At 45.0% G+C, this 71153-nt stretch overlaps 2 protein-coding genes and 1 pseudogene across 3 annotated transcripts; 2 read left to right on the top strand and 1 right to left on the bottom strand.

The window, feature by feature from the left end:
* The first annotated feature begins 4241 nt into the window (after positions 1–4241).
* Positions 4242–14877, top strand: Cdca7 (cell division cycle associated 7). 2 transcript variants are annotated; one of them, NM_001025693.1, is made up of 9 exons: positions 4242–4347; positions 6997–7119; positions 9950–10195; positions 10713–10796; positions 11598–11801; positions 12137–12274; positions 12821–12970; positions 13301–13437; positions 13734–14877. In NM_001025693.1, the coding sequence occupies exons 1-9, from the start codon at positions 4327–4329 to the stop codon at positions 13762–13764; spliced, it is 1134 nt and encodes a 377-aa protein (NP_001020864.1). In that variant the 5' UTR covers positions 4242–4326; the 3' UTR covers positions 13765–14877. The 2 variants fall into 2 exon arrangements, with proteins under 2 accessions (NP_001020864.1, XP_063139982.1); XM_063283912.1 differs by lacking the exon at positions 4242–4347 and adding an exon at positions 4445–4716.
* A 1363-nt stretch (positions 14878–16240) lies between these two features.
* On the bottom strand, positions 16241–17130 carry LOC134486107 (large ribosomal subunit protein eL8-like). The gene has a single exon (XM_063284879.1). The coding sequence runs from the start codon at positions 17112–17114 to the stop codon at positions 16314–16316; it is 801 nt and encodes a 266-aa protein (XP_063140949.1). The 5' UTR covers positions 17115–17130; the 3' UTR covers positions 16241–16313.
* Positions 17131–64901: 47771 nt separating this feature from the next.
* Positions 64902–71153, top strand: part of Rps13-ps7 (ribosomal protein S13, pseudogene 7) — a 19132-nt pseudogene continuing 12880 nt past the window's right edge.

Genomic DNA, 71153 nt, shown 5'->3' on the forward strand with positions numbered 1-71153 from the left:
GCCTGTTCCTAGAGCTGGTGTCTTATGACTTAGTTTCTGAGACTAGGTCTAGTCCTGAAACTGGTGTCTTTCAGCCTTTTTTGAAATCAGGCCTGGTCCTTAAATGGAGACAAATAAGGTTTATGTTGTCCTTTCAATAGGCACAGAAACTAAGCATAGAAAGCTACTCAAATGCCTTTACACTTTATGGACTAATCTGCCATATTTGGTTCACTTCCCTTACAGTCAAGAACTCGGCTCACCTTGAACTGTGGATCCTCTGGCCTCTCCTTCCCAACTGCTGGGATAGCAAGCAAGTGCTACCTACCCTGCCTGATAACATGCCTCCTCCCCCTCTCCCTCTCCCTCCCCCTCCCCCTTCTCCAACTCCTCCTCCTTCCCCTTCTTCATAGAAAGCACTGGTGACCCCAAAGTCCCAGTCTTTCCCGCCTCCTCCACTCCTTCCTCCCTTTCTCTCTTTAGGGTTGACATCTCTCTTATTCCACTCGTTCCCATTTTTGTTCTTTCACAGTTCTGCTCTGTGCTTTTCAATTTTGTTAAGGGTTAGCCCGCTCAGAAGCGTTTGCAGTTTGCTTTTTCACTCAACCTTGTGTGAGTAGCCAGCTACATTGATGCAAGAGAGCCGCTCTGAACAGTTGTTTAAATCCTCTTACATGCCTGTACCAGTCACATCCGGTTTTTTGGAGGGCGTGGTGATGGCTAATCTTGTCGACTTGGTGACACTGAGAACAGAACCTGGGGGATTACTGCAGTGTGCCTCTGAGTGAGGGCTTCAGGGTGTTTCCAGAGAGGATTAACAGGGGGGAGGGGGGACTGGGAGGAGGCGAGACCAGTGTCTGTAAAGTGAATAAATAAATTAATTAATTAAGGGGGGGACGAATTCATTCCAAGCGTGGAGAGCATCACTCCACATGCTAGGGGCTTTAACAGAAGGAAGAGGAGGGCACAGTAGCACAGGCACACTGCTTTCTGTCTGGCCTTCCCTACGCCTTCTTGTCATGACAGACTAGACTGTCTGAAATCCTCAACCAAATAAATCTCCCTTTCCTTTCCCTTACCTCGATGTTTGTGTCAGACTTTTGTGCCAGTGATGGAGCAGAAGCACAAGTGTCACTTCGATGGTTTGCAAGACTTTGCCCTGATAGGCTATACTAATAGGAACGAGCCAACCACTCCTCTAGCCCAGTTGGCTCCAACTTCAAAATAAAGTCTCACATCTGAGCATTTCTCCATGCTCTGCAATGACTATCAGTATCGTAAGCATCCCCAGTTTCCACCCTCTCCTGGCTGCTCTCCCCATGGGAACAGAGTGGGGCACTGCAGCCTGTTAATAGCACCCTCCCGTGTCATTCTGATATGCCTGGAATAATCACAGAGATTTCTCATAGCTAGGAAGCTCTGAATGTCTACTTTCTCTTCCTCTTTGGTGACTTTCAGTAGTAGAGATGGGGACTCTTGGCTGGGTACTGTTCTGGAAGCAGATGCCAGTCTGCCTGAAACCAGTACTTTCTGTAGCTTCCTCCCTGACCACTCAGATTCCTGGCTATATATCACCTGCTTGTATAACTTTCATAGAAGTGTGCACCCTTCCCCCCACCCCCAGCCTTCAGCTTTTCACTGCACATTTTTTCTTCTTACAAAGATATCGTACCTGAAATTCTCTTTTGTATTTCTGTTCCTCCATCAGAATGTAAACTCTCTGGACCTTATCTCCTCAGTACTCAGACTAGCACCTGCTTACAGCCCTTGCACACAATTAGGGGCAGGACCTTGAAACCCCCTGATGGTGAAGCCCAGAGGGATATACATTGTCTACAGCACACACAGAAGCACAGATGTGAAAACTTTAAGGAAACAACACACACACTTCCTGGCCTCACATTGGATTTCATTGAAAAAGAAATGCAGGGACACAGAGAGACAAGCATGGCACGATTCCACCTATGAGGCAGTTGCTGGAGTTGGTGGGGAGTGGGGGTTGAGGGGAGGAGTAAATGAAGACTCACTAATCCCCGTGAACATCCAGGAAAACAAGTTGAAGAGACTCTAAGAGATTGTGGTTCAACACCTTACCTTAGTTAACAGTATACTTTCAAAATTCTTAGTAGGGCCTTCTATTAGTCTTTCCAATCGTAGTCTGACTACTGAGTTAATGGACCCACTAGCTCGTGCACACACTGAGACAGAAGGAAGGTGGCACTTGGTGGTCAGTTGCCACCAAGTTTCTGTAAATCTTCTGTGTGCTAAGAAACTAAGAAGATCCTCAATGGTTTTGGATTTGTTTACTCTATGGCTCCTGTGTGGTATTAAAAATGTGCCGTTCGTTCAATAACTGTAAGGAGGAATTAGTGTGTGCTGCCAGGATTTGGCTTTAGCTTTGACTCAAGTTCTTTGCTTTCATGCTAAGATACTCAACTATATGTTGGGAAAGTAACAGAGAGGTGGGGGGGGAAGGGGGAGGGGAGAGGAGCGGGAGGGAGAGGGAGGCAAAAAAACCAAAACAAACAACAACAACAACAACAACAAAAACCAGAAGGAAACATGTTAGTCGAAGCCCAGTGAATTGATTTCATAATCTAGCTACAGGCTTGAACCTGCTGTAGAAACTCCTGCCTTAGTGCATCTGTCCTGAAGTAGTTCTGTTCTTGAGTTGCTCTCTAACACACATCTCTACACTGCTACGTTTTATAGGAACTGGTCCTATTCTTATCACCTAGTACTCATTCTCTGCAGACTTGGCAAGTTTTTGCCTCTTGTAGCAAAATCCGATTATGTCTGTGTCTAATGTGTATTTTCCTGATCACTAAAAAGATTAGCAGTCTTAGAAACAAAAAAGGCCAGAGATCTTATCCTTGAAAAAGAAAACCATGCAAACCAAATTATTTTCTCATGTTCCAAGACTAAAAATGCTCAACGTAGAACTTTACAGGACCAAAGTGGCCCGGATGTCCCCTTTGTTCTGTGACCTCACATGTTCAGTTTTACTTGCACAAAACACAAAAACATTGTGCCAAGGACAATTTTAGGTCGCCACCTGCTTATTTATTCACTCATCAAGTGCTGATTGAACTCCTGGCTGCTACCAGGAACTTTGTCAAACAAATCGATAGCTGCTCCTCTTGATGCCTACTTTGGGGACTGGAGTTTTTGGTCTCTGGCACAGAGGGAGGGTGACCCCTGAGCAGCTCCTTCCATAAATCCATTGTCTTTGTGGGTTATTTATGTCTTTATGGTCAATATCCAGAGAGGGGTGTGTGTGTGTGTGTGTGTGTGTGTGTGTGTGTGTGTGTTGTGTATGCTCTCCTAACAGACAAGGACTGTGGCAACGTTAATACCAAGAGAAAAGTTTGGAAACGAGAGGGAACGCTTGCACTTCAAAAAAATTTTTTTTAAATCTATGATTATAATTAAAGTTTTTTTTTTTAAAGTATCCCAGGTTTTGCGGTTGTTGTTGTTTTTCTTCTGTGTTTTTACTCTTTAAAAACGGGGGGAGCCTTGTTTCATCCCTGTGGTGATCTTGATGAGAAGGGATACAGAAAACCAGGTCTGCTAACTAATTCTGGTAGATCCCAATTTTGCCTGCAGAAAATGGAAAATCCACAGTGTAATCGTCTGCAGATTTTTATCTCCGAAAGATAAATCTCTAAAGACTTTTACCCTTCAGGTAAATTTTACTCATCTGAAGGGCTATTTTAAAACCCAAGACACTTCCCAGTCTTTCAGGAAGCATCAGGACTTAACTGGTTTAATGATTTCAGATAGGTAGTGGTATGGTTGTCAGATAAGAGGTGCTAGCTCTCAGCTATTTGTGGGTGGTATCGCTGCTGTGTTCTTTAACTTTTATCCATTTTTAAGAGATTAAATCAGTGAAAGTGAGAACGCAGGGGGAGGCTCTGCAAGTAGTCTCTACCAGCCCCACTAGCCCTCGTTTTGTATGCAAATCAGACGGCCAGTCCCCGGACCAAGGCAGCTACTTTCGCGCCACTTTCCAGGACCGCGCAGCTTCATAAAAAGCCAGTGGCACCAAGCTCCCACAGAGCCACTGTATCATAGAAAATTCATCAGTTTCCGAGGACATTCAAATTTACTATAACCATGAGATCCGATTCTATTTTTTTCCAGAGCTGGGACTTTTCAGGTACTGCTAGAGAGGTTTTCTTAGCTGGCAGGACCTGCGTCCCGGCGCGGGAAAGCCGGTGGCCCCGCCCCTCCGACGGCGGAGTGTGCGCCCCGCCTCTGTCCCGGAGCTCCGGTTGCTCCGGCTGTGAGTGCTGGTGTACTCCGACGAGCTGTCCGGTTCCGAGTGCCTGGGTACCCGCCGCCAGCATGGAGGCTCGCCGCGCGCGGGTGAGGCCCGGCCGGGTGCACCGGGGCGGGGTTGGTGGGTGCTAGACGGGGCGGGTCGGAGCCACTTCCCTCCGACTCCGCGGGTTAGCTCCGCTCACTTGTCCCACGCGCTCCAGATCATCGCCAGGTTGCAGGGAATCACAGATAGATTTTCTTATAATCTCTGCACCCAGGATAACTCAGGGCCAAGGTGATGCGCCTGCCGGTGCACACGGAGTTGCCAGCGCTCCGGAAATCTGCGGTACGGGCGCTCGTGCTCCACGTGCGCGCCGGAGGCCTGGGACTGGCCGCTGGCCATGGTGTCCGGCGGTCGTGTCCCAGCCTTTTCCACCTCCTGGGACCTCGCCCATTACGACTCGCTTGCGGCGGGTGCGTCGTCACCTACGCGTGCACTTGGGGTCCCTGGGGTCCTCTTTTGATCTGCGACCCCTTCTAACCACTCTGGATATGCGGGTTTAGCTTAGAAGGCCTTGTGAGCATTTCTTGAGAACTTGGGTTGTGCACGTGGGGGGAGGTATTGTTTTAGTCCCAGGCTGTGGTCAGGCGCAATTTAGGGGTACAGCGATGCAAGCCATGTGCCACGGCCGTTTAGTGAGCTTCCCTGAGTCCCCCCCGACTCCCCGCCTCACCCACCCTTTCTCTACCCGACTTGCAGCTGCGAGCTGGAACGTTACTCTTTGCTCCAACGGAAGCCAGAACTTGTGTCCTGACTTGGAGAGGGTTGAAGAATGGGGGGATGGGCGGAAAGGAAAACAGTGACGTGCTTCAAATAAATGTCGGGTTCGGGGCCCTTGTGGCGAGGTCTGGGTGGATAGGCGGGGTCGTGGTTTCGTAGCCGATCTTCGCGCGTGGGGATTTGGAGTTTGACTTGCCTTAGTGCAAACTTGGGCACCTGACTGGAGGAAATCAACTTCACCTCTCCGAGCTTCGGTTTTCTTATTTAAGTGATAGTAATGTGCTGCAGAGAATTAAGCAGACATCACTAACAAATCTGCCGCCTAGAAATACTCGCCATAAGTGGAATTAAGAGTTCGGGCTGCCAAGAAAGTTCGCCCTAGGCATGACCTTTTGCTCTCCTTTTTTTGTGTCTTTCCCATCGAAGATATATTTGCTTGGTGAATGACTGTTGGCCTGTCCTTGTTAAAGATTAGTCTCTTTTCCTGATGGCTTTCGATAGAATGCCTCCCTTGAGGCTGATGTGGAATTAAATTGATTAGCAAAGTGTAGAGAATTCAAGTCATTTAAGGAGCTGTGTGCTGTTTTCGGGAATCTCTTAGGTCTTTGCATTGTGTTGCACCTTGATATCTTGGATTTCCCCAACTAGAAACCTGGGCAAACTTTTGAGATTCCTTTTAACTCCTAACAACATTCTCCACCCACTGGCTTGAACATTTATTGTAAATGCAGCCTTCATATTACCACACATTGCTACCTTTAGGATATCAGAAACATCCCAAGATACTTGGTTGGTGTCTACTTAGGAACACGATGGAGAGTCTGGGCCACCATCATCTTGAAAATAATTTTATCATATCTGAGAGACTGAAATGTAAAGTGTTAGGTTCTGAAGGAAGTCTTTCCCTGCATCTAGGCATCCTCTTGTCCCCTAACACCTCTGAGCACTCTGGTGGGGCAGGCACAACTTGCCCTTTTAGGTTTTCAGTGCTCTGCTTTGGAGTTCCTTGACTCCATTTAAGAACATAAGAACCGATACAATCCTTCAGAAATCCCATTATGTCCTAAGAAATGGCAAAACAGGCTGTTCGGTTACATTGTCTAGTGGACGGTACAGGGCTATAAGTGAAAACGAATGGAGCTTTCTCATATCTCCAAGAAACTTGACCTTTATTTGCTAGAAATGCTTACTGCTGACTTCTACCCCCAGTCTTAAAATTCTCAAGTCTTCAGGGGTCATGAGAGAGCTGTATGGAGACCAAGGCTAGAGAGTTCCTATGGAATCCGCTATTCAGCCTGGACTAGGAATGTTAGTTGACCTCTGACTTGGCTTCTTGTACTATGTATTTTCCGGGCTGATAACACTCGATTTGTAAAGACTGTGCAAAACCTCTGTACCCCTCTCCTTGGAGCGGTGCCTGTTTGGATGACTGCCATCTTAAAACACAGGACCTGCCCAATTTTTGTAGTTTGGGAAATTAGCATCACAGTGCAGAGCCCAAGGCTTACATAAAAAGACCTCATTAGCTTGATTTTTGGCTGAGGGAGAAAAATTGCTCTGCCATTTTGTACTTTTGAAATCTCCTTTTAGAAATACAGTTCAATGAGAAAAAATGAGGTTGGATTTTCGGAGCTGGCATTCAGTTCTGTGGAGAACTATAATGCTAAATGCTTAGGACTTTAAGGTGGGAAGAGAAGTAACTGCAGATGTTTGGAAAAATTGATAAGTACCATTGAAATATTCTCTAAAAGCGATCCCTTCTTAGAATTTGACCTGAGTTTTTTTTTTTTTTTAATTTTTGATATTTTTTTGGTGGCAATTGCCAATCATTTTTCTCCGTAAGGTCTGAAAAAGAATGTGTCAGTCTATCCACTCTGCTCTTTAAACCTACCAAACTGAGGAGCTGATGTCTTCAGTAGTCCTGTACGGCAGGAAGCACCCTACTTAACAGTTGTTGCCATTTCTCTTCGCAGCAAAAGGCTCTCAAAGTAAAGAACTTAAAGAATGTCAGATATATGAAGTTGATTTCCGTGGAAACATCGTCATCCTCCGATGACAGTTGTGACAGCTTTGCTTCTGATAATTTTGCAAACACAGTAAGTGCTGCCTGAGAATAAACAGGATTGCGTCTGCAGTGCTCCAAGGGCCCCAAAACGCTTTGTGCGGGATTAACACCGCTCGCCTTTTGCCTGCATTTCTGTATAGCCGTCAGGGAAAGGCGGCGTGCTCTGTCCTCTCTGCTCCTTTGCTCTCTGTCCTTTGCTCTCTGCTGTGGTTCTAGGTAGTCCTTGTTGGAGGCAGATTAGCTGTTTGTTGTATCCTTTCAAAATGTTGCCTAACCTAAGGGGACTGATGACTTGCTAGAGCAACTCGGAAATCATTTGTAAACCTCTGAACCATTTTTCTTTGTAACAAAAGCCATTCTCTTGTAGTGAGTGCACTTGTCAATGTGACTTGCTCTCTGCACAGTTTATGGAAAATTGGTTCTTGAAAAAGAGAAAAAAATCCGCACGCACATTTATTATTTATTTATTTTTATTTATTTATTTTACAGAAGCCTAAGTTCAGGTCAGATGTCAGTGAAGACCCGGCTAATGTTTTTTTATGAGGACTCTGATAATGAATCTCCCCGCAGCCTTTCAGAGGCTGAGGTGCACGATGTATTAAGCCATTGTGGGTTTTTACAGAAACCAAGGCCAGATGCCACTAACGAATCGGCCAGCATTTTTTCATGCCAACTCTGATGATGAATCATTTTGCGGTTTTTCAAAGAGTGAGATACAAGATGGGATGGTGGGTGTGTGTGTGTGTGTGTGTGTGTGTGTGTGTGTGTGTGTGTGTGAGAGAGAGAGAGAGAATTTTATCAGCCATCAAGCAGGGAGGTACGCTGAGAGGCAGGAGACACTGGCTTTTTGAACCTTCTCCTCTCGTAATGATAACTCTCCATCCATCTAGAAGATTTTGTTGACCTGATTAAAAATATTTTCTTCATGTCTCAAAGCCATTTTTACTAATGTCCTACTTATAGCTCTTGCACTTTTTTTTAGGTTTTGGAAAGTTGTTAAGTAAAGTTGGCTAGCCTCCAGATTGCCATTAGCTACAGAGCCGGCCTGATCCCAGGAAGCCCATGTCCTAAAGATTAGCTACCTTGGCATTTACACGTGCAGGTGCCCAGCCCAGTGCTAGAGTGGAGCTGACGAAGCCGAAGCTGGGTTCCGTGGTTCTGGTTGTACCTGCATCTTAAGAACCTCTTAGGACGTAGATCAGAACTGGCAGGGCCCTTCACGTCCTGTGTCTGCTTCCTCTCTGGTCTGCTTTTCCTGTGTCTGCTTCCCTCCCCTCAGCTCTGTTTCCTGCTGCGCCTGTGCCCTACCTCCTGAGCATAGCAGGCTTAGACTCTCTCCTAGAGAAGTGGTGCACTCGTCACAAACCACCCACGTGTTTTTTACGTTGTCGTGCCTGACGACATTCCCTACAGGCCACCGCTCAAATGACACTACTGTGACAGTACTTGGCTCTAGAACTATGTTTCACCATCTACACCTATGCACTTCTCCCTAATAAAAGACTTTGGTTTAAATCGGTGTTGATTGGCATTCGTTAGCTGGGGCCAGTCTGCAGGTCTGGGTGTGACCCATTGTTTGTGGCTTGACCATTCAAGGCGGTCTCTTAGTTCTTTAGGTATTACTTGTGCTGAATAAAATGCCATTTGATTAAAAGAGCTAGGAATCTGTATAAGTTTTGACTTAGATCTCCACCTATGAAATACCAAAAGCTATCCATAAGATCCTTACTTGTTGGCGCTGGGGATCAAACCCAGGGTCTTAGATGGGCTAAACATAGACTCTTCTACTGAACCAAGTCTTCAGCCCATTCAGTTTTTTGGAGGTGCCAGGGAGGTGCTCAGCTTGCCCTGTAAGTACAAGGACTCCAGTTAGGTCTCCAGAAACCTACATAAATGCCTAGTGGGAGTGGTCATCTGTAATTCCAGCTTCTCAGAAGGCAGAGCTAGGGTCCCTAGAGCAGGCTGGCTAGCAAGATTAGATACATCAGTGAGCTCTGGGTTTGATTGAGAGACCTTATCTCAATTAATGTTAAGGATGATTCCTGATCTTAAACTCATGCCTCCATGTGCACACTCACACATGTGCATATGTCCTGAGCATACATGTCCAAAGCTTTTATGTGGACATAGATTCTTGGGTCTATACCTAAGAGCAGGTGTCTGGGGTACATAGAGACTGTTCAGCTTTTGAACAAGCTTACAGGTTTAGCTGTACTAGTTGATATAAAGTGATTTTTCACTAGGTCTTGGCTTCCAAAACATCCATATGAGTGGTACCTACACTAGTGAGCTTCAAAACAGGAAGAGGGTGTTTGCCAGGGACTGGGGCGGGGGACATTGGCGATTTTATGTGTATTTTTAATCACAGTTAAAACTGAATGGAAGTTGATAAATTAGGTTATTATTTAATGCCATCGTGGGCATTGAAACCACGCTTACAGGCAGACTTAGTTATTCCTAGAGAATTTTCTGAAAATAAGAATTATCTTTAAGGCAATGAGAAGGGGGCAGGAGTTTATGTTTTAAAAATTACTTAGCAGGGGGCTGGGGATTTAGCTCAGTGGTAGAGCGCTTACCTAGGAAGCGCAAGGCCCTGGGTTCGGTCCCCAGCTCCGAAAAAAAGAACCAAAAAAAAAAAAAAATTACTTAGCAGCACCGGTGAGGGTGACCCAGACATTGTCTTACTCCAATTAGCAAAGTAGTCATTTGCAAGATTTGCTTTTGTTACCCATGATCCTGGCTGACTAGTGGAGGCTGATTTTGCTCGAGTCCTTTATCCCAAAAGGATTTTGAGGTAGGCCCTGGTGCCGCCCGTCTGCCACTGAGCAAGTTTTAATAACTCCCTTTCTCTGGTTAACTAGAGACTGCAGTTCAACAGGGAAGGCTGCAGGACCCGAAGTCAGTGCCGTCCCTCCGGGCCTCTCAGGGTAGCAATGAAGTTCCCAGCACGAAATACCCGGAGGGCAGCCAACACAAAAGCAGCGCCCCCAAAGCCCTCTGAGAGCTCTGCAAACGACTCCCATTCTGAGTCTGATTCTGAGGAAGAAGAAGATGGCATGAACTTCCTGGAGAAGAGGGCCTTGAATATAAAGCAGAACAAGGCAATGGTGGGTGTCTGAATGTTTCCAGAGCCTTCCCCACTTTTCTCTAAGCAACTCCTTTCTTCTCTCTCTCTCTCTCTCTCTCTCTCTCTCTCTCTCTCTCCTAAGAACTGTTTATAAGTTGTGAGATTTGATGATGTGTTTGTTTCAAAGCTTTACATTTACTTATGTGGGGAAGAGAGATAGAGTGTGTGCAGTTGCTCTTGGAGGCCATTAGAGGCCATTTTATATCCCCTGGAACTGGAGTTGGAGTTCGGGATGGTTGTGAGATCCCTTGTTGATGCTGGGAACTGAACCCGGGTCCTCTGCGAGGGCAACAAGTGCCTTTTAACTGCTGAGCCAGCTCTCCAGCCCCTCCAGATAGTTTCTAAATTCTGTTAGGAGTTAGAATAAGCATAGCAGGGAAGGAGAGACTGGACTCTGTCAACCTAATGAACAGAAAGTTGGGGGATAGGCTAGTGTCGTTTCTACAAATTGCCCGTTGTCACCAGTTCTAATTTCTGTTTACTCTCTTCCCTCTTAGCTTGCAAAACTCATGTCAGAACTGGAGAGCTTCCCCGGCATATTCTCTGGAAGACATTCCCTCCCAGGCCACAGAACCAAAGATGTAAGTACTTCATCCTGTACTGCTGTGGACAAGGCCAGGGCCGAGCTGGGAGTTTAGATGCTGGAGGATAGAAATGGGTCCTTGAAGCTCTTGATGCTCTTTGCGTCTTGGACACTTTGGCACTGCTCTCCTACGACCATGCTCCTTCTGATCATCTCTCTCCTTCCCATTAGCAGCAGACAAGATAGATGACTTATTTCTGTCCCCACAAGTGACACATCCCTCCCCCACACCCACCCCTGCATGCTAGATACAAAGTGGATATTTTTAAGAACGGATTGAGGGAAAAGAAGGCACACACACTTTTTGTCAAGCCATATCTTAATGATACCTGGTTGTATCCCAAGGGACTAAGGTGGTGTGTGACTGAGGATGGGTTATTTGTTGTGTTGGCTATGGCAGAAAAGAAAAGCCTGCGTTTCCCTACTTCCCCCTAGGGAGGCAGGCTAGAAGCCAGCAAGGGATAGGGAGGAGAAACCAGGCAGTCTTTGCTTATATGAAGACATCATATGTGTTCCAGGAGTGTAGAAATGTTACAGGAAAGTTTTGGGCTAGGAGCATGGGTGTTACACATTCAATAGCGAGTAGAAGAGTAAATGGGAGAAGAATTAAATAGAAGAATTAGTTGCAGTGGGGATATGATGGTGTTGGAATTTGTTTTCCATGCATAATGAAAAGGGCAAAGAAAACACAAAAACAGGCCTCTTGTACTAAAACTACTAGGGGAAGTTGCAGGTTCCTCAGAGTGCTGGTTCTCTCTGTTACGGAGTTCTGATCTATCTTGTGTGTTTCATCCGCCAGTCAAAGTCCCCTAGAAGACGCACGTTCCCAGGTGTGGCTTCCAGAAGGAACCCAGAACGGAGAGCTCGACCTCTTACCAGGTCAAGGTCCCGGATCCTGGGATCCTTAGGTGCCCTGCCCACAGAGGAGGAGGAGGACGAAGAAGAAGAGGAGGATAAGTACATGCTAGTGAGAAGGAGGAAGTCTGTGGACGGCTATATGAATGTGAGTCCTCACTGATAGGTCTTCTTGTGTTGTCCATCCCTAGGAAGCTTGGCATCATGAATACAGTCTCAGACCAGTCCAAGTCACTAATGCTAGACAATCGTACTTAGTTTTGTTAGCAGACGAGATTCAGATTTTTCAGCTTCTCAATATTGTAGGAATTATTTTTATACTTTTGGCTAGTTATTCTTATAGTAAACTTAGGGCCTGCCCCCTTTCTCCATACGCAACAAAGATTTCCCAGATTGAATGTTCTGTGAAACGTTTCAAACGAAGCATCTTGAGATTTAGGGATGAAGAGCGGGAAAGGAACTCAGTTCATGATTCTTATTCAGGATGACGATGTGTCCAGAAGTCGGCGCCCTGGATCCATGACCCTTCCACATATAATTCGACCAGTAGAAGACGTAACAGAGGAAGAGATTAGGAACATCTGCAGCAACTCTCGAGAGAAGATTTACAACAGATCCCTGGTGAGTGCCTGGGTGACATCTCGGAGCAGAAACGCCCTGCGGAGGACAGACAGCATCTGCCCTGAGGGTGCCGTGTGGAGTTATTGTGGGACTCTTAACTGCACATTTTCTTTTCATGCAAGAGAAAGAGTTTTACAGAATGTGTGGGATTGAATTAAATGTATAGGTCTACAATAGGGCTATATACATTTTTTTTTAATTTGGAAGTTGATTCATTCAACTGGGATTTACTGGGTAATGTTAGAGTGAACGCATTGATAGCTCCTGAGAATGCAGCAGAGAGCCAAAGATGAAAATAGATTTGGAAGAGGGGGAAACGGTGAGTTTGGGGGGAGATCAAACTCAGGGTCTCATATGGGTTGAGCACGTACTCTGGCACTGAGCACTGAGTTCTTCTGACCCCCAAATAGTTTTGTTGATACTGTTGCACCACCAATGGGATGGGAAGCCTTGCTTGAGATACTTTTCCTAGTAGGTGTCAAATGACCTTCAAAGGCGACACCAGTGTGGCTGTTCTCTGTTTTTCTCATCTGGTCCTCCTTTTAGGGCTCTACCTGTCATCAGTGTCGCCAGAAAACCACTGACACCAAAACCAACTGCCGAAACCCAGACTGCTGGGGCATCCGGGGCCAGTTCTGTGGTCCCTGCCTTCGAAACCGTTATGGGGAAGAGGTCAAGGATGCTCTGCTGGATCCGGTAGGTGCCTGGGATATTTGGGGAGGGAGGGGCTTGAGCTCTTGATGTCGTGAATATAACTGTCCAGAGAGCTTGGGGCTGCTGCCTACACAAGTTGATTCCTTCTTCCTTGGTGATGGTTGTATAACCTTCTTGAACCACACTTTATGGGGCTAGGCAAATGCTCTCTCGCTAGACCAAAAGCTCCTATTTTATGATTTAGTTAGTTTTTAGAAAGGTCATGGGTTAAATGGATTGATATTAAGTTCTTTAAAGACTAAAAAAAATCTAAACAAATGGGTGGCGGGAGAATGAGGCCTAGCCTCAGGATGCTTTCCCACAATTCTCCAGAACTGGCACTGCCCACCTTGTCGAGGAATTTGCAACTGCAGCTTCTGCCGCCAGCGAGATGGACGGTGCGCCACTGGAGTCCTTGTGTATTTAGCAAAGTATCATGGCTTCGGGAACGTTCATGCTTACTTGAAAAGGTAAGGGCCATTTTTCTTTCTCTGTCACATCTGAGTCTTCCATTCATTTATGTGCCTCGGTAAAAGATAACAGAAGTGTGAGTGGCTGGCCTGGGGCAGGGAAATGTCAGTGGAAATGCATCTTTATCGGGGTGGGGAATATATTTAAAATTCAGTGTGTATGTCTAAGATGTGCATTGACAATATGTGTTAGGGCTCCATAGAGACATTTAAAAAAAAAAAAAAAAGAATTTGACTTTCCAAAGAGAATTGATGGCGGAAAACCATCTCACTGTCTTCCCCTTTGTCTTTCACAGTCTGAAGCAGGAATTCGAAATGCAAGCCTAGAGCCTGAAGACTCTCTCGGCCTCTGGAGGTTCTCCTGTTGTCGACATTGTCGTTGATGGAAGCCTGAGTAAGAATCTTGGCTGTCAGTCTTTCTTAGAACTCAGTTGGGTTGACCTTGTAGCTCACACTTGTTTCTGAAGCATCAGGGAGGGCACACTGCTCATTGCATTTCTTCCATGTGTAGTGTCTCAGAGCTTGCCCTGGCCCCGCCTTGTAGCCCCCCTGGTCTTTGGCCACCGCTTAGATTCTGAGCTATCTTTAAGAGGCAGTTTGAGAATTTGTTTGATCAGGACATACCCAAGCACTTTGGGGTACAGTAGTATTGTGACGCAACGGTTGTGATGACTTGCCGAGAGCAGCCCTTTAACTTGCTTACCCAGAATCGATGCACATGGTTTAGTGCCTGATGTTTTAAAAGGAAAGGCCAAGGCACAATGGTCTGGAAACCATGTGGAAAAATCAGGTAGTTGTAAAGTGGACTGTGGCCACGCTGAACAGCTTTCCGGAGAAATACAGTTCCTGGGTGCTGTGCTCAGTGTACACTTTGTCACGGTTGACACAGTTGCTGGTGCCATCTGGCTTACACAGTCACCCAAAGGTTTGTGGTAACGTGGTATAATAATTACTTAAATTGCTGTAGAAAAGGCATTCTGGGAAATTAAGATGATGGCTCTGCAAGGGCTGATGTGAAATCTTGGTGTTCCGCTTCAGAAACCTAACTTTAGTCACTTTAGTTCCTGGCAGTTTCCTGAAGAGGTAACCCTGGGGGTTGTGTCCAGTGTTTCTGTTTAGGTTTTAAATACTTTTGGAACGGTAACAAGTGACCTTTTAGAGATGGGTAGCTTTGAACTTTGTTAACGAGTTACCTCTGCCAGTCTAGTTTATGGGCAGGTGCCTTGAGTCATCCTCCCTCCTCTGCCTGTAGTGCGGTCATTCCGGACTGGTGACTAAGTGGCTGATTCCCTCACCTGTGTAGCCTGTTGCTGTGCCCTCTCTGAATTCTGTCTGTGATGCTCAATTGTATCTTGAATCCTTCAGTGTAAATACAGCCTTTTGCTCTGTAATGCTTTTATACAAAGGTTTTTATTTTAATAATAAAACATTTTGTTCTAACTTGTGTGTTTATTTTTGTTTTAAAAAGTTTCAATGTTACTTTTCCCCTTGTGCTTTGAAAAGGCATTTCTGCCTCCTGGTAAACTTTCTTTGGATTAAGTTTCTGAGGCCCACAGCCAGCTCTTTTATCCAGGGTCTCATTTGCTGATGTCTTAGCTGGAATCAGAAAGTGGACAAGATGGCTATGTTGGCTGGTTCATAACATGGGCCTGGGGAAGTTTCACATTATTTTTCCTTTATCATTTGCAGCTTTTATCCACTTTTCAAATATTTAACTAAGTGTGTGTCATGCCTTGAGGTTTCAAGACTAAGAACTAGAAGACACAAAACGCAAAAACTTTTTAGAGCCAGATGTAGTGGTAACATGGAATCACAGAGCCACCACACTGAAGCAGGAGGATTGCAACCTTGAGGCAATCCTCAAACAAGCTGTTTTTTTTTTAAAGATAATATTTTCATGTATATGTTTGCATGGGTGTGTTCATGCACATGTATGTGCAGGTGCCCTCAGGAGGCCAGAGGAGGGTGTTGGGTCTTGTAGAGGTTAAGTTACAGCCGTTGTGAACCACCAGATGTGGGTGCTGGGAACTGAACCCAGTCCTAGGAGGTCAGCAAGCATTCCTAACTGCTGAGCCATACAGCCCCCTGTACAAAGTTCTTAAAACTAAATTTCTGACCAGCACTGGCTAACTAGAGTCTGAATGTCACATCCAACTGCATATACCTTTTTACATTTGTAAAGGAGTTTTGCTTTGTTTTGTTTTCCATTTCAAAGCATGTGACAGGCCAGGGAGGCGGCTCAGTGATTGAGAGAACTCACTGCACTCTGGAGCCCTCATCACCCGTGTGGTGGTTCACAGCCATCCATAGCCACATACCACGGTGCTCCTGACCCTGGGCACCAGGCATGCGCTTACCTCAATAAACACTCCAGTGTGGAGCAGCATGGCTCGATAAGCCACAAGCCCAAGCTGTGTCTGGCCTGGCACTTTATAGGGAAAAAGCCAGTGTCCTTTATCTACCAGACTTTGATGGGAAGCCATGATTCTCTGCTCACACCTAGACAGGACCAAGCTGAAAGGTTTACCTAGTAACATGGACTCAAAAGAAGTCAAGTTGTTAGAAATCAAGTCTTAGGATCTTGAAACCAAACTAACTCAACCTAGTTGTGTATTGTTAAGTTGAGCTTAAATGCTAGAGTTCATATCAATTGGTTTGTTTGAAATGTGTGGCAGGTTGAACCCAGGGTCTTCCACATGCTCTTCTGAGTTATACCCCCAAGTGATCTGCATAATTTTTGACATCAATATAAGTGATACGGTTTTCCTTTAAAATAATTAACTGCAGCTGTTCGTTGTGATACCTTATTCTTTTTTTTTTTTTTTTGGAAGATAACTTTGTAATTATATTTATGTACAGAAAACTTAAGTGTACATTTAACCCAGCTTAGTGGCGAGTTCTTTAGCCTTTGCCTTTTCCAGCTTGGCAATGCGAGCCACAGACTTAGGACCCAGGACGTTGCCTCCCCAGTGGTGGCGGATCTCGTCATATTTGTCATTATAATTGGTCCTAATAGCTTCCACCAGCTTAGCCAGAGCACCCTTGTCTTCCGAGTTCACCTGTGTGAAGGCAACAGTGGTGCACGTCTTCCTGTGGACCAGGCGCCCCAGCCTGGCCTTTCCCTTGATGATGCAGTAGGGCACCCCCATCTTTCGACACAGGGCAGGCAGGAAAACCACCAGCTCAATGGGGTCTACATCATGGGCAATCACCACCAGCTGAGCCTTCTTGTTCTCCACCAAAGTGGTGACTGTATTGACCCCTGCTCGGAGGACAGGTGGTCTCTTTGTTGGAACGTCCCCTTTGCCAGCAGCTTTCTTCTCAGCGCGGGCCAGCAGCCTCTGCTTCTTCTCCTGCTTTGTCTCTGACCTGTACTTGTGGGCGAGCTTAAGCGGCTGAGTCACTGTTTGCCTGTCCAGGGCCTGGGTGAACTGGTTGATGGCAGGAGATACTTTGAGCCACTTATAGAGGATGGCTCTTTGCCGCTGCAGCCTGATGTAGCGGGGCCATTTGACGAAGCGCGTGAGATCTCTTTTGGGCTGGATGTCCTGCCCAATGCCGAAGTTCTTAGGCCTTTTCTCAAACAAAGGATTGACCACCTTTTTGGCCTCTTGTTTCTTGACCACGGCGGGGGCCGGGGCCACCTTCTTCCCCTTGGCCTTCTTTCCTTTGGGCATCTTGCTCGGCTGGAGGAGAGAGTGTGATACCTTATTCTTAAAGGAGCCCTGTGGTCTAGCAGAGGAACTGTTGAAAACCACCTACAAATTGTATTTCCAGACAATTTCAGTCATAGATGCTCCCCTCCTGCTTTTTGAGATAAGGACTTGATGTGTTGTCCAGGTTGGTCCTAAACCCTGGAAGAGGGCTTTAATTTTTTTTTTTTTTTTTTTTAGATCACCATATTTCTTATGACTATGGAGGTTAGCAATCTAAAATCAAGGTGTTGGGGGCAGGGTTCTTGGAGGTTTCAAGAATTCATTTCGTTGGTTTTTCCATCTCCTTGAAGCTGCTTGCATTCCTTGGCTTGGGACCAATTTTTCTTTTTTAAATTTTTTTATTGGTTATTCTATTTACACTTCAGATGTTACCCCTCTTGCTGGTTTTCCCTCCACAAACCTCCCATCCCCTCCCACCTGCTTCTGTGAGGGTGCTCCCCCTGCCCTAGAGTTCCGCTATGCTGGGGCATTCACAGGACCAAGGGCTTCCCCTCCCGAGCGAGGGCTTTAAATTTTATTTAAGCTGATGAGCTCACCTTAGGAACAAGAAAACCTAGGAGCGTGATTAGATCCTGTCTGGAACAGAAGACTGGATGCTGGGAAGAGGGGAGGTTCATTAGGATCAGGGGCTTTATTGGATGTAAAGGCTCAGGAGAATGAGGGCGCCGGGTGATGGAAACCCAGGGTGTTGGAGCGGCAGCATCAATGTCGGAAACTGGAAGCTTAGCTGCATGGGTGGAAATCCTGTAAACAGAAGACCAGAAAAGAAATAGGGAGAGGAAGACAAAGGCACCTAGTAGGGACTGCCTGGGTCAGACAGGGATGGGGGTCAAGGATAAGGGACAGAGGGATTGGCAGGTTCTAGGGGTAGGGTTTTTTTTTTTTTTTTTTTTTTTTTTTTTCCCAAGGCGCAGAAAGACATTGGAAGGAACGAACAAGGAACAAAGGCCGCAAAAGTCACACTCTTATTCAGTCTCCTTGGAAAGTTTGGGTTTTGCAGCGCTGGGGTGTCAAATTGAGGACTTTGAAACCTCCAGCAGAAACTGCCTTGAGTTGAGGTGGTAAGCTGGAACTCCCCAGAGAGCTGTCCGTCCATGAGTTTCCAGTGTCCACCTTCCCAGTCTCACTCCAGGAGTCCTTCGACCTTAGGATAAACAGTATTCACATTGCTGGACGTGGCTAATTGTCTGTTTTCAAAGATACATTTAGGTAAGAAATTTTAATTTTGCTAGGCCATGGTGGCATATGCCTTTAATCCCAGTACTCTGGGAGGCAGACAGGTGAATCCCTAAGTTTGAGGCCAGCCTGGTCTACAGAGTGAGTTCCAGGACAGCCAGAGCTACACAGAAAAACGTTGTCTTGAAGAAACTTTAAAAAAAAAAAAAAAGAATTTTTTATTTTATAGGACATAGGAGCTGGCGAGAGGGCTCAGCAGCTAAGAGCACATGTTGTTCTTCTAAAGGACCTGCCACCTCAGTAGTGGACTGTAACCTAGGACTGTGCGCTAAAATAAACCCTTTCTCCTCTAAGTGGTCTTTGTCAGGATATTTTATTATAGCAAGTAATAAGGACAATGCATATATGTAAGCATTCATGCATATGTGTCTATACCAGCACTTAGACATATTAATAATAACTGATATTGCTACATATTTCAGAATACTGATTATTAAATAATATTGTGACAGAAAATAACTGTTGTTCCCTAGAAGTAGTAAGTCAGCTACTGCATTTGGTTTGTTTGCTTTGCTTTGCTTTGCTTTTCAAAACCAGGTTGGTCCTAAACGCCTGATCCTTCTCCTCCTCCCTGGGGTAACAGTTGTTCACTGCCCTGCCTGCTCAGATCTGTGTGTGTTTCTGTAGCCTCTTGCCTACCAGATACAGAATAGCATGTGGTACTCACCCTATCTTTCTCTCATTGTGCCTTCCTCCTTTAACTATATGGGTGAGATACGTGTAATTTCTTTTTTAAAAAGATTTATTTATTTATTGGAACTGGAGAGAGGGCTCAGTGGTTAAGAGCACTGACTGTTCTATTTCTCAATATTATAGGAACCTGGAAAGATGGCTCAGATGGTAAGAGTGCTTACCACAAAGCTCACAACCTGACTTTGAGCCCTGGAACCCACATAGTAGAAAGACTCCTCCAAGTTGTCCATACATGTGCTATGGCATACAGTCTCTCTCACTCTCTCTCTCTCTCTCTCTCTCTCTCTCCTCTCTCTCTCTCTCTCTCTCTCTCTCTCTCTCACACACACACACACACACACACACACACACACACACACACACACCACAAAAAATTAATTGAAAAGAATACTATAGAAAGACCCCTGTAGTGCCTTCAGTGTATGACCATGTAATTGATTAGAAAGTTCCAGAGAAATACAATATGGCGAATGCTTCCCTTGCTCACCTAGAAGACTTTTGTGTGAGTTTATGATAAACAAACCAAGTCCCCCTTTCCTTGCTTGCTTTGTAGACAACTTATAATGACAGGAATTCGTATTTCTGCTTTCTTGTTTTTGTTTGGTTGCCCATATTTTAATAGGCCTCAAGTTCATCTTTTAAATTGAGTAGCTGTAATTTTTTTTTCTTAATGAAAGTATGGCTTTCAAGAAGTAATAACCGACCGTCTCTGGATCTTCTCTGGGCTCCCAGGACAGGACCATTTTGAGTGCTTAAGGAGGAAAATATGTAAATAGAATTCCTTTATGCAAATGCTTTCAGCAAATCTCATTCCCAGCCAAATTCTTGTAAATCACGATAAACAGATGCTACTGAACGAAATGACTAAGTGAAATTAGAGAGATAGATCTATTTATCTTATTTTTCAGTGTTGGGGAGGGAGAAAAAGTTATTAACTAAATTTTCTTTGCTTGCGTGATGATTGGGGCAGACACCAAGAACTCTATTCATTGATTTCAGCAGGCGCAACGAGGGGGTGAACCAGTTGGAGAGCTACCCCTGGAGAGCAGGGCTTCTGTGGCAGTTTATGGTTTGTTTGTTCCCTTAAACCACAGAACCAGGCTTCGGAAGTAATCTAGCTAGCATCAAGGTTACTGGGTCTCTGGTTAATGTTTAGCATTTTTGCTACTCTTTTTTAAGTTTAAAAAAAATTGAAATAAAACTTACCATTTCAAAATGTAGAATTTGTTGACTTCCAGTGTGTTCAGGGTGCTGTACATGTATGTAACCGCCCTGGCTGTAACTGCAGGCCATTCACAAGTCTCTCCCACAAGTCTCTCACTCTAAAGACTAACACCCAAGCCGCCTCCCTTGGTCCACGCCCACCTCCTTCCTCCCTCTCCAAGCTCCGCTTTCTTTCTCTAGAGCTGCCTACTTTGGATGTCTGAAACGCACGATATGTAGCGTTCCACTTGGGTTTCTGTTGCTGGGGTAAGCATCACTATTAACAAGGAACTTGGGGCGGAAAGGGTTCATTTGGCTTACATGTCCTGCCCCATTACAGTCAGGCATTAAAGGAAGTAAAGCCAGGAGCCATGGAGGAGAGACGTGCTTACTGGTTTGCCCCAGGGGCTTGTTCAACTCACTTTCAATCCAGGAATACCTGCTGTGGGGGTAGTCACTGCCTCCAGAGGGTTGGGCCCTCCCACATCGGTCATTAACCAGAAAAAATGCCCTGCGGACATGCTCGCCAGCCAATTAGAAAATTCCCTCCAGCCGTGCTGGGGTAGAAGCAGTTCCACAGTTAAGTCCCTGCTACCCAGGCGTCTAGCTCAAGAGGGTTGTGTTTGTTTCTGTCACCTAGTGTCCTGTTTCTCAAGCTTTACCCGTGTTGTAGAATGTCTTACATTTCCTACTTCTGCTTAAATGATGGTCTTGGCCTGGTGTGATGCACGCCTTTAATCCCAGCACTCTGAACCGGAGGCAGGCAGATCTCTGAGTTGGAGTCCAGTTTGGTCTACAGAGCAAGTTCCAGGACAGCCAGGGCTACACAGAGAAACCCTGTCTCAAAAGACAAGAGACAAAACAAAACAAAAAAACGAAGAAAAAATTTTTCAAAGATTTTTCTTTTTAAATTTTATGTTTGAGTGTCTGCCTACATGTATGTAAGTCCACTGTATGTTCACAGCAGAAACCTAACTGGGCTGTAAGCCTCTCTTCATATGCAAGTTACATTTTTTAAAAAAAATTTTTATTTTTGTTCCATTTATTTTGAAGGCTATGAATGTCTTTTAATTCCTTATTATGGAAAATGGAACTTCATAAATGAAATCACCCATAAGCCTACCACTCACCCATTGCTACCGTTAGAGTTTGGTTTCTTGGGCTGAAGATAAGGTTTATTATAAGTGACATAATTACATTGACTTCCCTTCAGCTAGTCATCACAGCATTTAGCCTCGAAGGAGAGTGTCACCATCTCTATTTAAAATAAAAAATGACTTATTCATATGACTCTATTCTTGAGTGTTTTGCATGTATGCATTAAAGTGTAACTGTAAATATATTGTTTCTGCTTTACCTTTTAAAGTCCTGCTCCCTACAGATGTACGTATACAGCAATGGGTAGAGAGACCAGAGGACGGTTGTGGGACTTGGTTCTTTCCTGCACATGGGTCCTCAGGTTGTCTGGTTTTGTGACAAGTGCCTTTACCCACTGAGTCATCTCACTGGTTCCGTTTTCCATTTGTACACTTCAGGGATTTTTTTCGGGGGGTTGTATCACATTTTATGTGTGTGGTAGTTGGGAACGAACCCTCTGTTCACACAAGCTAAGCAGGTGTTTGCTCACTGAGCTACACCGGTAACTTGTGAATTTAAGTTTCTCCTGTCTTAGAAACTTCAGCTCTTCCCCCAGGTTTTCAGGTCACCTCTCCCTACTCACACATTACCCCTCCATGCTGTTCAGTCCAGTTCTCTCGTCTGTTTATCTCTTCTAGGTCATTCCCCCTCACATGCTATTCACTAGAAAACAGAGACATACCTGTTTTGTGCTGCACAGTTGTGACTCAAAGGTTAGTCTTTGTTGTTGACCCGATAAGATCTAGAGTCACCGAGGAGAGGTTCAGCCTCGGGGCATGTCTGTGAGGGAGCTGATTTCGAACACTGGCCAGGATGTTTCTGATGGGAGCCTATGTTTTTCTCTTGAAGCTTTTGAGGTTTGATTTTTTTTTTTCTGGGTACTGAAACTTTTCAATGATGCCTCTTGGTGGCTTTTGCTTGTCTCCGTGCCCCCCCCCACCTCCCCTTTATTCTGGACCAACACTCTTGAATTAAAATTACCCTGCTCCAGTGAGGCACAGTGGTGCCTACCCTTTAATCCCAGCACTGGGAAGGCAGAGGCAGGTGGATCTCTCTGTGAGTTTGAGGAGTGAATTCCAGGACAGCCAGTGCTGCACAGAGAAACCCTGTCTTGAAACACCGAAATCAAAACCAAAACAAAATTCTATTTCTCTATGGAAAAGTTTCTATTATTAAATATAACACACTTCCCTCGATTTTGTTACTTGTGTGTGTGCTCGAGTATGTGTGTGAGAGAGAGAGAGTGTGTGTGTGTGTGTGTGTGGTGGTGGTGGTGGTAGGGTTATTCTTGAATTCCTTCCTATGTCCCAGATCTTCTACATGGATCCTGTGTTTTCATCCTTTTCTTTCATGAAGTCTATGTCTGTCTACATCTAGCAACACTGCAAATCCTTAACCTAGGTTCAATCATGAAGAATTGCTATTTACGTACAACATGGTTAAATGTCAGTAGTTTCATATAATTCAGTTAACACCGTGGTTAGCCACATTTTTAACTTTCAAGAGTCCATTTTTGTCCTGTCCTTACTTATTCATTTTTTATAGAATCTTTTTAAATTTCCTTACTTCGGTTCCTTCAATTCAGCTCATTCTTATTCTGTTGTGAGCTACAAGTTTTCTCTCTGCGGTTGCTGGTTCCTCAGAGTCAGCGTGTCTTTGGGAATGGGGCCACCAGAAGGCTGACCCTGGTGAGCTCACCTGGCTTGTTGTGGGGCAGACTTGACCTCAGCTAAAGGCTGGGAACCAAGCCTGTCTTTAAGAGGCCCAGCCTCGCAGTTCTAGCTTTACCAGGTGGTCCCAGAACACATGTGAATTCATTTAGTTCTCCATGGACAGTTGATTTCTGTTCCCCAGCGGTGAGGGAGGAGAACCAAACAGCCTCTCCAAGTGTCTGTGGGAGACGTCCAGGCCGAGTCGAGTTGTACACACAGGTAGGGGGCATTCTCCCACATCACACTGGCTTTGCCCTGTCTTGCTGGGTCCCAACAGAGTCATCGTCAGAATGATTCCCTTTCCCTAATCTGCTTAAAATTCAGTTCTCCAGCAGTGTGCCCTGCTAGTGATGCAGCCACAAATATATGCACAGGACACGCCGTGCTCCAGCATGAGAATGAGTATAAGTGGTCACCCATGTTGAAAGAGAGGGCTCTTTAAAGCATTTTTTATTTTTCAAACACCGGCGAAGTAATGTGATCAGATGTCAGTGAGCTTTAGGGAGTCGCTCGAAGAGGAGAACCGGTGACCTCCAAGGTCTCTCCGCACCACATCACAGCATCAGTCCTGCTGTCTATCACTCTGCGGAAATGAGCATCCTTCCTTACAAAATCAAATACTTACATCAATGTGGGCTTTTGTTGGTGTTCTGACTACAAAGTTAATCTGTGTTTATTGCAAGGAATGTTGGGTGCTAAAGCACAAAGGAGAATTCTGATCTCATCACCCTGAGGTAAACACTCTAAAGATTCAACATTTAAAACTCTCTGTATCTAGGTATATATGCATTCTGTCTGTCTGTCTGTCTGTCTGTCTGTCTATTTGCTTAACAAGATAACAAGGATACTGTTTTGCAATGCACCTTTTCAAATTAGGCTTTTGCCTAATCATGATCAATTTTTTCTCAGACACGATCAGTTTTCTCTTATGCATAAGCAAGTGCCCCTGAAAAGGCCCAAACAGGAGAGAACTGAATTAATTAATGGCCACTGTAGGGTCCCAAATCTATTCCTGAATGACTGCTGTGAAGACAGTTTGGTTGATGGAGGAGGCTGGGTTTTGAGCAAGGAGGCTCACTGCCTGTGAATGGAGAGGGACAAGGATGAGGGGAATGGTCCTGGTTCTAGGTAGGTGGGATCAGCCTCACACTTTGCTCATCCTGCTAAGCAGATCTGGAATAAAGAGCTTGGTCCCAAATAAGAGTAACGGGGTTCCAGAGTCCTTGCTGGGTACAAGGCACCTGCTCTGGAACTGTTTCTTTAACCCTTTCGACAACCAAAAAGGTTGTTTGCATATTCCATTTTAAGAACAAGGAAACAGGATTGAAATTTTGTCTAAGAGAGGCAAATGGTGTTTTTCCAAGAAATTACCCTAACATCATATTCCTGGGTCCACCTACTTTTCCCAGTGTCATTCATTCCCCTTTGCCATTCATTCAGTTTTGATTCACCCCAACTTGTGCTCCCCCTGTTCTACTTCCATTTCCGTTGCTATAATGCCATATCATAACAAAAAACATCTTAGGGAGGAAGGGTGTGTGTTAGCTCCCGGTTCTGGCTACAGTCCATTTTAGCAGGAAAGTTAGGGTGGGAAGATCTGAACACCGTGGGACCTAGTCCCATAAGTTAGCAGGGAAGATGAACGCATGCACATTAGCACACAGCTAGCTTTTTCTCCTACAACCTCAGGCCCCCAAAGCAGGCAGTGGCATTGCTGGCTTTCATGATGGGTCTTGTCACATCAGTTAAGACCGTCCAGATAATCAATCCCCCAGCCAGCCAGGCATGGTGCCACACAGCTACGAATGGGAGAGGACAGGCCTTCTGACGATACTGGACCTTAGCGGCTGCACACACACCCCACCCCGGCCCTCCAGCCTTCCTGCTTCTCGATGAGGTCTCAGGTATTGTAGAATAAAGATGATTATCTAGTCCCTGACCCAGCCCCTGGCCTGCAGCATCCCTGAATGAGAGAAGAGTTGCCTGGTGCTGTTATGTTCTGAGATGATCTGATTATACAGCTGTTGTCTTCTCCCTGACTCTCGGCTCTTAGCTGTCGGGCTCGTCTGGCCAGTCTGTGACTGTTGTACAAGTTTCCTGGGATATCTGTGAAGAGCCTGATTTCACCACTCCATATAAAACACACATGTATCAATGTACAATTATATATCAGTTAAAAATATGCAAATGGATGCAAAACATTCTGACGGCTTAAACAGATTATTATTTTTTTATCACCATGCTGAAGGCTGGAAGTTCTAGACTGAGGTGAATAGGGTTGGTTACTCCGGGGACCTGTCCTTGGCTTGTTAATAGATGTCTCTGCTGTTCTCAGGTGACTTTTCTCCGTATTGTGTCCACATTTCCTCTACGAGCATCAGTCCCATTGACTGGAGTCTACCCATATGACCTCATTTTACCTTAATTGTGCCTTAAAGGCCAGAGAGCGATGGTCAGCAGTTGCAGGCAGCAACTCTGTCTTGGTTAGAGATGAGACTGAAAACCCAGAGAATTCCCAGAAGGATGGTGTTCAGGGGAATAGACATTAAAAGAAGTAGGAAAATGGGGATTCTGGTATTAAAACGTGGAAGATTTCTAAGATAAGGTTAAAAAAGGGAAAGAAAGAAAGGAATTAAGAGAGAAATAGAAGAGCAGAAAGCACAAAACAGCCAGGTGTGGTGGAGCAGTTAATCCCAGCACACTGGAGGCAGAGGCAGGCGGACCTCTGAGTTTAAGGCCAGCCTGGTCTACAAATGGAGATCCGGAACAGCCAGGGCTACACGGGGAAACCAAACAAACAAAAGACCCAACATAGTCACTGGAAGAAAAAAATCGTATAAATCCTGCAGGTTTGACGTGAGCCTCCCATTGTACTCTGAGGTTAGGTTTTTACTTTGGAAATTTTCAAGCGAGCGGAATTTATTGACTCAATTTTTTTAAATGTGAAGAATCAGCTTCTCTCGATGTTCAGCTCAAGCGCTCAGCACTCCTCGAGGGACAAGAACCCATCATCAGCTGGGACTGATATTGGTGGCACCAGGCTGCCCATACACACCCTGACCTGGCCCACAGACACTGAGCTCTCTTCTCGCTGCATTTTTCTTGCCTCTACCTGGCAGCCCCTTCGCATCACTGCTTTCGGGGCTCGGAGTTGCTCGTGAATTGATGGTGCCTATTTCTGAAATCATTTATATTGGTATATTACTACAGTAAATTCTTTATGAAATAAAAATCAATAGTCACCAGCACCCTGAGTACTGAGGAAAATAATTGTTTATGGCACTCAGCTTAAGCTGTTCTGGTAATCACGTTGAAAAATACAATATTTATTCATTAGATCAAATTTAATGAGGCCTCCTGGCAGTAATTATAAAAATTACTGTAGCAGTAAATTACTAATGAGTTGTGATGTGCTTCCTACCTGTGAGGAAGGACTGGGGGTTGAAAAAGCCTGCTACCAGATGAGGATGGAGGGAGGGAGCCCCGCGGCCTCGCCACTCGTTCTTTCACCGGGGCAAGAAAGGATCAGAGTAGCCAGGCAAGAAAAAAGACTGGGGCCACACAACCAGGGCCATTCTTGCAGCGGTGGGAACAGGATCAAGATTAGAGCCTTCTTTTGCGCAAAGGTGAGCATCCCCGCAGCATCCCCGCGTTGCCGCGTGTGCTGGGGTCACAGAGGGGCACTCATCTGCTGCCTTGGAAGGACGGAGCTTCTGATTAAGCCTGGGACACGATTCCAGACACACGCAGCCCCACAAGTGTAAGGCCTTGACTCGGACCGCTGAGGTCTGAGTTCTGCTCTGCTCTTTCAAAAGCTAGCGGTGGAGCATGGCGCCGCCGGCACAAACGCAAGCGCAGTGGAGGATTTTTTTTTCTCCTCCTTTTTCCCCCATTAAGCTCCTTGGGGCTTTTCCTCTTCTGGAGGATCAATACTGGCTAGAATTTTTCTCTTTCGTTTACAGCAAGAGCTAAGTTTCTTAAGAATGCAAGTAAACGATTTTGATTGAGAGTCTACATGTTTGTTTAAAAAAAAAAAAAAACGGGGCAAGGGCAAAGACCACTGAAAAACCCGAGGGCAGGCGAATTCAATGGAACCGTGAAATCTTGGGGAGGAGTGAGTGTACACAGCTTTGATGTGCAGTTTTCTGGATTAATGCGCCCTTACCACATGACCTGCCTCTATCAGTTCATTCCCTGCGGCCTTTGTTTTCCAGAGACAGAATGGTGGCATGAGATGAGTAGTCCCCCAGCCCCCACCCACCTACCCAGCACACAGGCCAGGTGATGCTCTCCCACGGGGACTGTGGTACCCAGGGAAAACACCTTCTTTAGCTCCCGCTTTAGCATCCCTCAAAAGCAAGTTCTCTGAGTTGCCGTCAGGCTGTCTTCTGGAGTGACAGCTATCTATTCAGGCAATGGCTGCTATTGTCTTTCCCACTTGTAACACCAGGAGGGTTTTTGTTTAATTTTAAGAATTCTGACAGCATTTCAGCATGCCGTACTCCAAGTGGGCCCAACCCCTCCTCTTTTGGGGAGGGCGCAATGACATTAGAGTGTACATTTTTTTTCCTTTAAATTGCAGATGCCTTAAAATGAGATTGTCAGGTTTGTTGGCTTGTCAGACGAAAGTATCAAGATTGTCACGGGGTATTATATCACTATAATATGATCATTGTACATGAAACTAATGAGTAATATTGTACTTAGTGGTGGGACCGAGTCACAGGAACATGAAAAGCAGTGAACAACCCTGAGCTCTACTCAGAGGATCTTGGCAAGATGTCTACCTTGTAGGGATGAGAGGCCCAAATCCCACCCCTCAGTAAAGGAAGTGGATCTCTTTGCAGAAGAGGAAGAGGTGACTCACTCTGAGTGATCCCCCACTCCTACCCCCCCAGGGTGGGCAATGCTGAAAGGAGGCTGGAGGCTCCTCAGAGGGGGTGACCGATGCATCGGAACCCTAACAGACACACAGACCACCATTCTGAAGAGGGCACAAATGACGACTGTGAGTTTGCTTTGTACTTGGACTCCTAAGGGTTCGTTCAAGGTAAGAAGCAATTTCATAACACCACAATGCAAGCCATAGTTACCTTGTTCCGGCCCTCATCATTAGTTCATTCATTCATTAGATCCATCATTCAATGGGTCACATGTAAGCTCAACTCCATGCTAGGCAGTAGGTAACGAGAGGTCCATGAGACAGCCACAGCTCTGCCTTTGTAAGCCTCACGGTTCTTTCGTGTGGATGCTGAACTAGCACATGCCTAACACAAGGCACAGAGCCATAGCAAGAAGAGGAACAGAGCAAGGGAGGTCTAGCCTCATGTGGGAAGAAATGTTAAAAAGCCGTGAACTCAAAGGAGGAGGTGCCAGGCTGGGAAGACAGCTCAGTCATGAAAAATGCTTGTCTTGCAAGCCTGAGGACCTAAGTCTGAGCTCTAGAGCACATGCTATGAGAAAGACAGCGGTGCTGGTGTGTACGATCCCAGCACTGGGCAGGAAGAGATTCTGGGTGCTCACGTCCAACTAACCAAACCTATGTGGTGAGTTCCAGGCTAGCAAGAGGTTCTGTCTTAAGAAAAAAAAAATAAGGAAAGGGAGAAATAAATAAATAAATAAATAAATAAATAAATAAATAAAAAAAGAAAAGAAAGATAGGCAGAGGCAGAAACAGACAGATCTCTGTGAGTTTGAGGCAATCGGAATTAAACAAAGAAACCCTGTCTCTAAAACTCAGGAGAAAAAAGAAAGAAAAATGAGTGGCGTTTGATTAATGACACCTGAGACGGTACACAAAACAGACACACAGACACACTCACACCACACACAGACACTCACACCCCCACACCCCCAACACGAACCAGTTTAGATGGAGCAACAAAACAGCCAAAGATCAGAGTTCCTGGGGACCAAATGCAGGTCAGAGGGCCTGGCCAGAAGTGGTGATCCTTGGGCTCCGTCCCAGCTGAGTTTGTCACTAGGTCAGTTTACCTAGTGAATGGTAAGAGATTAGATAATACTATTGGTCAGAGCCTGATTTATAATAGAAATTTAAAACATGGGAAACTTATTATTGAGGGTAGGCTGGTAAGCTTCTTGTTACATGGCCATGCAAGGTCCCTCACTTCCTCGTTAGGCAATAGAGAGGTTTTGGGGCACAGCATGTATGAGCTGTGTCACATGAGTTACCATGTGGTTGTGGGCAGAAGGACATGGAGTCAGGCAGACTTCCACACCTTCATATGCCCTGGCAGCCCCCGGGAACGCGCCCTCACACTTCACTGAAGTCAACCCGCCTTCTCCCTACCCACTGAAGCCTACTTGAGAATTTCCCCCAGACGTTGTCAGGACATAAACTGCACAGAGACCCCACGTCCAATGCAACACTCTTGTTTAGGCATGGCTGATTGTTTTAAGCGCTACATTTAAAGTCTACATTTTTATTTTTCCAAGACAGAAATCTTTCCTTAAGATTCCAGAAAGTCCGCTTCCTTAAATGGGCAGAATTCTCAGTGTTTATCTTTTCGGGAAGATGCAAGTACATTCCACTCAGCCATGCTAGTGCCAAGTGCACTTCTATTTGAAGATGTGCCCCATGAACTGCAAGAGAAGTTAAACATTAGTACTTAGCTGCTGAAGACTTGGCTGTGTGCCGAGCAGGGCTCTGTCGCTCCAAACTCTGCAATAGCATAAAGTGAGGCTCCCAGTCCCCAGTTCTCTCATTCTGACTAGATCATGGAAGGCTGGTTCAGGTTCGTCTGCTGTGAGCATCTTACTGTTTTTGTTTTTATGTTTTTGAGACAGGATTCTCTGTGTAGCCTTGGTTGTCCAGGAACTTACTCTACAGGCCAGGCTGGCTTTGAACTCCGAGAGATCTAACTGCTTCTGCCTCCTGAGCGCTGGAATGAAAGGCATGGTGAACATCTGGAGAAGGGATGATAGATCTGGGCCTGGCATTCAGGGGAATGACTGGGTTAAATCATATGCTCACTCCATTTTCCATCAATATAGCTTCCTGATTGTGTGTGTGTGTGAGTGTGTGAGTGTGTGTGTGTGAGTGTGTGTATATATATGTGAGTGTATGTGTATATGTGTGTATGTGTATAAGTGTGTATGTGTGTGAGTGTGTGTGTATATGTAAGTGTATGCGTGTATGTGTGTGTGTGTGTTACACATTGATGTCAAATCTCTTCTTCACTCACTCTCCATCTCTCATTGGAGTGGAGCTCACCCTGGAGCTCATTGACTGGACTACGCTGGCTGATGAATCAACCTCTGGGATCCTCATGTGTGTCAGCACAGTCCAGGGATTACACATGTGAGCCACTATACCCAGCAGCTTTAAACATATCACAGTGATCAAACCCGGGCACTTTATGGACTGAGTCAGTTCCCTAGCTTCTTTCTCTAGTTATTCCTAATATTAGTCGTCCGCATCGGGGGTACAGTGTATGCTACAGGGTCCTGGTAGGTATGGCACAGCCTTTCCCAACCTGTTCTTCCAGGCCACACCCCCTGTTTTCTGAAAACTTTCACTGACAGGAGAAACATGGGCTGAGTAAGCTTTGTTACCAGAATGGCTGAACAAATGAGATGTGGGAATTCTAAACTGGCTTATCACTTCAAAATGCATAAACCAGGGAGTGCTGGGCAGGCCAGAACAGGAAGAGGAAGAAGAGAGCAGAAGCAGGCTGGAGGCTCACCAGTCCCGCCAGGTGAGGCTTTGTTTGGCCTACACTGTCTGTGGTACATGAGGGCACACGCACATTCTCACGCAGCTCCACTCTCCCTTGCCTGCAAGCCTGCTGCCCCCAAACTCTTTTTAGAGTGCCAGCTCTGAGTGGGGCTTAAAGAGCCATCTGCGGTGCCTGCTCCGTGCACATGGTCAGCGCTTTGTGGAGGCTGCTTACGGGGGTGCTTTAGAACTCGGCCTCTTTGTCCGGCGGGCCGCACACTTCTGTTAGTTTTTTTTCCCCCTAAATTGAACCACTCCTGTCCCTAATTGTATCACTCCTGCTGTCCCCTCTAGCCATCAGAGCCCGTGGCATGGTTCTGATTGTGTTGCAATGCGTCCTTGAAGCATCCTTTTTGTTTGTGTTCAATGGCTCTCCTTCAGCTCACAACACAGTGGTGGCTGTGGTTTCCTAGGGTCACCCATTCTCCTCTGAGGACCAGCCCAGAAAAGCCCCGTCGTAATGAACGGGGCTTCAGACGGATGGACACACACGCGGGCTTGATAGCCCTCCTGGCTTCGTCCACTCTAACAAGATTTTGTCATTTGTGGCTTTTGCACGTTGGGAAAACTTTCATCTCTGAGTTTCTATGGGCTATAAATACTTGGTAGGTTAAAAAAGAATCATTCAGAACATGAAATAAACAGAGCCTGGTAAGTACACAGCAACATACCTCAACGGAGCCCTTCAACTTCTAGGCCAGAGCGGCAGGAGTCTGAGACAGACTTTCCTTCATCCCTTGTCCCATTCACTTCCCTCCAGGGCCGGACAGTGCTCTGTTGTGTGACCTCTTTGGGCTGGGAATTTTCCTAATGAGGCAGGAGGATTAGGTCTCCATGTTCCTTACACCTTTAACCACGGAGGGAAAACTTCATTTCATTTGGGAATGGGGGATATTTTTAGAAAGTGTAGAAAACACACATGGGTGTTGAATATCTTCTACGAATTCAGAATAGAATCCCAGAGGCAAGATTTTATCTCCATTTTGAAAATCATTATGGTTCTGATCTTTGTGACTTGATTTTTTTCTAAATAATTGCCTTTTGCAGATTATAAAAGATTATATATATATAAAATCTCATATATATCATATATTTTAAAATATAAAAAATTTAAAAATAGCCATATTTCTCAAAAAATTTTAGTCACTTTTTTAAAAAAATGAAATATGTTCACAGAAATCTATATAAATCACAAGGAAATATTTCAACATTTAAAATAGCTTTGCAAATCATACAAACCATAGCATTACTATCTAGAGCAAATGCCCCTGGAGCCCTAACAAACTGCCTTCTTTCTGTTACTCTCTTAGCAGAGGTCCCTCTTCAAGTGGCGACACTTTCTGATCTCACACCCACTATACCTTATGATGATATACAGAAACTCCAGAATAGCTCATATATAAGATTTATCAATTGTACTTTGTCGTATGTATGTCACACTTTTTTTATAATGGGTCACATTATCATATGCTATTGTAGTCTGATCGCACATTTTATATACATTTTAATTATTATAACCATAAATGTTTTAATTATGTAAGATCTATATATCACTAAATCCCTTTATATTACTATAAGTATATAATTATTGATTTATATAACACCTTTTTATGAGTAAAACTAAATTAGTGTGTGGTGTGTGTATGTGTATGTGTGTAAGTGTGTGGTGTATGTGTGTGTGTGTGTGTGTGTGTGTGTTTGTGTGTGCGCGTGTCTGTGCTAGGCAAGTATTTCGCCTCTGAGCTTCATCCCCAAACTATCACTTGTCATGGCTGTCTGTATCCCACTGTTGGGTGTAGCATAATTTGAAAGCGACTATGATGGGCATTTAGCATTGTTCTTTCATAATTGTGTTCAGAAATTGCCCTTAGGATATACATTCCAAGATCTCTTAGCCATATCTTAATCTTACTATTACTAATTAGGAGGAGGTTTGGGGCTGGTTTTTTATTTCTGCCTTTTTTTTTTTTTTAAACTGAAATGGAGTCTTACAAATTGGTGGGTGGCTTTGAACTCTTTGCTTCAGGGGACAGCTTTCTGAGCAGCTCAGATTATAGATATATAATATAATATATATACATATTATATTATATATCCCCTGCAAGCTAATTATAAATATTCATGGTGTGCGTGTACATGTGTGCGCATGTGTGTGTGTGTGTGTGTGTGTGTGTGTGTGTACATGCTCGTGTTTACTGGAGTTTAAGCATGTGGCCTCATGCCTACTAGGTAAATGGTCTACAAACAATTCAGCTAAGCCCCCAATCTCCAATTATAAGTATTCTTAAGTACTGTATTTTTATACTGTGAATTTTTCTTCTTTTTCTTTTCAGCATGCGACCATATTGTAATGCATGCTAAGATACTGTATGCATGCCTGTGTGTGTGTGTGTGTGTGTGTGTGTGTGTGTGTGTGTGTGTGTGTGTTCATAGTAGTATCAGTCTAGCCCAAACCTGGAGGAGGCGACACAAGGCATATTTGAGTTCAAATACTGTGGATCTGCTTAAGGAGATACATATGTCATATGATTTCAAAAATCATTCAAAAAATTTCACCAGGTTTTATTTCTAGTTGCTGGAGAATTTCTTCATAGATTATTCAATTCTTGCAAGCCACAGAAGTGACAGAAAGAAGAAGGAGGAGGAACCCCCCCCCACCAACAACAAAAACAACAACAACAACAACAAAACAAAAACAAAACAAAACAAAAAAACCCAAAAGCAAATGTGACTGGCTCTAGGGCTGTGGCTGATTGAAGTTTCTGTAATGTGGTCTCTTCCACTTGACTGGGAAGCTCTCCATGACCACTTGGGCTGCATTTCTTCCTGCTCTAATCCATGAATATCACTGCCCTTGTTTCACTGGGCCAACCCCAGGCTTTTTGTGCAACACTCCATGTTTCTTATTAGAAGTGAGATTCTCCTCCAGCACTCGCTGCTGCGGCTGGCACGTTTGCTGAATTTTCATTCAGGGCCTATTTTCCTGGTCAGTTATTTAATTTATTTTTTTTTTAAAGAGGGTTTTAAAAATATAGCAGTCAAAAAGGCCAGTAAAAAGTAAGTCTCAGAGATGCATGTAGATGGGTTTTACCTATGCTTGTTTACCTGAAGGAATTCTTTTTTTTTTTTTTTTTTTTTCCTGGAGCTGGGGACTGAACCCAGGGCCTTGTGCTTGCTAGGCAAGCGCTCTACCACTGAGCTAAATCCCCAACCCTGAAGGAATTCTTTTAGTCTGGAAGCCATGAGGGATTACTATTGCTTTGTCTTGGAATCCCTAGACCTGTGTGGGTGGTGTGGAGGCACCATTTTCTCTTCCAGTTTAAAAAAAAAAAAATTCAATTTAATTCTCTTGCATTGGCTGGGCACACCAAGATCTTCATTTTCACGCCCAAAGGGAGCCAAGTTGGCCTGGTAACTTTTGGAAGGTAGTTTCCCTTCCTCCATCTTAACACTCCCTCTCCCCAAATAGAAACTTGCACCCCCACACCCCCAATATCCATAGCCCTCTTTCCCTAAAGCATTGAAGGCATATGAAAATCTTTTTTTCACCAGGAACTCATGTGTGAGTGAAAGTAAGTAGATGGCTTTTATTGTCTTTTTTAAAAGGTAGCCAGCAAATACCTGTTTGTCTTTAAAATGTCAAATGAACACTTGAAGGAAATTGAAAACCCAAGCACATCTCTCGGAATACCACCACCTAAGAGTCCGTCGTGAACGGCTGGCGTTCCTCTGAGCCTTTAGACATACAAGATGGGTTGTGAAATGTGTCACAGCCCAGCAAACTGGTCATCTCCATGTGGTGGACACTTCTCCTAAGCAAAGATCTATCTTGTTTTCGAGTAGCCACGGGCAGTACCATAGTCCTAGTCCCTGTCATTTATCAATTCTTTCTACCACAGGGTAACTGGACTTTCTCAAAATCTTCCTCTTTCAAAGCCCAGTTACAGGATGTAAGTGTGTCATGGATCTCTAGTCCTTACACAAGCCTTAGCCTGCAGAATAGCCACGATGGGTGTTGGGTGGCTACTGGCCCCATCACTGTTTCCAGAGAGGGAGGGATAGGGCCAGTTAGAGCTGGAGACTGGCCTGCCCACCTAATGTACAAATATACATATTATCATTTTCTCTCTAAATTCCAGCCGTGGGAGTATGAGGAAGGAGTTTGAAGCCTGCTGGGGCTACGCGGCAAGCTCTGGGAGAGCCATGACATTGTCTCAAAAATAAAATAAAATAAAATAAAATAAAAATTAAAAAAGAAAGAAACTGAGTAAAATCTCTTCTTCACTTTCTCATACCCTACCCCCACCTCCAAAATGAACCTCCTCTATGATGGTTTACTTCCCTTTGAGGTTCAGAATATTTCTGAGAGGGGTTTCCAAACCTGGGCTAGGCTGACTTCAGTAAGTCAGCCAAGTCAGCCTAAATGGCTTTCTCGTATTTTTCTGGCTCTGTATTTCTAGTTCTTTTCTACAGGTTCTTTGGATCGTTCACAACTGAAATGTGAGGGCTATTGGCAATGGGAAGACCCCCGGACAGCTAGAAGGTTCTGGCTGATGAGACTGAGAAACAGTTTCACCCCAAACCCAGCATTCCTCATTCCAACAGGGAATCTGAATTTGCAGCATTTTGAGCCTCCATGTTTGTGCCCCCAACCCCCACCCCTTTATCATGGAAAACAACGGAGCACATCACAAACACATCAAAGACTGCACAAAGGACGGCTTTCAGAATTTCGAGTTGAAAGGGCACGGTCCTGCGTGTAGCGTTTGTACACCAGTCCTCGGAACACAGACAAGGCTTAGGAAGAAAGGAAGGCTATTTTACTAGAACAAAATACATGATAGTTCACATTACATATTTTCTTGATGGACACAAAGGGACATCCACACTGATTGACTGTCGGGCTTGTTTCCTCTCCTGGGAGAGGGGTTCCTGTGATGGATAAACCAGTCTCCCGCAAGTGTCAGGAAGATTATCAGAAGAAAGAGCTGTCTGTAGTTGTTCCCACTCCGAGGAGATTGACAACTCACCCTAACAAAAGGAAACATTAGTGTGCTATTTGCGTCTCCCAAAGAGACTGTGATAAGATGACTTGATAAACGGTGGGGTAGGGGTGGGGGTGGGGTTGCTGGTAAAAACACATAAGGTAGCTGAATCGTGGAATGCAAAGAAAACCTCGGGCAGCACTATTGATGAAGCCTGTTTATTTTAGAAAGGTGAGCTGGTTTGAACAACACCGGTGCCTGCAGATATCCTGGAATGACAAGGTATTTCTTTTTAAGCGAGCCTGCTAACGCTCTCAAGATACATCTGAAATACTGGATTTGCCCCCCCCTGGTCCTGCCTCGTTGCTTTGACATGACAGTTTGAACAAGAGACACAGTCCAGCCAGGAGCAAATGAGCAGGAGGCAAATCTCTTTCCTTTTACACACAATCCAGAGTGCGGTAAGAGTTTGTGTGTGATAGTCACTGAGGGTGTTAAGTAAGATTTGGAAGGAAACAGAATGAACTTGAATGTATCCAAATAGTAAACTGTCCCCCAGAGAGGCTTTGTTCACGACTGCAGCCACTGTCATCCCTCAGTAATCGCAGAGAAGGCAGCAATTTCAAGTGATCTCAGGTCATCTTGGCAGACCTGCTTCCTAGACTGTCACAGATGACTAAAGTTCATGAACATCCTGAGGGAGCCTCCCCTTCTCTCCTTACCAGCATCATTCCTAGGCCCCTAGAAGCTACTGAGGAGTCTGGCCTGGTGAGGAGCTCCTGCAACCTAAAATGAAATTGTGCCGGGCCTCAAGGCTCTCTAGCACCAGGTCTTCAGGTATGCTGTCTCAGGAATTTTTGTGGTTTGACTTAGAATTGGCCCCCAGTTTGAATGCTAACCGCCCTTTACTGGTTCAAGCTGTGTTGAACTTTCAGAGGCAGCTTTCCTTTAACCATGATCTCCAGAACAGGATTCGGACAGAGTCTGCCTCTTTTCTCCATGCCCAGGCAGGGATCTTAGCCATTTCCCCTCACTGGCCTAGGCTGACTGGCTTGGAGAGTACCAGTATGTCTTTGGATGCATTTAAGTATAGCAGGTATAGCACTGCTGTGAGAAATACCTGAGAAAAATGACTTGGGGTGAGGGATTATTTTGACTCCAAGGGTCCAAAGGTTTCACTCTGAAGACTTGGGGGTGAAGGTTTACTATTTTGGGGCACCATGCTGAGGCACTGTCATGGTAATGAGAATGTGTGTGTGTGTGTGTGTGTGTGTGTGTGTGTGTGTGTGTGTTAGAGGTTACTTGCTTCATAGAGAACAAGAAGTTGGGGCAGGAGACAAAGAGAGGTGGAGACAGACAGGGAGAGAGAGAGAGAGAGAGAGAGAGAGAGAGAGAGAGAGGGGCAGACAGAGAGACACAGAGAGAGACACAGAGACAGAGAGAGTAGGCGTCCTTCTTCTTTTTGTGTCCCACCTAGGTACCTATCAGATGTTTCCACTCATCACAACCAGGCCTAATCTTAATCTTCCCCTTAGCTAACCCTATCTGGAAACAACTTTCATAAGTCATCCATCCACAAGTTCATTTTACTAATCTTCCAGGCACCTCTCTCAACAAAATCAAGCTGACAATTAAGATTAACCACCATCCATGAATTTTCCAACACATATACAGGAGCTAGTCTCCTCCCCAACCCCCAAAGACAGGGTTTCTCTGGAACTTGTTCTGTAGATCAGGTTGGCCTTGAACTCACAGAGATCTGCCTGCATCTGCCTCCTGAGTACTAGGATTAAAGGCATGCGCCCCCCCCCCCTCCCCAGAAGTTGGTGTTGAAACTAGCCTTTATTCAGGTCTTCTGGATTGCCCAAGTTGAACATATATTTGTTGAAAGCAAATGCTTGGCTCTACTCTGAGAATTTCCAGAAGGGTCAATTCACCCCTAACACTCTGACAAGATTTGTTGAGCTCCAGGACCACCTTGGCTCAGTCCCTAAGAGCCCTCCCACCTACAAGAACGAAGACAGATTCTTACGCATCAGAGAAAACCAGCTTCTAGCAGAAGTGGATAAGAATTAATCAAGTTTTTGAAAACAGCAAGCAGGTGGGGAATCTTACGTTCTGTCTGCACTTTCTACTGTTGGTAGAAAATGTGGTCGACAAAGCACCTGAGTGGTCCTTCCTGCTCTGTGGATACCGGCTCTTCTGTGACATCCTTTGGATGGGCAACTTCAGCATTGTTTGGAAATGCTTTACTTTCTACTGGGACATAAGTAAAACAGTTTGAATCTTTGTGTGGTTTAACTTCATGGCGCTTTGCATTTTATTTGGAAGCAGTTCACATCAGGAGAGCTGGCTGGGAAAATGCAGTGACTTTCCCTGTCATTTATATGGGTGATGGATCACCACGCTGAACAATAAGGCAAGCCTTTCTGGCCAATGGGAGTGAGATAATCAAATGACGCTAGCCACTAAAGCAGATAGGGTCCTTCAAAGACCATGAAGTCCTACCTGGTCCAGGGAGGAGGCCACATTCATTTAGGTGCATGCTACAAGAGAAATTGACGTTCTCTTTGGGGCCAATGTTTATCGTTTGATGGCATCTTAGCCCTGAGTTCCTAGGGACCCAAGATCACTGACAAAAGTCTTCTCTTGATCCTTTTCCTTTTTTATGTGCACGAGCAACCACGTTCTTTAAATAAGACAAGCCTGAGAGCTGGGATGGTGGCGGTGGTCGAGAACTTGCCCAGCATGCACAAAACCTTGGCTCCATCCCTAGGGTCAGAAAAAAAGAAGACAAAGAAGGGAAAAAAGGAAGTAGGAGGAAGAAAGGAGGAGGAAAAGAAGAAGAAAGAGGAGGAGGAAGAGGAGGAGGAAGAGGAGGAGGAAGAGGAGGAGGGGGAGGAAGAGGAAGAGGAGGAAGAGGAAGAGGAGGAAGAGGAAGAGGAGGAAGAGGAAGAGGAGGGAGAAGAGGAGGAGGAGGAGGAAGGGGAGGAAGAGGAGGGGGAAGAGGAGGGGGAGGAACAGGAGGAGAAGAAAGATCCCATTGCAGATCTTGGAGCCCTCATTTTAGGAAGGTAGAGGCAGACTCAAATATGTTTGCCTGTTCGTTTGCTTGTTCATTTGCTTGTTTGTTTATGTTTTTTTAAAAGATTTATTTATTTATTATATATGAGTACACTGTAGCTGTCTTCAGACACACCAGAAGAGGGCATCAGATCTCATTACAGATGAGATGTTGGTTGCTGGGATTTGAACTCAGGACCTTTGGAAGAGCAGTCAGTGCTCTTAACCACTGAGCCATCTCTCCAGCCCTTGTTTATGTTTTTGAGACAGGGTCTCACTAGTAGCCTTGGCTGGCCTAGGACTCACTGTAGACCAGGTTGTCCTCAAACACATAGCAACCCTTTTGCTTCAGACTCCAGAGCTCTGGAACTAAAGGAGTGCACTACTATGCCTGACCAAACTCAATTTTAAAGGAGGCTTGGGTGTAAAAAGCCTTAGAAACAAATAGTTGAGAGGAGCAGCAAAAAGAGCTAAAGTCAGAGAAGGGAGAAGGGAGAAGGGAGAAGGGAGAAGGGAGAAGGGAGAAGGGAGAAGGGAGAAGGGAGAAGGGAGAAGGGAGAAGGGAGAAGGGAGAAGGGAGAAGGGAGAAGAAGGGAGAAGGGAGAAGAAGGGAGAAGGGAGAAGAAGGGAGAAGGGAGAAGGGAGAAGAAGGGAGAAGGGAGAAGGGAGAAGGGAGAAGGGAGAAGGGAGAAGAAGGGAGAAGAAGGGAGAAGAAGGGAGAAGAAGGGAGAAGGGAGAAGGGAGAAGGGAGAAGGGAGAAGGGAGAAGAAGGGAGAAGAAGGGAGAAGAAGGGAGAAGGGAGGCAAACTAAGCGGAGGAATGAGCGTCATGGAATGTCAGAAGGAGCGACTGTGTATGGCCTGAGGCGAGGAGGTCGGAGAGAAGAAAGACAGCATCCAGTGAGAAGTCAGAGGGACTTAAATCCTGAACACAGGTCCTGCCAAGAACCCAGTCCTGCCTCATCTAAGACACATTTGCGGGTGATCTGAAGGTGACACCAACCAGGTGACTCATGAAACCATCTTAAGTCATTTAATCCCCCACATCCAAGCTTCATTTTCTGAGTCAATCTTAGGACAGAGTCACAGTTGACCCACACCATGCTTTCTGACTTCTTTATTCTTCAGTTAAGAACGCTACGCTCTCAAGCAAGAAACACTAGTGGACCAACCCAGCAACCAGCCCTGCTCGCAAGCCAAACAGAAACACACCAGAGACTACAGACATAGTCCTTCATTTTACCCAACTCCACAGCTCCAGCTTTGTGTCTAATCTTTAAAAACAAAGTATACCTTTGAATTAGTTGCTGCCAGGAATCATCTGTTTATGATGGGCAACTAATATTAAAATACACGCTGTAATGGTAGGGGCATTATACATGATTAATCAGATGTTCCTCAATCACTACAGAAACTTAATCATGGGGATAAAATGGCTTCAGCAAAGTACAGTACCTGTTTACTTAAAATAGATTATCGAAGAGACAGGGTAATTTGAGCAGCACCGTCCTTGCTCCATATTCTTGAAAGCATAACAAGAACCACAGGGAACTATGTACTATTATAGGATTAATAGCAGATACACACCAGACATTTTTTTGCCAGTTTCTAAGGGGAATCGGGCAATAGGATCATTATGTGTAAGCAACAGCCAAGGACTTTTTGGTGTTTTCCACGGTAAAGTCAAGTGCAGGAGTCTGTTTCCCCTAGTTATGTCTGAACATGGCTAATCTAAATCATACACCCGAAGAAGCTTTCGAATTAAGAAAACAATTCGACAATAGCACGCGAGTCAGCAAATTCTGAGCATGAGAAATATTATCTTAGGTCTTGGAAAGGAGAACAAAAAATTATAGGGAGCAAAATGAAATGAAAGTATTAAGGAGATTTTTAGATTGAACGGTGACATCCCAAGATCTGATTGTCCAGCTTAACCAGTCATCTCTGTATCTAGTCACCTTGCCTGGTAAAGCATTCGGAATGACTGAAAATAAGGGGTGAAGACCCTACAATTGCAGAGTGGTTTAAGTAACTCGACTTACTTTATTGAGTAACTTTTTTGTTTAAACACCATAAAACCCCTTCTTGCTTTGCCTTGGTTAAACTAAAAGGAAGAGAAAATTAAGAAACCAAAACAAAAAAATAACGGTGTTAGATGAATTGGTCACTGTCCAAGAGCACATACACACTTGCCACTTTTAGGAACAATTTTCTTCCTCTGTATATAATGACCCCTCTCCCTTTGAGCACCTCAGGGTGTCTTGTCCCCTCTCTACGGCTGATGTCCCACTGTTTGGTGATGAGCTCTCAGGCTGCTCAAAATCGCAGACTGTAAATTGTGTCCTTAATTTATGGTCTCCGGGATGGGAGGCACACAGGGGTGGGCTTTGGGGGGCCATCTTTCAGCGGTGCACCTAGGTCAGTCCTGACAAAACTCTAGTTATTTTTTTTTAAATCGTCACTCACTGCTGGTACTTGCTCAAATATGCAAAGAAATTATTCCATTTTGCGTTTAAAATATCCAACGTTCGCAACATCTTCACGCAGAACCACAGAACCTGCTACATAAATGTGAGCCCAGGTCCTCCACTGACAAACATTTGAAAGGGCTGGTGCTGTCTCAGAAGAGTCTCCTGGCTAAATCATGAATTAAAAATGTCCTCTTAGGAGCACATGTTCTCTCTAATTTTTGAGGTATACTCTCCTGGGGAAATATTATTATTCTATTTGTTCCGTTATTAAACAATTCAATAAGTTGGGAAAATACTTTTTCTTATTTAAATGAAAATGAGCACCGTGGTTTGCAAGTGAAAGGCAGGATTTAATTTTTTAGACAAAAAAAGAAAAGGAATTAAAAGACAGAGGCAGAAAGTCGGGTATTGTCTATACAATCATCAAAGTGTTACAATAAAATAAAATAAAACAATGGTACGCAATAATGAGATCTCTTTCAAATGGCTTCCTTTTAACTGAATTGTCTTTTTTAGGGGATAGAATGACAAACCATTTGTGTGGTATCAGCTCTTCGTGAGCTGTGAGTGTGCTGTATTACCAGAACGGGTGTAAGATCATAAACAAACAGGCCAAGTAAGGACGCTCCAGGGAGCGCTGGACAGCGGTGAGCGGCCTCTCAGAGGTTGTTGCACCTTTGAATCTGTGAGCTGTGGGAGAGGAAAGGGAATTGGACACTTCCTTCTCCAACCTTTCAAAATGCTGCTTTGAGGGTGTGTGTTGGGCAGGGGTCAAGGATAAAGTGTGAGAAAGGAACCAGGATGTGGATTCTCGAAGCTTCTTCCCTCCTGCACTTCAGAAGGCTCAAGGCAAACCAGGAAGTAGAGCACAGGATGACAGACGTTCCCAGATACCTGGTAATGGTGCAGGGTAGGACTTCTTTATCAGAAGAGTATGTGTATGTATATGTGTATGTGTATGTGTATGTGTATGTGTATGTGTATGTGTATGTGTATGTATATGATGTATTATATGTATTATGATATATATATATACACACACTGTTTTCTTCCTCCTCCTCCTCCTCCTCTTCTTTCAAGTTTATGATGGCTAATTATCTTGCGACTGTAATTTAAAGTAAAGTTGATTTTGACCATTCGAGGAGAGCACCCTCAGTCACCACATACATTGTCTACATGGTTGCTTGCTGTGTACACGGCAGAGCTGCAAAGTCCAAAAAGAGCGGAATTGCAACCAGAAGCCCAGTTCAACAACCTGCACCATAGTGCAGACTCCGAGAGTCTCCTTGAGTCCCTTGCGATGTACTTAATTCTGTGTGATCTCTTCCTTCCTTTAGTTTCAGACAAATGCTCTCTTGCCACCTAGGGCTTCCCCTGTTTCTTTTTCCTCATGGCCTCAGACTAGTACCTATAGAAGTTGTGTCTTTCTGGATCCCCTTGTCCTCTAGGAAACAGAGCAGACCATCTTTCCCTCTTTGGCCCTCTGCTTCATTGACACGCCCCTGAAGGTTGAAGCGTCCCTTGTTCCAATAGCAGCACCGGGTAAGCAGTCCTTCGGCCTCACTCAAGAAGGAAGGGAACTGACACCAGCTGAAGAGAGTTTGGCTAGTAACTCTTCTACAGAAGGGCTCCTATTGCATCTAATCACGCCTAATCTTCCTGTAAAGATGTTTAAAAAAAAACGTGTAAATCAAGTTTTCGTAAATCTAATCATATGTTTTATGCATCAGGTGAACTTGGTTTGTAAAGGGATCCCATAGTGCAGCCTGCGGTAAAATGAAGCTCGGCTCCTTTTAGCATTCACCTCTGTAAATGTGAATAATTATTCCTGGGGTTGAAAGAGGTTCGCCTTCATTTAGGGTTTTTACATTTTTGAAATGCTGTCTTTACATTTCTTCTTCTGAAAAGGTCTCCTGTATCCCAGGTAGCCTCTACGGGCCTGCTCGCAGAGGATGACCTTGAACTTTTCCTCCTCCCTCCCTCCCTCCACCACCCAAGTGCTGCAGCCACAGGCCTGAGCCTCCAGAGCACCTGGTTTATGAAGCGCGCATAAAGATCAAATCCGGGGCTGAATCTACCAACTGAGATGTCGCGCCTAGCACTCCTAGCCCACAGTGTCTTATTTTCAGCGAGCCCCAAGCGGGTACGTATTCCACTACTAAGGGGCCCAGACTACCCGGGTCTTAAGGAGCCCCAGCCCTCATGCCAGTGCGTCCTAATGGGTCACCACCTAACAGAGAGCCAGGCGGAAACCTTGCTGCTCTCTGCATGATGAAGCCGGATTTCCATTTCAAGGTGGCTCAGCCTTCCTCCTTTCCCCTCCTCTTTGACAAATGAAAAGAGACACAGACTTCTCAATTACAAATGGTGGCATCCTTAGGGGCGGGGTGGGGGAGGGGGTGGGAGGGAGGGAGAGGGAGGGGGGAAGGGAGGATTCACTAAATGGAGGGTCGTGCAATTTCTCAGCCTTCAGGAATTCTGAGACTCTGGTCGCAGAAGCTAGAGGAAGCTAGGCACCGGCAAGATTTTTATAGCACGGTGTTTATTCTCCTACTCCACAGAGACAAGGTTTTATGGCAAGAAGGGGCTTAGCGACCAGAGCAGAGTAAAACTAGGTTACTTTCCAGGTTTGTGCTGCCGACCTTACTCGGAAGAGGGAGCGCCCGGGAGGCATTTCTCATCGTCCATCCACCCCAGATGTACAATACAAAGGGTCCAATATTCAAATATTTGAAAAATGTAATTCTTGTTGGGGAGAACGTGTCCTAACAAAAAGCTCTGCTTTTGGGGAAAGTTGGGAAATGCCCCAGTCTTAAATCCCAGCATCAGGAAGTCCTGTTTGACTTGGGCACAGAGAGCTGGATCATCCTTTAGAAAGGAGAACACAGGCGAAGAGAAGGGAGACTCGCAGATGGCTGGTTAGGGATGCCAGTCAAGTCTGTGGGAGAAGCCTTGACTGAATGTGAAGCAGCTGGTTGAAGGCAGGCTCAATCAGGATTTCTGGGGAAGAAAAATAACACTCGGGCTTGGCTCTGGATTCCAGCAGGGGGAGCCCTAACTCTGGGAACCCGACATTAGTCTCTGACCGCTAGTTATCTCGGTCTAGCCCCTTCTCAGTTCAGCATTCCTGGTCACCGAGGTTGGTTACAAGGTCTGTAGATGGTGTCGCTGAACCAGAATCAGAGGTCTCGGTCTGCGCGTCCTTGGATGAGAAAAGTGGTTAATACCTTTATAGAAACACAGCAGAGCAGACATTTCAGAACCAGGTGATCAGCAGCAAAGGGGGAAAAAAACCCCGAGGAGATAAAGGATACGCTTCCCCCTCTTGTTACCCCCTCCCCCACACACCTCTGCTCTCCACAGGGAATGTGTTCTGATGTTTCCTCTGTACCGGGGTGCTGAGCAGGGAGCCAATCCCAGGCAGTAAAAACTTCCGGAGTGTGGGAGCTGGGTGAATGGACCGGGCTTCCGTCCAGTACTGGGTTCCTGCTGCTCTCTCTTTGGGTTCTAGAACGACAAACAACTACACCCTCATATTGTAACTACAAGGGGTTAAGGGACTCACTCCATTTGTCCTGTCTTCTGATATCCACTCTGGGGGATAAGCAGGGAATTGTAGTAAGCCTAACAAAACGTTCGGAAAGTCCTGTAAAAAAAACAAAACAAAACAAAACAAAACCGTTCAGCCCATCATGTGCCTAAGAGGCAGCACGCTCAGGGCAGAGTTCAAAGCTGCACTGTGTGTAGCATTGCTGTCTGCAGGAGCCCTCAGCAACTTCTGTAATCTCTGGTAAGGGAAAGGAAGCTTAACACACCACCCATAGATCCCATTGTCCCCAGTTTTTGTGGAAAGAAAGCTAGCTGCAGCTAGAACCGCGGTAGTTTAAATAAACTAATGAAGACCCCCAACTGGATTTTGTCTAATCCAAAATTTCTGAAATGTATGTGATCTGACCAGACCCTGTTTTCCACAGAGTACTTATATTCAAGGTGTGGGCGTTCTGTGCAGCCCACTTCGAGAAATTTCGGCAGAGCAGCCTCTCTGGGCTTCGGGTTTCTCCTCTGTGCAGTGTCTTCCTTCATTCTGGGTACCCTGCTGGTTCCTGGAGGAAGGACCTGGTAGTACTCAGAACACACTCAGGATTCCTACAACGGGCTTGTGAATGGACAGACACTGACTGGTCTCACACTCATGCTCAAGGTAGATTGTGGGCTTTGACACACACAGAGACAAAATCACGGGACAAGATGCTTTCTTTGTGTTCAGCTTATAAACCACAGGGCACACAAGTCCCGAGGCAAGTTTTGAACCTTACTCTTTTTTCTGTACGGAACGGTGTATGGTTCTTGGCCTTTCCTATGCAAGGCCACACGGGTTTCTGTTTTCACTTAGGCAATGAGTGAGTGTCATCGTGAGGAGATCCCTTTCCCTGGGGATGTTGATTAAGCTGCGGCAGAAGGAAGACGGGGTGGGGTGGGGGGGGTGGGGGGGCGGGGGGTAGGGGGGTTGGGGGTGGGGGGGTGGGAGGGTGGGTTTGCTGTATGATGCTGCCCATCTACAGTGCTCACGTCCACTGAAGATCCTTGTTAATGTTTGTCCAGTAAGTACTAGACCACACATCTGTGTGCCAGTCACTCACTCCTATCCAATGGGAAGCCATTGTCTCAAACTCTTGCTCAAGTTCTGCGATCCTAAAGAGCTTTTCCCCTTTGTTTCTAACCGTGGCTGACGATCTGCCAGATTCCACATTGTTCTAGCTGGGGTTACACACATTAGCACTCCTTATACATTGCCTGGTGGCTGGGGTTCCTTTGAATGCATAGCTAGGATGCAGGCTTTAGGAGAGCAAGGGCTGCACCCCTGTACTCTCGCTTCTATAAATAAAATCACCCAATAAGAGCAAAGGACTGCAGGGTCTGGGGGCTCCTTCAGACTCAGATCTCTGCACTTTGAGATAATCCTGCTTTCGAGTGACTAGTGCTGTGCCGAATGCGTCTTTCAGCTCTCTCAGAAGCCTCCAGTCTTGATTTCGGTTGTTTCCTAACTGCCTCAGAATTAGAGGCTCTGATTTGGGGTTTACATCTATTTGGTTATTGATAATGTTGCGTCTGAAGATTAGCCGAACTTGACAGAATTAAGTGCCCTTTCCGGGTGGTCTGAATTCATCTCGGCTTCCACTGATGTGGTCTTTCCCCCAGCTTTCTGTCTTACCACTTTGGATAATTATGAGGGCTCCGGTCCATTGCTGCAGCCACAGACGGCACCAGCAGCCCAGGTGGCCCAGGGAAGATCTGTGGGTTGTGGTGTCTGGGACCTTAAGAGGAGTCCATGGGAAAATAAGCAGCGGTGGTGGACTTCGTCTCGGCTACTTTCATGGCTCTCCTGTGGGCATCCTCCTCCCACCTCTGGATGCTTGACCTCCATTTATCCTGGAATCTCATCCTGGGGATCTCAGCCACCAGCATGTGTATCCAGGAAAAGAAAAGGAATATCCACGTCTGCTACACACGGTTAAATCTCTGCTCTCTCCCCACGCTCTCCAACTGTAACCTCTTGCATCATTTTCATCTCCAAATCATTCACAAGACATCAAGGGTGTGTGTACTAAACCACCCAGGAAGGGGAGACATTTGAGAGGCAAGGATCCAGGACTTATATCAAGTGTGGAAGATGTGGCAGGGGCTGGAACTCACTGGCTTCCTCTGATTTTTTCTCTTTGCTTCGACTTGAAGTGTGGTTCTTAAGGATAAGGATTTATAGGCCAGTTTTGTGGAGCAGAGCAGTAGTCTAGAACTCTGGGATTAGAGGTAGGTCTCCCTCTTGCAAGCTGGTGACCATGGTCTTGGTAGCACGGCCCTCCCTGTATATGAGGTTGCTGTCATCTCTTATAGCATCACAGTAACCATGGTAGCTGAAGTCCGTAGCACTCTCTGGTTCTCCCGTGCAGTTTGCAGAAGAAGAGTTCCCCACCACTGCCTGATGCTGGTCCGCTGGAAACCCTGTCTGGTCTGCACCATATCCACCGTCATCCTGCTCTGTACAGGCTGCTGAGAGAATCAACAGGCCCCTTAAGTGTCACTTGGCACCAGCTAATGTGGCAAGTGCTCCTGTGAGCCTGGGAACCCAGCACTGCCCTCCCCAGACAGCAGTTTCTCCTGCTTTGAATAGGTTGGCCCTCAGCAAGTTCTCACCGACTTCTGCAAAGCAGAGCTGAGTGGGAAGCAATCTGCCTGCTCCAAGTGGTTAAGGGGACATGATGAATCCCCAGGCAGCCCTGTGGCCAAGGCTACCACTGGCACGGAGAGGTTGAAGCTTTGGTTCCCGATCAATGTCTCCTGGGATTTGACCACAGCTTTAGCCGTTTCTTCTTTCTTTCCTCTGTAGGTGCCTCTTTCTCTGCTCACCAGACTTTGCCTCTGGAGGTCTCTCTATGTCCCTGTATCTTAAACCTAGCTTGTCTTGGACTGAATTCATTATCCTCTCATCCTACTGAGTTTATTTTTTTTCTGATTTTTTTTTAAAAAAGATTATTTCTTTATTATGTATACAGCATTCTGCCTACATGTATGCCTGCAGGCTAGAAGAGGGCACCAGATCTCATTAGGTTGTGAACCACCATGTGGTTGCTGGGAATTGAACTCAGGACCTCTGGAAGAGCAATCAGAGCTCTTAACCTCTGAGCCATCTCTCCAGTCCCTTTTCTTTTCTTTTCTTTCCTTTTCTTCTTTCTTTCTTTCTTTCTTTCTTTCTTTCTTTCTTTCTTTCTTTCTTTCTTTTTTGAAGTAAGTAATGATGCTCTTATTTGTCTAACCTAGTTAGAGCTGGAAAAAAAAAAACCCAAGCAAATCAAGCCTTGTTTTTCATTGCCGTTACTATTGTGGCTCTGAAACATCATGACCAAAGCAAGTTGGGAGGAAACGGTTTATTTGACTTATGCTTCCACATCACTGTTCATCATTGAAGAAGGTCAGGACAGAAGCTCAAACAAGGCAGGAAAATGGAGGCTGGAGTTGATACAGAGGCCATGGAGGAGTACAGGATTGCTCACCCTGCATTTTATAGAACCCAGAACCATAGGCCCAGGAATGGCTCTACTCACAACGGCTCCCCCATCAATCCTCTTACAGCCTGGTCTTATGGAAGCATTTTCTCAGTTTCCCTCCACTTTAATAGCTTTAGATTGTGTCAAACTGACATAAAACTAGACAGAAGAAGCCTCAAGAGAGGGGAAAACATGGGTCTGGAAGAGTGGGTCCTCTTGGAAGGTTGGCAGTAGGGGATAGCTAGGTTGGACTCCTTTCAAGGATATATATATATATATATCATATATATGTGTATATATATCTCATATCTAAATAAAGAGGAGGAGGAAGTGGAGAGGAGGAGGAGGAGGAGGAGGAGGAGGAGGAGGAAGAAGAAGAAGAAGAAGAAGAAGAAGAAGAAGAAGAAGAAGAAGAAGAAGAAGAAGAAGAAGAAGAAGAGACAAAGAGAAAGGCAAGAAGAGGAACTATTGCCAACAATAAACAGGAGTCATGAAGTAAGGAAAAGATTTACATCCTCAAAGGTGGATTAGCATGTCCAGCTAATGCATGGGGGAACAGATCTAAGAGGACAGCTGAGTCAGGCCGTCCATGGCAGCCAGCCTTGATGCTCCCAGCTCAGCTTATTCCCCCTTGTCCTGTTCACTATTACTGCTTCTGTACAACCTAACTTGTCTTGCCCTCTGATTTCATGTGAGGCTGCCCCATTCTTATAGCATTTTCACAGTTCAGATGGTAGAGAATCTGGTTGCCAGGCCCATCTTTCTGGCCAGACCACAACACTGGTTGCTGACCAGCATCTAGATAGACAATCCTTTGGCTAAGAGCAAACTGATCCTGTTGGCCAGTTATGGCTAAGGGTAGGACCTAGGACTGCCTCTCTCAAGAAACTTCCACTGACTCTAATGTCCTACGCTAAATAAAGTCATCTAGTCATCTGGTTGTGTGACATAATCTCATTCATATGAAATGCCTGGGACAGGCAAATATCAGAGAAAATATGAGTGGCTGCACAGGGCTAAAGGTAGCTATCGGGGTTGGGGTGAAAAGGAAGCAGTGTAGACTTTGGGGAGTGATGGAAAGGTCTTAAAGTCAACTAAGAACTCTGTGGACATATTACAAGTTGTTGAGTTGTACAGTTATACACAGTGAATTGTATCTCAACAAAGCTGTTTTAAGGAAACCCAAATTTTATAGGAGCAAGTGCAGTACAGTTGGGGAGCATAGGGACAGTTGGGGCTTCGGCCATAGCAGAAGCTCCGTCTTTCTTGTTTGTCTTGTTAAATGCCTTTGCTTCTGGGCCAGTTTCTAAACAAATCTCCCTGAATTCATTCTCATACCCTCTGGCTTTCTATTCAATGATCCCTTCCCCCCCCCCAACTCCATGATGCTAACCATTAGTCTCTCTTCTGTGTTCCACCCTGACACCCGAGCCTAGCCTACTACTCTACATGATAGCTGCTGCTACTGGAAAGTGTCTGATCCTCGGACTCTAAACCACGTAGAGGCCTTTCCAGGAATATCTGGATCTATTTCTGGTGTAGCATGGGGTGAATGGGTGGATAGTGTTGGACTGGTCAGTTATTGTCTATGTTCGTGTCCACTGCCTGCTCTTAGAAACCTTATTAACTGGACAAAAATATGTGCTTGGTGCAGGGTGAATGTGGACTGGTTGGCACCATTGTCATTAGAGAATCCCAAGCCACACTCTGCCAATAGGAGGTTGGGACAGTTATGTGACACACAGCTAGCAAACTCCTCAGTCACCATGATTCAAGTTGTTTCTGATGTGCTCCTTAGGTTAAAAAACCGGGGGCTGGAGAGATGGCTCAGTGGTTAAGAGCACTGACTGCTCTCCCAGAGGTCCTGAGTTCAAATCCCAGCAACCACATGGTGTGATCACAACCATCTGTAATGAGATCTGATGCCCTCTTCTGGTGTGTCTGAAGACAGATGCAGTGTATTCATATATAATAAATAAAACTTAAAAAAAAAAAACCGGACCCTCTCATTTATCAACCTTCATAGATTTTTTTCCCCCAGCTATTTCTTGTTCTTTTGGTAGGCAGAAGGGTAGAAAGAGAAGACACAGAAAGAACAATGATTTATCCGAAATACAAAACATCGCATTGATAAAAAGCAAAGCCCAGGCAGAAGGAAGCAGCAGTTTGATATAGCGCACTGGGCATCTGTTGAGCACCATCTCCAGCATAATGACAGCAATCTTCCCTGTTCGCATCTATTCATCTGATTATGCAGAGTAACAATTCTTTTAGTCACACATTTATTTACCCAGGGAGTTGTTAATGGATAATAAGTTAGTAAATCAGATAGCATGTGTTCGGGATAATACTTCAGTAAACTGTCTCCCCCACAAGATAGTTGCCATTCATATCACCATCAACACACACAGCTCAACATGGGGCTGGGAGCTGTTCTTCACGAAGAAAAAGGCAAAATTTAATGATTATTTAATATTGTTTGATCTAGACACATATTATGGTGAGAAGCCAGATTTCAGTCCTCCAGTGTACCCCAGATGGAACAAGAGTTGTGTGTTTCTTTGAGGTAGAATCCAGTGTCCTTTTGGTGTGGTTGCCGTGACGATTTGTGTTGAAGGTCATTTTCTACTCATGGTGCTTGGGATCAAACTTGGGGCCTTCTGCATTCTAGGTGAGCAATTTACCACGGACCTAAATTCCTAGCCCATGCTTCTTTTGGCTTGGACTCCAGGACACACACACACTCACACACATACACACTTTCTCACACACTCACTCACACACACACTCACACACTCTCACACACACACACACACTTTCTCACATACACACACATTCACACACTCACATACTAACACACATACACACACATACTCACACACACACTCACACATACACATACCCACACACCTCACACACTCACACTCATACACACTCACACACACTCACACACTCACACATACACACCTCACACACTCACACGCACATACACACATTCACACACACTTTCACACACTCACATACACATACACACATTCACACATACTTTCACACATTCACACACACTCACACATATACACACACATACTCAAATGTTTATTAGTTTGACATAAATATGTACATACACACATATAAATATACATATATATATTTGTGGCAAAGTAATGAACACTAAGGAATGTATCTGCTTAGATATGATAAAATACAAATAGTTTTTCTTCTCTTTCTACAATACAGCTAGAAGTCAACAAAATTTTGGATCCTTCTTGGACTACTAAGTGGGTCAGGAAGTCTTTTGGTTCAAGACCTGTGGGGGAGATGGGAGAAGAGCCCTGTGGAGAAGGTTCAGTATTGCTTAACTTCTCACACTTTGCTGGCTTAAGCTATGAGGAGTTCACCTGCTGCTATGCATGCCTACAGTGTGTACCAGCAGCCTGTGCTTCAACACGTCCTCTATGCCTCCTGAGAAATTCCTAGGGCTTATTATTAAGGTCGATCTGCTGTGGTCTCAAGACCACTTTGTGAAGCTTATTTTAAGGAAAATGGCTTTGTCAGGCTCCTGTTACATACCATGTCTGTGGGGTCCTGAAAGAGGAAAATGTTCAACTCTGGACTTACTTGTTTGAGAAAAGGTCTCATGTATCTCAGACTGGCCTTGAATTTGTCAGGTGTCTGAGGGTGACCTGGAACTTCTAATTTTCCTGCCTCCACCTCCCAAGTGCTGTGGTTACAGATGAGAGTCACCACACCCGGGTGTTGGAGCGCTGGGGGTGAGACCCAGGGCTTTATGTATGCTGGTCAAGGATCCACAGCCCATCTCTTTAGTGAGTTATGCTGTAGGCTGCTTCAAGAGTAGAGTTTGATCAGACACAGACAACCGGCAGGACTTTCCACTCCTCCTGTGGGGTGACATGCTGCAGTGGTACTGGTGAGGACTCACTGCTGTCTAAGGCTGTGTTCACACTTGGCTTGTGCGTGAGCAATGCTACCAGACAGCTGCTAAGCCACATTCCAGTTCTTTAGGGTGGAGTGAAAAGACATTGGTGATTTGGGTAACTTTTCTAAAACAGTTTAGTAAAATTAGATTTGTTTCAGAGTACAAAAAATTAAGGAATAAAGGGAAGGAAACTAGACTTAATATCTATGATTATGAACGTTTTCCATGTATTTTTTTTTCTTCTAATGGTTACAATTATCCTGAGACACAGTAACCCTGGCTGTCCTGGAACTCACTCTGCAGACCAGAGATCTTGAACTCTGAGATCTGCCTCCCCCTGCCTTCTAAGTGCTGAAATTAAAGGCAGGTGCCACCAAACGCCTGGCTCTACAATTATCTTTTAAAGGAGGAATTGACATCTCTGTTTCCCAGACGAGACAGCAAGACTCAAGCTTGTACAATTCAAATCCAGCAGAGCTGTGATCTGAACCCACTGCTAGGGGACTCTTAAAGACAATACTGTTTGTACCAGAAGCACTTCCCACTGCCCAGGACCATGCCCGCAGGGAAAGCATACTACTGCCCTAGATCCAAATTCTACAGCATCTGGTTTGGGCTCCACCAACGTATAGTTATAAGAACTATAAGAAGCTATAAGAAGCCAACAAATAACCTGTTTAACACACCCTGGGGACAGCACCCATCTACAAATTTTCAAACCTATTACGTACTTACTATGATTTCATACAGATTTTTTAGACTCCACGATGGGAACAAAACCATATGCGCTCGATGGAAACAATTCCGCCTCAGGCTGGTAATAAACGGTAAATAGTGTAATAATCTCCCATGATACTGGGTAGTAACAGTAAGCCAGTGTTCTCAGTCAGCCAGGCATTCAGGCGGGGAAACATTGCTGCTCTGTAGAGGCCTCCTTTGCCAAGCTGAGATGGCCAGCAAATTGGGTGCGTTATTGTATTTTGTCTTAAGATATTTTCAGTTTCCTGGAGGTTTAGCAGGATTGACCGACTTATGTTGAGGAGCATGTGTCTAAGTCTCAGACCTTGTCTTGCATTGTGTCCCAGGACCTACAGTAGAAAGTGGATGTTCCCGAGCACTGTTTCTCTTCCCCTCCCCTCCTAAGTTTTCCAAGCTGGCCTCGAACTTGCCACCTTCCTGCCTTAGTCTCCCATTATAGGCACACAGCCCATGTCTGCATTCAATTATCAACCCATTCTTTTCTGTATACTTCTCGTGCTTTAGCCTCAGTGTGCTACCCAGGCCTTCCTTTGCCCCCTCTCTCTTCAGATGTTTTACTTTATTCTATTACTATTTTTCATTAAAAAAAAAAAACCAAGTTCACTGAGTTATATCCGGGAGTGGCTATATATGCCAAGCACATTAAAGGAACTTGGGAGAGGAAATGCTCAACTGGCAGTGTGTCTCGACAGGGTCGGAACCTGGGTTAAGCGTGTAAAATGCAGATGCTTCCCAACGGTTAATTTCCTTTGCTTGCTTTCATGATCTTAAAACTCTTTTTTTCCCCGATGAGGTTGTTGTTTGGTTTCATAGCCAGGATCTAGGTCTTTGCCCCTAAACTTGTTCTGATGCTTCAGAGGCCTAAGGCGGGAAGAGACATTGTGAAACCCTAGCCTAAGATATTAATGTGGCCTTCAATCAGCACTAACTTCTTCAAGAGACTTTCCTCTTTGGATCTTTGGATGCCATGTGTGTTCTCTTCCAGAACAGATTTTGGGGGGGGGCACTTTTTTTTACATATTAATGCAATAATTTTCCTCTACAGCTATAGGGGGGCCTCTCTCTCTCTCTTTCTCTCCCCTTCCCTCCCTCCCTCCTTCCCTCCCTCCTTTTCTCCCTCCCTCTTTCCTTTTTCTTTCCTTTTCTTTCCTCCTCCCTCTCTCCCCTTCCTCCCTCCCTTCCCTTCTTCCCTCCCTTCCTCCCTCCTTCCTTCTTCTTTCTCTCACTTCTTCTCTCCTCTCTCTCTCCCTCCCTCCCTTTCTTCCTCTCTCCCTTCCCCTTCCTTCCTTCCTTCCTACCTTCCTTCCTTCCTTCCTTCCTTCTCCCCCCCCCCACCTAACATGCCGGGGATGTAATCCAGGACCTCTTCCTCTCTCGATCCAACTGCAGGCCTTGCCCACTGAGGGGTATTTGTTAGGCACAAGATCCTAGAAACAAAATAGCAGCAACAGCTCCATCCTGCATCTCTAGTTAAGCTGTCCAAGCTCTGTGGTTGTGCACCCTGACGCTCAGTGCAGGTAGAACATTAAACGGATGTTCTAGCAATGGCTCTCCCTGGCCATTAGAGGCCCATGTAGGAAAGATGTGGAAAGCTAGACCTAAATCTATCGATGGATAGATTAAAAAACAACACACGGCAAAACAACCCCAAACCCACTGCCGCTGCATCCTGTTTGCTGTTCTCATCCAGGACAATGGCTCTGAGTCATTTTCAGAACTCTGCCTTTTTGTGCAAATAGTTCAGTGCCTTGCTTTAGCAAAAAGCCTTTTATTTTAAACATATGGGGCAGAGATTAAAAACACCAGCATTCTTGTTGTAAAGAAAATTCAAAATGAACAAATATGTTCCCAGCACTTTCTTAAACTCGAGTTTCTTTGAACTACCATGTCCTTCTTCCTCTGCGCACACACACACACACACACACACACACACACAGAGAGAGAGAGAGAGAGAGAGAGAGAGAGAGAGAGAGAGAGAGAGACTTGTACCTTTAAAACCATTTTTCTAATTTCACACAGAAGAAGATAAGCTAAAATGAAGAAGTGTCTTCCAGCAAACTGCTGTCATCATCGTGAAGGTTAAAGGCCAGGAAGACAGGTGCTGGGGAGATGGTTCAGGGGGTAAAGGGTTTGCGGTTCCCGTTTGGGATTCCTAGCACCCACGCAAAATGATGAACATGATAGCCCTTGCCTGAACCCCAGATGCTGAGGGCCACAGACAGGAGGATCCTCAGGGCTTGTCAATCCCAAAGACGAGAGGAGAAAGACCACTGACCCAAATCATCATGGCCAAATTAATCAAACTGAGCAATTTTTTTTTAACTTGTGTACAGGGACTGCCTTCCCCTAAGGCAGGGTTTAAAAGGTCAGCATTGGACATGAAACAAAGTTTTTATAGCTCAGGGGTAGGGTTTCCAAATGTGGGATTTGGTGGACAAAATGGGGGACGCGGGCTTATAGGAACAGAACATCAGCATCCCAAGCCAGTCCTAAGGAGCTCCCGAAACAAAGACACTAAGGAAAGTGGTTTTGTCAAGGTGGCTATAACGACCCTTTGAGACAAAGGTAGGGTTGCAAGTTGGTCGTGAACAAGGTTTAGAAATGAACATGTGATACCATTCCTGGAACTGGCAGTGCAGGATCATCTGTGGTTAAGGTCACAGTGGGGCCCAGCCCGATCCTTGAGAAACAGATCTCATCACAAACAGGAATGAACTTGTTTGTCTCTGCTATAAGATGACTTTTAAGCCCAAGATGGAGACAGTCTAGTGTATCAGACTCGCTCGCCCGCCAGCCTGTCTGGCTGAAATGAGAAAGTCTAGCTTCCTTGAGAGTCCGTGTCTCAAACGTGAGGTTGAGATCAGTAGAGGAAGAGATGACCTCCGTGACCTCCAAGTGCACTCATGTGCAGAGTTGTGCACACTCACTTAAAAATCAAGGCACAGCGATACCTTGGAGCTTGGATACTTGTGGTCGAGGTGGGTCATGTGGCCTGGGTGTAGATCATTCAATCTCTTTGCTTTATTTGGAAAAAAGGAGGGACAACTTCCTAATAGATTACTGCGGAGATTAAATAACTCAATGTACGTGGAGTGCCTAGACCACTGCCTGAACGTGTCCAGTCTGTACCAGCTCTTACTCTGGCTGGGAAAGATGTTTGGGGCTGTGGTAGAGTTGGACATCTGTGTGTCTAATGTGAATAGTCTTTTTTTTTTTTTAAAGGTTCTTTTCTCTCTATTGAATGTTTTAAGCGCCAAGAGGATGCATGAGGCCGTGGTGAGGGGAAGCAGAGCCCTCCTTCCTGCTGTACTTCAGTTCCAATGCATCTGCCGGGCTTTGTTCCATTCAGGATGCTGCATTAGGAACTTCAGCAGATGCTGGGGACAGAGGACCAGCAGTTAGCTCACTAACCCGGACCCAGAGAGGCTGCATTTCCAAAAATGTAAAGATTTCATAGAGGATTACACAGCACATAGTCTCTCCCTCTCTCCATTCCTTCCTTCTTTCCAGTTTTTCTTTCATCCTCAACCCCTTCCCTTTTTTTCTGAGACAGAGTCTCACTAGGCCTGGTCCGGAACCCACTCTGTAAATCACATTGGTCCTGAGGCCTTCTGTCATGTTCCTGCCTTGGTTTCCTAAATTCTGAGATTGGAGGTGTATATCACTATGACCCGGTCTCTTCTAATTATTAAAGGGATCAGTTCTTGAAGAAATACTCCTTTAGGGGCTGCAGAAATGGCTCAGTGGTTAAGAGTAAATGCTCTTCCAGAGGACCCAGGTTTGATTCCCAGCCCCCAAGTCCTGGGCTCACAACTGCCTGTAACTCAATCTCTAGAGGCTCTGTGGCCTCTGGCTTCCGTTGGCGTTTCATCTCCACACAGACTCATTTGCTGCGTGCACATTATTAAAAATAATAAAATAAATGTTTAAAAATAATCCCTTATTTTACTAAGTAAATAAAATTTATTTTACAGTCAAGTGACCAAGAAAAAGCAATGTATAAAAATATAACCAGGGCTGGACAGATGGCTCGGTGGTTAAGAGCACTGACTGCTCTTCCAGAGGTCCTGAGTTCAATTCCCAGCAACCACATGGTGGCTCACAACCATCTGTAATGGGATCCAATGCCCTCTTCTGGTATGTCTGAGGATGGCTACAGTGTACTTACAGATAATAAATAAATGCATCTTTAAAAAAATATAATCAGATTAGCGTGTCAGTAGTGCCACAGGAGGCAGAGGCAAGCAGGTCTCTAAATTCAAGGCCAGCCTGGTCTACAGAGGGAGTTCAAGGACAGCCAGGGCTACACAGAGAAACCTGTCTACAAAATAAAGTAGAATCAGAGAGTGAGAGCAGTTCAAAGGTCAGCTATGTTACTAATATGCTGCTTGCTTCTAGCACCTTCCACTTTCATGGCTGAAAACTGCCCCTTTCTCAGCCTCCCTTTCTCCTCTTGAGCCTCTCAGGAACTCTCCTTCAGCCTCCTTGGGCTCTGGTGTGTTACTGGTAGCTTGTACTAGGCTTCTCACTTCTCCCTCAGCTTTTTTTCTGATCCCAGGAACTCTAAATAAATGTTTTAAATTACTTATCTAATTGTTAAAAAGATTTTAATTAATTAATTTATTTATTACAAGTACACTGTAGCTGTCTTCAGACACACCAGAAGAGGGCACCAGATCCCATTACAGATGGTTGTGAGCCACCATGTGGTTGCTGGGAATTGAACTCAGGACCTCTGGAAGGGGAGTCAGTGCTCTTAAATGCTGAGCCACCTCTCCAGCCCATTTTAAGTCAGTGTCTCATGCCCAAGCTGGCCTGAAACTCCATGTGTTGTCAAGGTTACCTTGAATTTCTGATATTCCTACCTTTACATACTCAGTTCTGAAATCCCAGGTACGCACAACCATGTCTGTGTTGTGCGATGCCATGGATCAGGCCCAATCTCCCTTAGGTAGGCTCTCTACCAGCTGAGCCACAGCTCTTGACGAAGAGGTGTATTTCTTGTATCTCTGTCAGCTTTTACTTAAGTGTGGCTTAGTATAGTAATACTCTTTCTGGCAAAATTAAATATGAGACTCAAAAATATTTTCCGCAGCACTCCTTCTGTCCTCTAAGCTGAACCACATTTTGAGCACGGGCAGTGAAGTACAAGGCTTTCTGTAAGTCTACATCCACGGCTTTCTCTCATTAAAGCACAGCCCTGTGCAGGCCCCAATTCCCTCACATTTCACTTTCATGCTTTTGTTCACTTAACCTTTTATTCTTAAATCGTTTATTTGAATTCTTAACTGAATTTCACTTAATTCTAGCCTCTTTTGCCTTGGGATCCCCTCTCCTAAAGTTAACGAGTCTTTCTCCAGAGAAAGGAATGCAATATACCTATACTTCAGTCGGCGTCTTGGGTGATTTCTATGGGCTGGCTGCCTACGTAGAGTAGGGACATTTAGGTTCCATAGCCCATGTTTGCTCGGTGGAGTGGTCCAACCTGAGCAGACACAACTGAATCATGTGAGCAGGAGTCTGGGAAAGGGTGATTAAACACTGGATGGAGTGGTTTCTTATTACAAGATACATTTTGGGATCTAGATGCATCTCAGAAATAAGTTTAAAAAATTGGGGGGCAGTGGCACGTTCCTGCAGTACCAGCACTTGGGAGGCAGATCCAAGTGGAGCTCTGTGAGTTTAAGGGCAGCTTGGTTTATACAGGGACCAACACATGGAAAGAGATCCTGTCTCAAAAAAACAAACAAGCAAGCAAGCAAGCAAGCAAGCAAGCAAGCAAGCAAGCAAGCAAGCAAGCAAGCAGATAAGTAGAGTTGTCTGGACATTTTCTAGATGACAAAGCCAAGACTGAGCAGTGGACTTTGCATCGACAAACGCCATGTGGTTAGGTACTGGAGAATCTGAAACTAAAGCCTTGACCTCTGGCTGCCCACCTTAGGATCGGCCCTCCCCCTCTTCCCTCTGCTCCCTATTTGTGCTCGCCTACTCTGCTCATTTCACCACAAACAAGGGATCTTTACTGATTTATTTCTGGCTTCAAGAACACGAGTGACATATGGCCTGACGAGAAGGCATGGGCTAAGAGAATTCTGTTAGAAACAAAACACTTGAAATGGTAACTCCTCTGGAAAACACGTGTGCACCTCGTCACCATAGGGCATGGTGGACATTGTGACACCCAGCACACTGCTTCTGCTGTAAGGCTGTAGAATCCCAATTCCAAACAAGGCAGGCAGGACCAGGGGACAATCTGAAAGCCCAAATATACTTTCCATCTCAGCCTACTAGAGATGGAACTGCTTCAGATGTGATTCGGCAGACAATCAGAACACTGACGTTTCTTGGCAAAATTTCCAGGCATTTCCATAAATCCCTTTTAGATTCCTCTTCCCTTCAGCTCAGCAAGACAGTCACATTTTCCTGGGCCTCTGACAAACAATACCATCCAAATGATATTTAAAACCAACCCCCCAGCATGACAACTGAGGCTCAACCCATCGGAGAAAGGAGGGTCACCATATGCCCCGTGCTCTTTGTGTCCGCGCTGCTATTTTACAGCTGCTCCGGGCCTCTTTATTTGACTTGGAGAGACAAGAGCTCTACTAAAGCGCACAAAGGGGATTTCGGATTAAGCGTTGTCTTCTACTTCTCCAACCTACAGCATCTTTCATCCTCACAAAGGTGGGAGGGGCTGAGGAGAAAGACCGGGCTCACAGGAGGAGGCTGGGGAGGAAGCCAGGCGATGAGGCGGGCAGGGGAAGAGAGTGATCTTTTAAAAAAGCGCTGTCCTTCTCACCCTCATTTTGTCTTCACCACACAGAAGCGCCATCTGTCCTCAGAATTCATGTGTTTGCATGTGTTTGCCGTTCAACAACAGCTTACGGAAGAAGCAGATTATGAAGCCAGCGAACAGGCTGCCGACTGCATCGGCAACTGTACTTTGTCCAGCCTGAAAACTTTGTGGCTCACCTTAGCCAGCCCTGCTGGGTCCTGCCAGCTTGGCGTACCAGCGGGAGGTACACCTGCCCCTGTAGCCCTGGGCCACCACACCTCAGTATCTGTATACAGGTTCATGATACACTGAAAAGGAAAAAGGTTAAGTTTTCTAGCATGCCAGCCTGGCCAGATGTACTTGACTTAAGAATGGCAAATTCACTCTTTCTTGTGCTTACCCTTTCCCGTGCCCATCCAGAGTCAACTTTATAGTGTGCTGACATGTAGGCATTTTCTTCAATACACTGACAGATTTGATCATATCTCCCCTAATTTAATTAATTTTAAGTTAGCATTCAGACTAATGGGTTTCATTATACTAATTTTAAAAGAGCTGTTTATTTTGTGAGCGTGAGTGTTTTTGCCTGCAAGTGTGTATGTATAACTCATGAGTCCCTTTTGTCAGAAGAGGGTGACAGATCCCCTTCTGTCAGATAGGTGTGAGCCATCTTGTGACTCCTGGGAACAGAACCCGGGTCCTTTGCAAGAGCAACAAGTGCTCTTAATTGCTAAGTCATCTCTCCAGTTCCATTGCTTTCTTTTTTAAAGGGGTTAATTCATATCTTAAATGTATAAATATAGAATTAAGTTCAGGAAATTGATTATAAACCTTAAAAAAAAATTGTCTTTGGCCCAGAGAGAGCCTGACTGTTTGAGACCTCCATGAAGAGGCGACATTGTAACCTCTGCACTGGCTTTGTGTCACTCTGTAGCGTAGAGGAGCACTTTTCTGTACATTTCTGTTTTGCTACCATTGGCCACTCTGGTTACTTTGAGTTCGGAGTGATAAGTAACATTAACACCAACATCTTTGAGCATAAACAGTTTCTTTTTTTATCCTTCCAATGGCTTTCTTGGATTATATTGTGACACCTAGGATAATGGAATAAAGTTAGCAACATTGTGAATTTAATTTTAAACTTTGCCATTTAAGAAAAGCTTACTGTTTTTGGGTAGGATTTAAAAGGTTGGAGTGGTAATTCGTCAACACGTTTGCCACGCACATGTTACTAAATGTCCACCAGTGTTGCCTAACTCAGCTTTCTTCAGGAACAGAATGTTTGTAGATTTGTTTTTGTTTGGTTTTGGTGCTGGAAAGCTAAGCAAAGCCTTTGTGTATAACAAGCAAGCTTCCACCACTGACCCATTCTCAGCCCAAACCAAAAATTTAATGTTTATATACAAAGTACCTCTAAGATCTAGGCACATAAATCACTATTAGATATCTGCATTCTTTTTCTTAGGGATTCAGTGAACTTTAGATCCCTTAGTATAGAATATGAGTTGTTAAATTTGACTTAAAATTTGGCTGTATCATTCTGGGATTGTAATGTTTTGCACACTGCCTAAGAGGCCTGTGAATTCAATTACAGAAGAGTAACAAACGACAGTTTTAAGCTCTAAATGCCCAGGACTAATATTATTTATGGATTTTGTAGACAGCCAAATTTAAGTCTAATATATTTTCTTTTAGCCCATTTCATACTTTCCTTGGGGAATTTCACTGTTTTAAAATTTTACATTGAGGTTGAATATGGCGGCTTACATCTGTAATCCTAGCACTGGGAAACTGCATCAATAGAGTCAAGAGAGTTCCTGTGAGTTTGGAGTCAACATGGGCTACACAGGGAGAGTCCATCTCAGAAAATTAAAAATTAAATTAGTAGAGGAAAAGCCCTCAGAATGTCTGGAATAACTCAGGTTCCATTCCGTGTGTGTGTGTGTGTGTGTGTGTGTGTGTGTGTGTGTGTGTGTATGTGTGTGTGTGTGCGGGTGGGGGTGGGGGTGGGGTGGTGTATGTATGTGTGACAGTACCTGTGAAACTAAAATTGTCACACTGATTTTAAACCATTTTATGAGTTGAAGTATTGGGTTACTCAAGCATTTAGCTTAGTTACCTCGGTTCCTTAGTCTTTCCCTTTTATTATTATCAACCACAAACATAAACGCTCTTATGTTTGATTGACTGGAACTTTTAATTTTTTTCCACTCAAAATTATTTGTATCCAAAAACATGGGGCTAGAGAGATGGCTCAGCAGGTAAGAGCACTTGTTGCTTTTGCAGAAGGCTTGAGTTCCATTTCAGAATTCACATGGTGGTTCACAACTATCTGTAACTCCAATTCCAGAGGATCTTCTGGCCTCTTTGGCCACTAGGCACACATGTGTACACATACATGCAAGAAAAATTATATATATATATAATTTTTAAAAGTTGTCTGATGAATATATATATATATATTCATCAGACAACTTTAATTGCACCACAAGCTCACTGCGGTGTCACTGCATCTGAATTCTGACTCTGCTGTTGGCTTAGCCTATATAAAGCTCACACTCACAACTGCAAGGCAGTGGCTGCCATTTATCAGACTTAAGATGAACCCTGACAAAGGGCAAACTTTCATTAACCTTTGTAATTTGCAAAACTTAATTGTTCTTGGATGTGCTCTAATTTCTTTGAACCCGAGTCCACATTAGTGCTCATGACTGAGAACTGGTTCTACATACGGAGCTGGGCGGGCTGCAGGAAGAAGGCTTCCGAGTGTTGTTTGCCTAGGGAGGGGAAGTAAAGATATTTCTTTAACTGTTTGCATTTGAGCCCTGGAGGGCTCGATGTCAATGTTCCTCTCAAGGAGGTCACCTCAGCAGATCAATAGGATGACAGGAACATCTTCTAGGGTTCATGAACTGGCTGAGCAGAGCACCATCTATCCTAAACTTTCTTTCTCCTTATGAAAGTTAAAAGTCAGAACTAAGATAATTCACCAGCAAATTCAAGGTGTCCATACAGCAACCTATCCCATGAGCAGGTGTCTGAGAGACTCCTTTGAAAAGTGTCCCCAGCCCCAAGCTTGCCCCCACAGGGGAAAGCCTGTGAACTATGGTCTATGCAAACTCCTAGGTCCCTTTCACTGTCTACAGCCTTCTGAGTGGTCCCAGGTACAGCCCATCCCTCCCTGTATGGAACCTGGGCTCGTTCCCTATTGGTAAAAGAGTCGTCTGGTCTGCTACCAGCAGCCTTTGGCTTGTAGGGTTGTCCCCTCTGAAGGTCCTCAGACTCAAGCAAAGTTCTAGTTCTAGCAGAAAACTCACCAGCTCATTGATTCAGTGCTACTGTCTCCTAAACTCCAACATAGTAGCATGCATGAAAATTATGGTACGAAAAAGGAGTTCATGTGAACTATCACTGTATCTTGTACCGTGTGCATATATCATTGTGGCTTGAGAGGCATCAATCATTGGGGGCCAGTCCTTCCTCACGTAGACTGTTTACTGTATCGCTCCTTTCTTCTGAATTCTAACAGGTCTTTTGAGTCATTGTAGCAAGGCAGAAATGCTAGTAGTATACTGAACTTGACTGGAATATGCTGTTTGTCATCTTTGTCAGTGCTATGACCAATTACCTAAAAAGAAGCAACTTGAGGAAGTGATGTGGCCCCTACAGCCTGGGTCCTAGAACCCTGACTAGGGCAGACACACAGACACATGTCCTGAAAAGTTGGGCTCAGTACAGCAACCAGGAAGCTCAGCGTGTGCATATGTGTAATACAGGAGGAGCCCGTCTCCCCTAGTCTTAGTGGAGGTTTCTGTAGACGAGCAGGCCAGACTGTAAACTGGAAGAGAAACCTGCAGAGGACCCTGATCCTGTTCCCAGCAGCCACATGGCTGCTCATAACTGTCTGTAACTTAGCACCAGGGGAATCTAACGCCCTCTTCTGGCCTCTGTAGGCAATGCACACATATGATGGTCAAACAAAAAGGAGGCAAACACTCAGACACATAAAGTAAAAATAACTAAATCTTTAAAAAAAGTAGTTTTTCCATCCTCCCAGGTTTGACCACGTCAATATTTTAGTTCATATGATTCTACTTTTAAAAAAATCTACTTTTAATACAAATGTGCATTCAAATACTACTGCACTGTATGTTCTGGATTGTTGCATGCATTTTTCTCTTACCCCAGATGGCTGTTTATTGCCAATAAGGTCATTTCCTACCACTTACTTTCTCCATGAAGAATGAGGAATTCATTTTGGCTACTGGTTTGAGAGGTTACAGTCCACTGTGGTCGAGAGAGTATGGCAAAGGGAAACTTCACCTTGGTGGGATCATGGAGCAACTTGCTAACATTTCAACAGGCCAGGAGCAGAGAGACTTTGGGTTAGATCCCCTCAGCCCCACCCCTGTGTCTCTCCATCTACCAGTTAGGCTCCCTGTCTTATAAGATCTACAACCCCCCCCCCAAAAAAAATGACACTCCTAACTGGGTACTACATGTTCAATCCCATGAGCCTGAAGGGGTCATTTTGTATTCAAATTGTAATATTCTGTCGTTGGCCCACTTAGACTCATGGCCATCTCAAAGCCCATTCCAACTGTAAAAGTTCCAACACCACTTAAAAGTCCATAGTTTAAAGTTGACTCCAAGACTCAGCACAATCTCTTAGCCGGGAGCCTAAGTTATATTCTTCCAGCATAAAATGAGTGTGAACATTCCCAGTATAAAAGAGAAGAATGGGGCACAGCAAGAAACTCAGCAGGGAAACAGTCAAACCAGAAGCTCCATGTCTAAGGCCTAGTGCTGTGATTAGCATCATCTAATGCAGTGAGAGCATCACCTAGCACAGTGATAGCATCACCTAGCACAGTGATAGCATCACCTAGCACAGTGACAGCATTACCTAGAGCTGTAATAGCATCACCTAGCACTGTGACATCATCCCCTGTGCCTGGATAGTTTGAGGGCAGCTGCTACCCTCTAGCTTTGTTGCCTGTGGCACATCCATCATTTCTTTTGGGTCATCTCTACTTGGCGCCTGCAGCTTTTCTCAGTGTATGTCTACATACCTGGCGTCTCCATAGCAACTTAGACTTCAGCTTCATTGCCTCATACAGAGACCCCTCCCTCAGGAGCTCTCTTCAGGTAATCTAACTCTATTACACACTTCCTGGCCTCAGAGAACTTCAGAGGACCATGGTGCGAGCTGACTCCAAAATCCTCACATCCTGTGTACCTGCAAATACACCATCACTTGGCTAAGCTCTGTCTTCCAGAGATATAACTTGGCTCCATCAGACCATAGCTACGATGGTTTCTGAGTGTCTGCCTGATTCAATCTGGGATAGCATTTTCCTGGAAGTCTGTTTTTGAGTAGGAATGTCTGGCTTGGCACTCTCTGTGCAAGCATTCTCTTTTTAAGTGAATTTGCATCTTTAAGATCTGGAATTCTAGATGAGTTGAGCATTTTCCCCAAGCTACTCTTCCTATTGTCCCAGTGCAAGATTCTTGGTTTTCCTTTGTTGACCCTAAACAACTATCACCCATTTGTCTGCATCCATTTGTCCACCACTTTGCCAGGACTCATACTCCAGTGAACATGCCAGACTCTGCTCTTCATATTTTCTTGTTCTCTATTTCACTCTTAATTCTCACTGTAAACCTCATCAGACTCAGCAGACAATAACCGTGCCACAGCCTGAATGTTATGTTGCCTTGAAACGTCTTCCAGCAGATTAGTTTGTGATTCAACCTAACTCAAGTTTTAGGGATGGACAGAGCACAGCGCAGAAGACTTTCTGAAATAGAACATGAATGCCTTCTTATTTCTGTTCTCCTCTGAGGCCTTATGAACTTCTTCTTTGCCTTTTGCATTTCTAAGCATATTCTTTTCTTTCCTTGCCCCTTGAACACTGGCCCATCAGGCTCCATTTGAGGCGTTCTAGGACTTTGCTAGTCTGAAGCTTCAAACTTACCCCCAATGCTTCTCAAACCTAATCTAAAGGTCGAAGAAACATAGGGTCTCAGGTTCCTTACATAGCAACATCCGTGTGTGTGTGTGTGTGTGGTGTGTGTGTGTGTGTGTGTGTGTGTGTGTGTGTGTTTTGTTGTTGCTCCTATCTTCTATATTAGTTGTTTATCTCACTGCTGTGATCAAAAAGACCTGACAAGAAGCAGCTGGAGGGAGGGAGGATTCATTTGGGGTCATGGCTTGATGAGCTACCACCTGTCATGGAAGGGGAGGTGTAGCTGTAGGCAGCTCTCTGGCCATGGGAGCATGTGACAGCTTGTTCACACCTTGGCCGACTAGGAAGCGGGGTCCTAATATTATTTTTAAAGTCTTATTTATAGCTTATTTACTATCTGAATGTCCTATAGTTTGTTTCCCTAATCTCCTGTTGTTCAAACTTCTGGTTGCTTTTAGTGTTGATAATTGTTTCTCAAATGGACTGGGCATGGAACCCAGGGGCTCATACCTGCTGGGCACCTGTCCTACCATGGAGACATACCACTTGCAATCTTTATAAAGGATTCATTTTATTAGGAGAGAGAGAGAGGCAGAGAGAGAGAGAGAGAGAGAGAGAGAGAGAGAGAGAGAGAGAGAGAGAGAATGTGCGCATGTCTGACCATGGAGGCCAGAAGACAGTAGCAGAGATAGAGTCACAGGTGAGCCACTGGACATAGATAATAGATATTGGGAACCTAACTCAGATCCTCTGAAAGAATCCTCTTAAGCATGGAGTCATCTTTTAAGCCCCTACACCATTTGTAATGTTGAGCATTATTACGAGCGCCATAACGAACTGTCTCAGATCCTGCCATTGGTTCTTGCAATAAGGATGTGGAGCAGAACGTGTGTTTTCCCATCTCCTGCTACCTATTGACAAATGCCCTTCACTAAAGTCTTCAACTTGGGCTTCTTTTAACGCTTTCCCCATGGCCCTTATTCAGTCAATAGATACCACTGATAGACTTTGGCAGATAGAACTTAGTTTTCCGCCCTGATTTTTCTTCAGCGTTACATGTCTTCTATTTTCAGGGCCCCTTAAAAACAGTAGACATACAAAGGCACAGACAAGTTAAAGCCAAGAAGGGAAAAACAAAAGAAATACAACTCACACAGGGCCTCACAAAGGTGCCGCAGAGTAGATGAAGTTGCCCTACTGTGTCTCTTTAAATGCTACTTTCCAAACGTTCCTTATTACCACTTAAGATGTAAATAAGTCATTCTTGGTCAGAAACTGCACTGTTACTGGGGCTCAAGCAGCCCGCCCTGTGTCCAGCTTTGAAATACCGGGCACTGTCGCTATTCACTTAGCCGTGTTTGAAGTGGCAACACAGCGAGAAGCCAATTGCAGGCGTTCCTCTGTGGGGGCTTCTACGGCACGATGGTGGAAGCCAAGGCCGGGACACAAAGTCCTGACGCTCAGGTGACTCACAGCCCCACTTATCTCTATGTGAGGTCCAAACACAAGTGCCAGAATTTCACTTTCTGCAGTTTTCTATTTTTGCTAATTGCATTCGCCGTGCAGTCTTTCTTTATATCCCACACACGTTTGACATTTAGAAAAGGTGTTTTAGCCTCTGGATTTAAGCAAATTGGTTCCCAAAACTCCCCATCGAACCACACGCTCTGAGTTAATGCTCACGGTGTCCTAGGTGTTAACACAGCTTGGCTTTGCCGCGCTGCCCTCGCTCGATCTAGCTAATCTTAATTCGTATTTGCAAAGTGGATTACTTTTTTTCCCAATAACGAGTCAATATCCAATTCAGCTGAAATTTGGTCTTCCATTGATTGCTGCTCTTTACCTGTGAGAAATTATAATGCTGGTTTAAAAAACAGAATCCAGAGTAGGTTTGCATTTGGACTTTAATTTCTACCTAAGTGAGGTCCTCCTGGGCCCCACGTTCTAAAACACTTGCTTAGCAACAATGAGTTTGTCTCTAGAAGAATTAGGGAATACCCCTATTTTTTTTCAAACATTTTGTTCCAGGTCAGAAGATGGCCTAGAGGATGACCAACTGATGGTTGGTCACAAACAGATGATGGGTCACAAAGCACGTAGCCTGTCACTGATATTTAAGTGATTCTGGAAAGCAAGGTCTAACAGTGACTTTTTATGTGGTTATGACCAACTACATGGCATGGCAAAAGCAACTTGAGAAAGAAAGGTTTTTTGTTTTTTTTAAAGACAGGGCTTCTCTGTGTAGCTTCATCTGTTCTGGAACTCGCTTGTAGGCTGGCCTCAAACTCCCAGAGATTCCCCCTGCCTCTACCTCCCAAGTGCTGGGATTAAAGCCATGCACCACTACCACCAGGCTTTGGCTCTTGATTTAAGGGTACGGTCCGCCAGGGTGGGGAAAAACATTGTGGGCAGAACATGAGGCAGCTGACCATGTTGCTATCTGTAGTTAGAGATGAATTTGGACAGTCCACTTCCTCACTCCTTTTCATCTAGACTGTGATTCCAGTCCATGGGCTGGCGCCACCCACATTTAGATTGTATCTTCCCACTGTCATAAAGGCTTTTCTCTGAAAAGGCTCTCCTAGATAGGCAGGGCCAGAGATTTATCTCTTAGGTGATGCTAAATTTTTGTTAAATAGACAATTAAGATAACCACGACACAAGGCAAATCTTATTGAGAATAAAACCACACAGACAGGTGTCTCCAAGGATGGGTGGGGATAAAAAAAATACCCAGTGTGCCCACATTAATATTGTCTCTTGCTCCTGTCCTCCCTTTGGGGTTTCTCCGTTACACTGAGAACTAATCCCGACCATTCATCCCACTATCATTGGCCGTGAAGAGTAACGATGCTTTCATTAGATGCCATTCCTGTTAGCACCATTACTATAAAAAGACACATGAGCAATATCTTATGTCCAAGAAGCCTTTCAACTTTCCCAGATTAATCCATCTATGCTCAAATGAACATTCTCTAGGACCCGTTTTGACTAGTTAGTCTTGTAACTTTCTTTTGATTGGTTGGTATCTAACCCACTTGTTGAGCCCCAACCACTGCTCTCCCCCAAGACTCGATGAGTGTGCACTCTACATCTCACTCTGACCTATTTTATCTTCCAGTTGGACACAGTTGCTTCCCATGATCCCCACCGAAACCAAAAGGCTGGAACTTTTGAATCTTGGTGAGAACGGTCAGTGCATTTAATTTGGGAGGCTCAGCAGCCCTGGATCCTCCTGGGTGCCCTTCCTTTTAGGTTCTGGCAGGAGCTGTGTTGCAAGGCCTACTACTCTTCATTAAGTGAGAGGCATCCTTCTCCCCTCCATTGAATGTGGTTATGTTTCCCTCCCTGGAGGACCCAGTCTCACAGCCCAAAAGAGCAAAAGGTGCGTTCTTCAACCTGATTTACTTCCTTCTTTCCTTGAATAAAGGTAGGTCTCTTCCCAAGATTATGGTCAGTATAGCATATTCATTTCTTCCCTTCTCCATGATCTCGCCCTTTCCCTTACAAAGGGCTTGAGAATCTACTGGTTTTATATCATATAGTTCCCAAGCATGGGCTAGGTGCTCATGTCTTATTTCTCCATAGTTGGGTCAACATTGGCTTTAGCAGTTCCAGTCCTGTAATGTGTGGGTACTTCCCAGACGTATGTGGAACTATCTTGTTCAAATACATTTTAAACAAGAAAATCCTATATGCTGAAATATGTGTACTGTTAAAATGAGTTCCACAAAATGGGTCCCAAAGAAATAGGTCCCACACCCAACACACACTGCTAAGAAAGACAGGTCCTCACTCCTGGGCCTGATCCTTCCACTCTTGGCCTTTCAAAGCACTAGGGCCTGCTTTATAGGTGCGTGTCTCTGCTAAGGGCTTTTGATGTGAGTAGAACCTAAACTTTTCCTCCTATCATTCTCTAGGAATATTTTCCCCAAAGCAACCTTAGAACGTTCTGGGACTTAAATGAATATGAGCTATATTTCATCCCCTCAAATTGAGTACACCTCGAGGTCTTCAAATTACCTTTCATATTGCACACCTCCTGGAGAGGGATGGCCCAATGCTTTGCTCACACTCATTGGTCACTAGACCCCATTGATGAAGATTTATTCATCTAGAAAGTTAGTTAGGACTAAGTGGATGAAGCAAGGCCCCCCTTGCATTCTTTAGTTAAGGATGCATAGTTTACATCTCAAAGACAAAAATGACGACTAGGATTATGCTTTATTAAAATTGTATTTCTGGCCCAATGGCCCATGGGAACAGAGAAAAGTCTCAGGATTCCTGTGACCTGGCAGTGTTTGTGGCCTGAGACCATCTGTTGTGTTCCAGATGGTTTTTGTCCATTGCATCCATATGCTGCAGCACCAGGCTGTCTGCCTCTCCATCCTCCTCCCCTGTCCTTCTTCATTCATCCTAAAGGTTTAGGCACGAGGTCTTAGAATCTGCACTTAACCATGTGAGGGGTCCCCCCTTGGATTCTGCACCTATCTGTGTAAGGGTCCCTACCCCACCCATCACTTTACAACTCTTTGTTGCTTCAAAAATATTTTTTTTCCTCCAGAAAATTGGTTAGGGATAGATAACTGCTACTGTTTAACAGGCATAACAAGGAGGTTTGAGTTTTTAAAAATCGATTAAATTTGTTCTTTGACAATTTCATACACATGATTTGTTGACAGCAAAACATGTATAATGTCTAGTTTCCGGCAAAAACCACTCACAGGAATTTGTTGATAGTTAAATGGTTCACTCATGCAAAAGATTAAAAATATAGATGTTGTCATATTATAAATGCCAATACTCTCTTTGCTGCCAGACTGCCCCCATCATGGGTGGCAGGCATGCTCGCAGAAATCGCCTGTCTAAGTTGGCGCTGCCCTACCTCGGTGGCCTCCCCACCTGGCTGAAGTTGATGTGGAAAGATGTAAAGGAGCAGATTTACAAACTGGCCAAGAAAAGCCTGACTCCATCCAAGTATGCGCGATCCTAAGGGACTCACATGGTGTGATGCAGCTCCGTTCCGTGACTGCTAACAAAATCTTGAGAATCCTTAAATCCAAAGGCTTCGGCCTTGATCTCCCTAAGGTTCTCTGCCACTTGACTAGCAAAGCAGTTGCTATCAGGAAGCACCTTGAGAGGAACAGAAAGGATAGGAGTGCTACATTCTGATCGGGAGAGCAGAATTTACTGACAGGCTCGTCCTTATAGGACTAAGTGGGTCCTCCCACCCAGTTGGAAATATGAGTCGTTCACAGTCTCTCTTCTAGTGGCATATAC

The sequence above is a fragment of the Rattus norvegicus genome, chromosome 3 (genome assembly GCF_036323735.1).
Source record: "Rattus norvegicus strain BN/NHsdMcwi chromosome 3, GRCr8, whole genome shotgun sequence".
NCBI lineage: Eukaryota > Metazoa > Chordata > Mammalia > Rodentia > Muridae > Rattus > Rattus norvegicus.

Excerpts from the sequence above, each read along its gene's own strand:
- Cdca7 (NM_001025693.1), top strand. The coding sequence starts at position 4,327 with ATGGAGGCTCGCCGCGCGCGG. Across the intron at positions 7,120-9,949 it reads CTGATAATTTTGCAAACACA|AGACTGCAGTTCAACAGGGA; the intron begins GTAAGTGCTGCC and ends CTGGTTAACTAG. Across the intron at positions 12,275-12,820 it reads AGATTTACAACAGATCCCTG|GGCTCTACCTGTCATCAGTG; the intron begins GTGAGTGCCTGG and ends TCCTCCTTTTAG.
- LOC134486107 (XM_063284879.1), bottom strand. The coding sequence starts at position 17,114 with ATGCCCAAAGGAAAGAAGGCCAAGGGGAAGAAGGTGGCCCCGGCCCCC.